General features: G+C 39.4%; 1 protein-coding gene across 1 annotated transcript; it reads right to left on the bottom strand.

Moving 5' to 3' along the window:
- Window positions 1–10,967: 10,967 nt before the first annotated feature.
- Window positions 10,968–50,679, bottom strand: LOC140244859 (deoxyribodipyrimidine photo-lyase-like). The gene is made up of 11 exons (XM_072324470.1): window positions 50,539–50,679; window positions 42,158–42,250; window positions 40,301–40,496; window positions 39,009–39,154; window positions 37,934–38,116; window positions 36,915–37,073; window positions 35,580–35,778; window positions 31,589–31,741; window positions 28,992–29,113; window positions 11,586–11,745; window positions 10,968–11,192 (listed from the first exon to the last, which is right to left on the bottom strand). The coding sequence occupies exons 1-11, from the start codon at window positions 50,677–50,679 to the stop codon at window positions 11,044–11,046; spliced, it is 1,701 nt and encodes a 566-aa protein (XP_072180571.1). The 3' UTR covers window positions 10,968–11,043.
- Window positions 50,680–64,625: the final 13,946 nt, after the last annotated feature.

The raw sequence follows: 64,625 nt of genomic DNA, 5'->3' as shown, positions 1-64,625 counted from the left end.
CTAATTGTCTCTCCTGAGCTTCTCTGTCTTCTTTCTACATCGTTTTCATTTTGTTCTTCCGTCTGTCCACCATTCTTTCTATATCGTTTTCGTTTTGTCCTTCCATCTGTCAATCATCCACTTTCGTGGAGCCCTGCCAATATCATTATACCTATACTGGTTATGGACATCTAGGGTGAGACATTATATCGACTTATTACATGGTAACCGGACAAAACGCCTTCTCCTTCTCTTATGATACCCATAAATGTTAATGGTTGACACCGTTTGCTGACTATAAGTTGCTGGTCCCATAGGGCTTATACCACAAGGGTGTCAGCATCGTTCAATAATGCAATTGTTTACTGGGCCCCATCCTATAAAACTTTCGATCAAAATCAGTGTCGAATAAAACTTGTGATCGATTTTAACTTGCAATAAATCGCAAATATCCGTCATTATGATCAAACTAATATTGCGATCAATCTGTATGAATTGCATCATAACACTGACACGAAAAGTATGCCTAACTTTGGTATCTTCATATGATTAAAAATCTTATCACCCAGTGACCTTGATGCTACTTTCATCATAAAGAGTCATTATCTCGATCATATACCTTATTCATAAGTTTGATGTCAAGAATGATTGATGAATTTCATATCCCATGGCAACCTAAACTTTGCGGCTGATTTTTTTTTTCTTGCGACTGAATCGATCGCAACATTTGACAGATTTTGCGATCAATTCAGTCCGAAAAGTTGCGTTTGATTATATCCATCGTAACTTGTCTGTAAGATGGATTTGACATCAATCGCAGAGATTGATTGGGGATTAATGATGGATCCGAATCAATCGCCATTAACTCTTTCTATTAAGACGGGCCCAGGGCTTCTTCCAACCCACCACAGTGGTACCATCATTATTTGTTTGGATTTTCATACTCCTCATCCAAAAGTCTTTTATCAATGGCATGGGGTGCAGATTATGACGTTTCCACTATAAATGGAGATGATGATAATGCTGGCCTTTCTGCAATGGCTGACCTGTGGTGGCTAAAAAAATGAGCACGTGTTTCAATATGTCACCCCATCGCTCACAGTTGGAGTGGAGATGGGCGTAACTATTTTGCTCCAGGGAGAACAACGTTATCAGTGGGGTCGTTGATCGTCATGATGATTGTATTCCTGGATTCTTAGCGTTACTTGATAGCATATACATGTTGTATCATTTTTATGTCTATAGTTATTACAAAGTCTCGGAAAAGAAAACTTTGCACATCACGTTCATGACTTTTCTTTAATAAGCGCGATTCATCCCCAAGGTTAGACTCTATAAGCAACACATTGCAGGATAATTAAGCTTTCCCATCGCAACTAGTTTACTTCTTTCCTGATGCTTATTAGCGACGAATAAAGAAGGAAACACACTTGTTCATGTTGACAAAAGGAACTTCCGGATCGCTAAAACAGGTCAGGGTAAGGTTCCACCGTGAGAAACAGGTCTCAGGATAGTCAATGATGGTCACTGACAAGTGGTAAAGTCATGATGGAATGTGTTTGGGATATTGATCTGAGTGCAAGTGACCTTAAGTGATGTGGTCCTTGTCCCCTTCAGGCTTTTTCCGTATCAGCTGATACTATTTCGTAGTCTCATAGACATTTTGGCCCATTATTGTGAAGTGATAATAGAATCATGTGCTGATGTATGCTACGAAATAATCATGTAGGCCCTACCTATTGTTTTATGCAGTGGTAAAATTGATACAAGTCAGGTGTTTTGAGTTAAAGAGCTGCGTGTGATTTAGCCGTACCCCAACTCCTTGGTGGCCACAAGCCAACCATGGTACATGTTGATGACGATGTTTAAGCTTACAGATTTGGTTTTCACCGAATAGACGCGTATGTACTATCCGATGCCATTAAAACAAACAAACAAACAAATCTGATTTTTAGTAATTTGGAGAATATTATTTGATATTTTAGCAACGAAAATTCGAGGCGATGTGTAGTCCACTTTGTTATCTTGATTCAGGTACAAAAATTGACAATTGGCAATGATGGGATAATACCTTGTAATGTTCGAATGGCCCTATCAACTACCGGGTATGCATGGTGGAGCAGTGCTAACGATAAACAGGACGCTACCCTGATGGGTGAATGAGACCATAAATTGGCTACAGTTCGTTACTCCGAAGGTTCTTTAATCCGAAAATAAAATAAAGTTCTTTATTCCAAAGGTTCGCTATTCCGGAAGGTTTTCATCCGAAAATGAAATAAGGATCGATATTCCTATGCTTCATTAGTACGAATGTCCGTTATTTCGAAGGTTCGTTGATCCGAAAAAAAGTTCGTTATTCCAAAGGTTTTTTAATCTGAAACCAAATAAGGTTCATTTTAAGTTATTCCGATGGTTCATTAACACATCTTCTTTTCATTTCTGGATATTCAAACCTTCGAAATCAGAAACCTTAATTCACTTTCGGATTAACGAACATTCGAAATAGGGAATCTCCGGATTAACGAACCTTTAGAATAACGAACCTTGTTTCATTTCGGACCAATGAACCTACGAGAACAAAATGTTTGGATTGACAAATCATAGTTTCGGATTAACGAAAAACTATAGGCATAGGTATGTTTTTCGGGGGGGGGGGGGAACCGAGCCTTAATACTTCATTTTCGGATGAACGAACAACCCTTATCTCATTTTCTGATTAACGAACCTTCGGGATAATGAACATCACACCCATAAATGTTTTATCTCTGCGCCTATGGTTTTATTTTTGGTTCCTCATTATTATTCTTTATTACAAAGACGAACCAAATGTCTAGTCTGTAGAGTGCAGCAAATGAGCGTGATCTGTCGCGCATGTTATATTTAGATTGATTACTGTTTGTTCACGAATGTTTCATGTATAAATTTTGCGTGACGTTTGCTCTGTTCCTTACATCGTATAACTAAAGACTCCTTGACCTGTGCATAACCTTTTCGCGAGATAAAAATTACCATAAATCAGAGAAGCATTGCAGCTATATGGCGACCCAAGTTCAAGTGTAGGCCAGGGATCCCCTTTTCTTTCAAAACTTATGTCTGCGTGGTGGATAAAGCCCAGTAAAGGGGTATCGATTTGTTCTTTTAGAAGTTGCAAAAAAAAAAACTCCCCGTCTCGAGTCGTAAGTATTGCGCCAATAATAGCACCCAGTCGACTTCGGATCGAGTTGCAATGACGGGGTGAAATTAGAATTCTTTCGCGACAACAGGAAGCGACTCAGAAATGTGAGATCTTAGCGCTTCTGAAGTATATCATCATAAATGCTTATTCACGCAAAACAGTTACATTTTCTTTTTAAACAACATGGGAAAACAAACCGAGGACTGTTAATCTTTTTTTAAAGACGATGTAAATATCGTCACCAGGTCACAATTACATGGTTGACTCTGTCGTTTAATATCAACTCCGCTTAAAATAAGATGTCGGAGGCGTTGAGAAGGCTGGAAATACTTGAGAAAATATTTGTGTCTCGAAAATACGGTGAAGGACACCTAAGATTGGAGAGCTATTAACTCATCACCACCAATTTGATTTAAAAGGGAACTCAGCTCCATATTCAAGATGCGATGAATAAAGTTGCAGCTCAATGTAAAAGACATGGTCTGTCAATCACAAGGTCAGTGGTTCGAATCCCTGCATGGCTGTAGCGGTAGTGCCCTATTAATTATAGACAATGAACTTTATTCTCATCGCATAGAGTCGTTTGGAAAGAACTTTAAGCCGTCGGTGGTTGTGGTTGTTTGCTTTATAACAAACATTCATCATACTTCCTTAGCGATAATGCAATAAAACAAAATCAATTCAATTCAAAAACAATTTACAAAAATTGAAAGTAAAAGTTAACTGCAAAGGTTAAAAGTGCAAGCTTTCCTTAAGTTTAAATGTGCCAAAATGACACCAACTGCGTAAACACATACAAACAGAATGGAATGACTGTTATCAAACACGGAATTAAGTTATGCCACTTTCATTTTCACATGTTTCACGAATTAGAGTACTACAGGAAAGACTTACAAGGTCGTGACGTCATCACATCTAATTTGCACAGTGTGTGAATATGACTGTTTTTCAATACTATTCTGTGTGAACATGTGAACCTGAATTTCAATAACTTTGTTTGTGATCTCTTTGGGGGTGCACATTGTATGGGACGGTCTTCTCTCGCACCACTTAAACAATCTAAAAGTATGAAGATACTTCAGTGTCGCCAGTCCATGATCTCCCGTAAACCGGCCGTCTTAAGCATTGATCCGCGGCATTATAGGGCTACAACACCCGGCGGAACGGCTATCGTATTCGTGTAGCATTATACGTGTAGAAAGTGAGTGGGTCGGGCAATGTAGGGTGGGGTTATTAATTGCGGGTAACAGATTTCTCTCAATTAAGCTCCCGTCGCTTTCACGACTTTGTCTGCTGCTTCTTTGGAAACCGTATTGAATCATGTATCATCTTCTGTTTGTTTATTTGTTGCATTTTTTTTTTAATTGGTGACTCCGGAAGCCATCAGAGCACGGGGCACTACAGAAACTGATTTTCAATGGGTAATGTGCCCGAGTCTGCACCATCATACTTCCTGCAATCTCAAGTTCCGCCTTACTCTGTCATTTCTGTTGTATGTATTTATATCTTTTTATATTTTATATGTATTTATTTCTGCACGGAAAGTTGCTTTATCCATCCCGTCTCGAACATTGTTGAAAGAAAAAAAAACAACAACACACATTCTTATTCACTTTCCAAAACAGCATGGACCCTTACACGTTAAAGAACTGCGTGGTTACTTTTAATTCATCTATAGCAGCCCCTCACCAAAATACATCGAATTACTTTTCAGAATAAAACAGATGACTTGATTTAAGGGGGAGAATAATCCCCCCGTTGCCTCTAGAAATACTTACTTTTATTGTAAGGGTTGAAATGTTGGAGCAAATTTTTACATTGGAAAGAGAGAAATATTGTTTTTCTCTCGCTCTTCCATCGCAAAATCTTAAAGGTTGACGCAAGAAAGCAGTAAAAATTATCAATTGAATATTCACAAATTTTGGATATCTAGACAAATGACGTAATATGATAGGTTGATGCAACTTTTTTTGTTTTCTAACCTTCGTGTTACGTCATAAGGGTCATTTCCTTGCGCTCGAACTCGAATTGGAAGCGACTCGATATACCCTCACGTAGAAAAGTTCTGCGCGAGTATCGCTCAGCTCTTTAACAGTCACTAAGAACCAGCATCACTTCTACGTAAGACTGGTCATCATTTCGTCATTGGCCCAGATAACCGCCAGGCAGGTCGAGCGCCACACTGGAATGTCTATCGTGTCTCTTCCGTCTCGCGCACTCTACTAACAAGATGCCAATAAACATGGAATACGAAATGTGATTGAACACAAGATGTATGCACACATTAATGGATACATCAGCAGCTATACACTCACTCCCCTTCTCTATCTTCATCTCTTGCTCACTTTATACACCTTCTTCTTTCTTTGACTGCATTCTCTCATGGCGCAGTTTCGATCCACTTTCTCCCCCGCGAGATTTCTTGCGGGAAGATCCGTTAATTGTCTACATCCCACTATCATTAGTCACCTGGTGGAGTCGAGAGGAGAAAGGATTCCAGTCACGTGTAGAGAATGCGTGTGTCCTTTGCTTTGCGGCTCGGTGACTCGCATATGGGGCGGCGGGGTGGTTCGGGAGGGCACAGGGCCGGGAAATGGGTTGCCGGTTCACGCTCCTTTTTCCCCTTTTATTAACTTGTCGTTATGTTCATAGCCTCACCACAGTGCAGGATTTTTGTCCTCTCTCCCTATGTCTGTCTGTCTGTCTGTCTGTCTGTCTGTCTGTCTGTCTGTCTGTCTGTCTGTCTCCCTCCCTCTCTCTATATATATACATGTATTATATATATATATATAGTGAAAACTTAGAGCAAAGAAAATGGGTTTTCATCGGAAAACCCATTTTCTTTGCTCAAAGTTTTCACTATTTATTATTTGTTTCTGGTCAGTTTTTCCTTTCTTTGTTTCAATGCAATGTATATATATAAATATATATAATCAAACATATATGATATGTTTGTTTCTATAATTAATACATTTTCAAACAACGCTCCCCATGGTTTCACAATTATGCATGTAACAGCATTATGCATTCATATTCTTTATAGTATAGGTCTGATAGTTTTTGCTGCTGAAAAAGTGCTGCTGTAAAAAGCTATCCCATCCACTGGTAGCACTATACTTGGGGTATTTGGATATTTTGGGAAAATAAGTTCATGCTGTAGCTGTTGCTATGGAGGGCAAATGGAGAGTGGGGTGGGGCTGATACCCACTGTCAGTGAACAACACAGACCATTCACATCAACTCTAGTGTCACACAAGATATTAGCAGAAATGAAACTTTTGCCAACTTCATAAGAGCAACCTCTGCTTCATATAAAAGAGGACAGTTTGCCTATCAAATGACATGGGAGTATAGGCAATGATCATTTTCAACCTTCTTCCCCATCCCCTTTTTTTTTTGGGGGGGGGGGGTTTCATATGATGCCTTCCACAAATCCTTATTTTTCATTTTCCCTATGCACACATCACTTTCAATAAATAGTATGCAAAGACTTGAAATGTTTCCAGTGTAAGACCTTTAGAATTTATTAGAAAAGTACATAATGTAATACTGTACACACAGAGGAGAGAATGGCACATCCCAGCAAGATATTGGGTGAGAACATATATTCAAATCCTACCATACTTCCCACTCAAAGTGAACTGTTTGTAAAAGAAACAGAAAAACAAAATATCAACACAACTGAAACACTATTGCTACCACTCTTGCTGCTAAACTAAAATTCAACCTACAGGCTAGCAATTGAAACGAAAATATCACATTGGAATGAGAACCTCACGAATCCCTTTTCAATTCCACGATATAACCGAAAATGGGTAAAAGAAAATGACGTTGATGAAAGTTCAGACAGTACGTTGACTCCTGTGACATTTCACCTTTGACCCTCTGCTGGCCAGTCCAAATTTTGATGTGATTTTTTTTTCTGTACACATTGTGTGGTTCAAATCCATACACTACCCTCAGAGCTGTACAAGGATACCAGATATAACGATAGTGCATCCTGCACTCTTTTCCATTTGATAATACTGATCTTTGACCTTTTGAACCAATGTTCCTCATTTTGTCAAACCTTTCAAAAATACTATTTTGAGGCATAACCTTCTTCATGAGATTTTTCTGTTGCTGTTTCTCAGAAAGTGCACTTTCATTAGAGTCATCTTTAAATGAAGGGAAGACATATTAAGTCTTACACAATGTTGGCAAAAAAAAAAAAAGGTTGTCTGAGCAAACCAGTGCCTTTTGGTTTCCAGTTGAACTCTGAAGGGTCCCAAAGCCCATGTTTCACAACAAGGGCTCATATATCTGTACTTCTTTTTTTCAAACCACTGGTGCTGGTATTTCTTGGCCCCTTTTTTAGGTAAGACCCTGTTTAGTGTTTGAGTAGCAAACACTAAACTTTCCTGTAAAAAAAAAAAAAGTATTTACATAATCAAAATCTCAATGACATGATCATACATTTCAATAACTGTACAACATATCAACAAACATGTGCCTCTTTACTTTACTGAACTGTCATTCTGACATTAGGCCACTCATGACCGACCCTGCACATTCCGAAAAAAAAGAATACAACTATACACACTTAACCCTAACCAGGCCGGGCTTTTTTGGGTGTTCTGTGGCCGGGGAGGGGTTGATTCAACCCCCCCCGAGATCTCGGCCATCGATCGCGCAATCGCCATGAAATTTGGCACGTGCATTGCCTGTGGCGTATTCTACCACGCTATACAAAAAGAAATGGAAATTTTCGTCATAATAATTAATTATGCTAATATATGCATGAAATCATACATTTTCCTCTAAATCAGAAGTTAAAGCTCCTAGAATTTTCATTTTTGGTGAAAACATTCTTTGTAGCATTCCTAACAATGTACTTGAAAAAAAAATTGGTATCATAATAAATTTCTTATGTATTTTATTGTTTTATGAATTTCTTATGTATTTCATTGTTTTTTCGACCTTTTCTTTTATCATTTTTTTTCCGCAAAATTTATGACAGAACCTATTTCGAGCATAATTATGCTACAATTAATTAGTTTCAGCCTATAAAAGTGAAAATAATCATATCTTTATGAATAAGAAGAGAAAACTCCATTTGCATAGACTTTATACACGAAATCACGTTTTCAAGCCATTTTTGGCCTGACAGGCATGTATAAAACGTCATGCAGCGTCGTAATGGTATGCGCGATTTTCGTGAAAATGGTGTCAAAAGATGCGCAAGACTTGAAAGTAAAAAGTCAGCGAACGGCGCGGTCAAAAAATTTCGCGCGGCGGAGTAGTCGCGAAAAATGTCGAGGGGGGGGTTGATTCAACCCCCCCCCGGCCTTTTTAGGGTTAAACAGATATCTCTTCACACACAAGCACTGATGACACACAAACATTTTAGCATTTATGTACAGGTGACCAATACTGCAAAGTGGAAATTTTTATGGTGTTGAAATTTTCGCGTATTTCGCGTGACCACAAACTAGCATGAAAATAAAAGCACACAAATATTTTTGCTTGCTATAACAACTTTGTATTGTGTTGATTCCACGGAATTAAAAACGCGCAAAACTCATCTTACTCAGCTGAGCACGAAAAATTACTCGCACGAAAATATCCACTTTAACAGTGATTGGATTTCCACACAAAAAGCTTGTTACACACTTCATACATGTGCCTCCTGTACATTAATATGAACACAAATAGTCGGAAGACATAACCAATTCTCCACACTCATATTTAAATGGATGCAGAAAACCAGCATTGTTTCATTCTTTCTTTCGTTTCTAGCCTTTACCACTATTGGATATCATCATGAAAAGCTTGTTCGACTTCACACGTGTGCCTCCAGTACAAATAAGAACGCAAATAGTCAGAAGACATAACCAATGCTCCAAATTCATATTTAAACGGTGCAGAAAGCAAACATTGTTTCAATCTTTTTCTTTGTTTGCTCTCTTCTAACAATTCGTCAAAAGCAAACAGACATACAAGATTAGCCAATGATATAAGATGGAAACATCATGCACAATAGAATAAGACATTGACTGATACAATTTTTACAGGGCATTTAGAGCACTCCAGGTCCCCATTTCATAAAAGATGTTAGGATGGCAACTCTTGCCAGAACGGCAACTTCTAAAAGCAACAGCCAATCAGGAAGCTGGATTCTTGTCGTTGTCATGACAATTGACATTCCAGCAAGAGTTGCTTCCATATCAACTTTTTTCTGAAACGGGACCCAGGAGTTCTCCTGAGCCCCTCTGAACTCTGTATGAACAGACGGTCGGGCCCTGGAGCACTCTAAAGTTATGCCTCTCTCTCGAGGGTAGGCTCAGGAGCATGGCTCCTGAAGTGCTCTAAACTATTATATAAACAGTCACCAATGTTAAGAGTGCTCTGGAAGTGGAATGCAGTGTGCACTGTGCATACAGTTTGTATGCCAGGAGTTCCGGCACACTCACACGGTCACCATGCCCTTCTCAGCCACTTTACGTGTGGTCTCAGCAAGCCATGATTCTCTGTATGAACAGACACAGAGGGGCATGAAAGTTAAAGTGCTTCAGGAGCGCCCCTGGACCCAACTTTGTGAACAAATGGGGTATCAATAGAACAAGGAAACATAGGATTCAGCCTGGAGCTTGCAGCCACTTAAAACTCTTGAGACATTGCCCACATGAGATGGATGAGTCGGTCAAAAATCATACACAAGACCTTTAGCACAACAGCTTTAACCCATTGAGGAAGAGCTGATTAGCTACAACTATAATTTCCCATAGACACCTGTCTGAGCATACTCCGGACTAGTCTCCAATGGGTTAATCTGAGTCCAGGAGTCTCTGTAGAGATGGGTGGGTAATTGCCATGGAGAGGATTAACTCTACAATCGCCAACAATTAGGGTACATATTTTTTTCATCAGCCACTGGCTATCAGCCGCAAATGAGGTGTGGACTTTGGGACAAGCTGAGCTCAGGGGAGAGGCCAGTCACCTCTGGAGTTTGCCCTGAACACTGATGAAAAGAACCACAACTCCAGGTTAATGTCGATTTAAACATGCCATACCGTCACACTCTGAGTGCGCATCCCCACTGTCGAGAAAATAAATATATTTACAACAGATATCTCGACCTCATGATCAATGTCGCGCCCTGTGGCAAGCATGATTCATATCTGATCACAATTGTGCCGTTGGGGCAAATTGCTTCACACAATGGCATCCATGAAAAGCAAACATATAAAATGAACAAAGGTTGAACTTCAATACAGTAGCTCATAAAATATGATTTTACATGTAAGAAGACTTTTAAAATTGAGTATTGTCTCATCAAGCATCTTCTGGGGTCTCTCTTGGTATTCTTGTTTTCCTTTCAACCTCCTAGCCAATCATCTCAACACTGAGTCTTTTGAAAAATGCTGATATTCAATTATTTGCCATGCAAGACCAAGGCTGATTTCACTCACACTGACAAATTATTTAGATTAGCAGTTGTATTTAGGTACAGAAGCTCTTTGATAGCATCAACCTTTCATAAGTCAACTTGTAAGGAATAATGTGATGTTTACCGGTAATCTAATTGCGATATGATGCCCACTCCCTCTTTAACATTGTTTGAAAGACATGTTGGTCCGTACCATGTTTCAAGCATGAGGTATTCTAAAATAGCTCTCAGCAACACATACCCTTCTTACCACAGATGTTGATACGTAGTTGCTAAAAGTTTTCTTTCCTTCTACAAGTCACTCACTCATACTTTGCATTAAAAAAGTGTTCGCATCATCACTGTTGAGGAATACAATTAGATCCATACCAGACATCTGGATGTATGTAACCGCGTGTTCCACACAATGGTAACACAATCCATGTGTAGCAGTACACAGAACCTGCCACCACGCGGAGTTCTACAGCGAGATCTTCTTGTAGCGCCGCACAAATGTGTCGACGTCAAACTTGCGCTTACAGCCGTTGTAGTTCATGTAGCGAATCTTGCCGAATACGGGACGCTCCTTCCAGCCCTGATCGTGGATGCCACAGATGGACCACATGCACCCTACAAGAAAGAAGAAACATCACAGAAATGGAGATCAAAGTGGAGCTGAAAGATACAAAAGATCAATTACTTAATCATGAATTAATATTAATCAATACAGAAAAATGGTAAAAGAGCAACCAGTGTGGTTTGTACTGAGAGTACAGTGACTATATACCATAATCATGTTCATCATTCTCTCATATTTCATACCTCCTGAACTATGATAACTATCATCATAGTAAACGTCAATCTACTTCACTATCAACATCTTAGAGAGAAAATTGTCTGGCCTATGAAAGTTACTGAAGAATGCAAGGGTTAAATATGAAACTGAAAAAAGAAACTGTTCGCGAATAGATACACGCACCTTTGTGCAAATCTACGCAACATAATAAGAGAGGACTGACTGACCTACGTAGCCGTTGGGGTCCCGTCCGTCCAGGGAGTATCTGTCGTTGAGGTAGATGGCGATGTCCAGGGCTTCCTCTGGGGATGACGTCCACTCCAGGATCTTCTTGGCCCAGTACATCCGCAAGAAGCCGTGCATCTTGCCTTCCGTTACCATCTGGACCTGCAGAAGGAAGGGACAGGTATTGGTAAACTGAAACGACAGAGCTTCACTACAATTACAAATGTGACTTTCAAATTGATGAAAATCTTTCATCCAGTTTTTTTCTGTTTTTTGCTTTGTTTTTGTTTTGTTTTTGTTTTTTTGTCGTGGCTACTACTCGAACACTGATCAAGTCTGTGCTTATTTCAGTCAATGCAGGGCAATTTGTCAAATCAGTATCAACAAACTATGACTTTACAGTGAAATGCAGCATTTCTTTGAATATTTGCAATAACTGATATTCATGAAATCAATGATTCGCAAAACAAAATATCACCTCCCACATCACAAATGCGCTGCCTATCATCTCCAAGGGTGGAAATTGAGAGAACTCATTTCACATTTGGTCAGAGTGGTTCTCGATGTTGTAATATTTCATTGCCTATCTGTATATACACACACTCTCATTGACCTTGTATGAAACATCACTACAACATGCTCATAACAGCATGAATGAGTGGACAGGTCTTCACAGGTCTTAAATGAATAAATGAACAAATGAACAAATGAATAGATAGATAGATAGATAGATAGATAGATATAATAGGATACAATTGTGTAGATATATAAATTATAGATGAATAAATGAATAAATCATATAAACAAAGAAATAAATGAATCAATAAATAGTCTATGCAGTGTCTCATCCAGCAGGTGAAAACTCAGCTGATACTGAAACAATATCATGAGGAGAGTAGAATGCTGGAAAAGAAGGGGGAAAAGGGTACCCCGCGAAGTTGCCATGGCAACGGATGCAAAGCTGATGATGAAATGAATGTTTAAACTAAGCGCAAGGTGAAGAGGAAATAACATCTTTGTGCCAGGGACCTCAGGACACCTTGGAGGGGGATTGAACTATGTATCGTGTGGAAGAATACAGCACCGCCATCAGCAAATATTGGTATAAACATATCAATCCGTCAATCACATTCTGCTGATGGGCGTAGAGAGATGGCCACCACAACATAACTTGATGGGGGAAATTAAAAATGGGTATGTTGTAGTTTGGGATGTGACAGTCTCGATTGGTTTGCATTGCTAAAAGAATCTCCTGTTGCAGAAACTAATACATTGAGGAGCACAAAATCAAAGCATGTCTTATGTTTTAAAACCTAAGGGTAATGTGTATCAAGTACCATGGGGGTAATGTCAATTTAAGGACAAGTCCACCTTTATATACATGTGGATAGAGTGAATGCAGCAATATTTGTAGAACACATAAGTGAAAGTTTGGGGAAAATCAGACAATCCGTTCAAAAGTTATGAATTTTTAAAGCTTCTTCACAGTCATTGCTGGATGAGAAGACTACTAGAGTGTATGATGTCACATGCATACAATGTTATAAGGAAAATATAAAGAGAATTTCACAAAATGTTACTTTTTGAAAAAAAGTGCACATTTCCTCCACTCGTCACTGACGCATGTCAAGGATAATATTATTCCCCTTGCATTCTGAAAGAAAGAAGTGAAGTGTTCTTTTATTATTTGAGAAAAGTGAAAATATCTTGAATTTTCCTTTTACTTTCCTTATATAGTTGTACTCATGTGACACCACAAGCTGTAGTAGTCTTCTCATCCAGCAGTGACTAAGCAGAATCTTCAAAAATTCATAACTTTTACACAGATTGTCCAATTTTTCTCAAACTCTTGCTGATGTGTTCAATTAATATTGCTGCATTCACTCAATCCACATGTCTATGAAGGTGAACTTGTCCTTTAAGTACAACTATGAAGAGAGTTTCAAAATCACTAAAAAACTGCCAAATGGACCTCTACATGCTGCCTTCAGGATCTGGCCCACGTGAAGTCCTTCGGCATAGCCGGCCGGCCGGCAAATTTCAGAAAGGAGGAAAGGAAAGGGCGAGGGATGGGCAGGGGGTAAGGGGTGGGGGAAGAGAGGGAGAGGGAGAGGGAGAGGGGGATTTGATAAAAATCACACTGCCAACTTTTGTCACATTTCCAAGCCAGTATGACGATGACTCCATGCTCCTCTGTCTCTGAGTCATAGACCGGAGAGATCTCTAAACTTGGAAAGGGTCTCTGCCGTGGCCGGGACCCGCTCTTTCCTTCCTCCGCCCGTTCCCCGCAAGAGAATATTTCGGGGGCTAGGTCTCCCGAGGGAGAGGAGTGGAATAGAACGGAACACCGGGTTTCTCCGATGTGGCTGGCGCAGCCAGAAAATGATGAGGCTGAAACATGAAACTCCCAGGCCAGTGGGAAAAAGGGGCTTGACAAATCCAATTTTCACGCACATGACTTTCCATATTTGGTTCCTCGGTTCAGTTTCTGCTTGCTCTGAAGTATTAAAGTGATTCAATAATTTGCAATCTTCTTCTGCCGGGTTTCACGTGAAGTGATCATGGTTCATGAGTGATCCAAAAACTGAACAAAATTCAGCCAAGAGATGTCACTGTATTTTTGTCATACTTCCTATACAGGCAACATGAAACAAGTGCTAAATTACTTTTGGTGGTGCTAGGCTCAATACTCAATTAGAGAATCATAAAAAAAAAAAAAAAAAAAAAAATCAATAGATTGCAGCACCCAAAATTGGCTCAGTTAAAAGTAGAAGCATCACTGTATGACACCATGATATATTGAATTATCTAATATCTACTAATTCGCTGTAAATGATTAGTGGGGCTTTTTTTTTTCCAAAACCAAAGATATTTTTAGATGGTAATTACTATCAAAAGCACTGTGGCTTTATCTTCATTGTTCTCCATGTTTCATGAAACTAGATCATCACCCCATTCAGTATACAGTTATTTCATGGCATTTAGGCTAAACCAACATCAGCGGCTTGTACCATTAACATGAGCAATCTGTTTGGCTGTCTCTGCTACACACTTTCATCAACAGATGGCGCTCTCTCAATTCCAGAAGCCTTAAACCATAAAATTTAACGATGTCACCAAATTGCTCCAAATGGATAGTGAAGTTATATGTGCCTGTAAAAAAACACCCTTCACTGGGTTAGGTAGTTCAGTGACATTCAAAGAATCATAAATCTGTCATAATTGATTGCTTTCACTCGTAGCTTAACCGCTTTTTATCTGCACCAAACTGTTTATAGCATTTCATAGTACTCGTCCTAATACTGAAATAAACATTCTTTCATTCACTTTCACACATGGTGTGCAGCATCCTGTTTAAAGCATAAATACAGCTCGATGGTTGAGCTTGTTCACTAATTATCAGAACATAAACATTTGCCAGTCACGTGGGATAGACATAAATCTTTTGATACTGACAATGTTTGTTTGTTTTTTCTGAATTCCATATGAATTCCAGATGGAATATTTGGAGATTTATGCTCTGAAATGGTATTTATCCACTGGAGACTGTACACCTGGGGCCCGTTTCATAAAACTTGTTATCAGTGACAAGTTGTCATAGTTGTTACAAGCCACAGAAATCCTTGCATCTGATTGGCTAAGAGCAAACTTGTCACAGAAATGTGGCAGTTGTCACTGATAACAAGTTTTATGAAACGGGACCCTGATGTCCACCAACAGCATCCATGCAAAAGCATATAAGTAGCTACAGGACCAAATTGGGCATACAATTGTCACAGAAGACATGAGGGCAGATTGAAGTTGTTCTCTTGAAATGTATAAAGCATTTAGTAAAGCAGTCAGTTATTTGTAGAGCCTACATTCAATTTCTTGTTCATCTGCTGCATAAGACGAAGCCTCTTTTGTAGAAATTTAATACATTTTATATGATCTTGAGTTAAAAAAAAATATACATGATTCATTCACATTCAATTCTATATAGAACTTTTCATTAACTATCTTTTTATGATGTAAATGAATACCCTACATGGGAAAAAATATATAAAATTATGAAGTGGATGGATTGTTCTGATAGGTAGAGGGCATAATTTCATTATGCTCATGATTTTGGAGGCAAGCAAGAGTTGTTTTTTAAGGTCATTTAAGGGGACTCAACATATTGGTTCCTTGTTGCTTTCATAGAATGGCTGTATTCACTCACACAGAGTACACACTAACGCTTTCTCCTGAACATTTGTTACAAAGCTTCTTTTTACTCTGTGCAATACATGTTAATACCAGTGCCAATTTTAGCTCCAGGTGATTACGGTTGCGCCTCACAATCACACGCACACACACACACAAAAATATTGACATGAAACTAATACAAAGAATGATCGCAAAAATCGGACGAGTGAAGCAGAATCTCTCGACTTCCTCGCATGAGCCGTGACAAAATGACTAACGTCACCCTTCACGGGGCAGACAGGAAACTTTTCGGCAGACTGGGCTGTGATTAATGGAGAGAGGAGCAGACAATTAGCACGGCATCGCCCTGACTCAACGATAACCTCGTCCCAGGTCTTACAGAGTTCACGCCGCTTCCTGTTGACCCGCGTCAAGTTCGTTAGCGCCCGACGCTGGCTGCCAGCGAGGAAGTGCCCCCTTATGCACGCTGCGGTACTCACTGCAGCCTGCACGCTGGCACAACTTGGCCGGCATCTGACATTCGCACCAGGACAACCTTCATTCAACAAGATCACGCCACCTTTCCCTCACAGCAGATATACAAATATACCACGTTTGCTGATTTCTTCTTTCGTTACATTCATAATCTTGGAAAAAACATGTCGGAGGTAAATCCACCACCCCCAGCTTAGAAATATACTTCACTGTCGGTGAACCTGCTTTTATTTTGTTTGATTAGGTCACAATACTCGCGCTAAGAGGACTGCTAGTAAACTCTATGTCGTGCCCATTTCAAATCAGTTTGTGTAGCTTAGACGTGGCAAAGGCAGATTCAGCCTTTGTCACTACAAGACAAACTTGACGAAGCAGAAAATGGATGTATTCCCGGGCAGATGTAGAAGGGAACGCATGCTGCTTTGACAGGAAAAAAAAAAATCTACTACACACTTCATACCACCACGAAAGTCAATCAAAACCTACATCGATGATGTCACAGAATGTTCAAAGAAAGTTTGGTGGCAAATTTTCAAACAGTAGTATCAATGACAGTTTTCCATGCAAGCAAGCTTGTCAAATGAACAAACATCAATACCGGCATAACTTCATTTCAACTGTGTCATTCTGATAGGAAGTGACAAATCTGTTGCTTGAAGGAATTGAAGAATGCCTCAATGCCTTCAACAAACCAAGGAAAACCACTCATATTTCTCTTCCCCCTGTAGATCAAATCTAGAGTGAAGTATGACATAAATATGACACATTTCATTGTGTGACACACATCGCACTCTAACACAAACACACAAACAAGCTGGATAAAAATTCTATGTCCCAGTAAAATTCTGTGCTGACAGAATTTTAGTGACAAAAATAAAGCCACAAAAGGTCACCTGACTTAATTTTAAAGGACAAGCTCATCTTAACATATGTGTAGATTGCGTGAATGCAGCAATATCAGCAGAACACGTCAGTGAAAGTTTGAGGAAAATCAACAATCCATTAAACAGTTATGAATTTTTAAAGTTTCATTGCTGCCATTGCTGGACGAAAGAAATGAAATATATGAAGAAAATATGAAGAAAATTCAACACATTTTCATTTTTCTTACATAATAAAAGAGCACTTGACTTGCCTCTATCAGAAGGCAGGGGAATAATATTACCCCTATCATACATTAGTTGAGGGAATATGTACTTGAAAAAAAAAATGAAATTTTGTGGAATCCTCTTTATGTTTTCCTTATATTGTTCTATGCATGTGACATCACAAACTTTAGTAGTCTTCTCATACAGCGGTGACTGGGCAGAAACTTTACATAAGTCATAAGTCATAACTTCAAAAACAAAGTGGTCCTAATAAAAGGTGAGTCTAACCTTTTATTAGGACCACTTTGTTTGACTTTGTTTTCTGACATCTCAGCCATTGCAAAACCTATTTTCATCAAATAAACTTTAAATTCCTCCTTAGAATGGTATGCTCTTTAAAATTTCATCGATGTGGTTTCTAAATTACCTCGCCAAAAATGAAAACCTGAATCCCCACCGCAACCTAAACTAATACCATCCCTTTAAAGGTAGGGAATCCCATTTGCATGCCTTAAATGAAGAGTTGTATAAATACAGTGGTATGTTGAAGAGAGTATCATTTTAGAAACTCCCATAAAGTATTGAAAGTGGAAGGTAACATTTAGTACATTTTTATTGACCGTTAGATTTTGAATTGAATTTTTTTCGGGGCTCACCGTAAATTCCAGTACATTACTAGGCTACCTTTGCAGACCCATGCACTGCATGTGTGTCCATCATGTATATTTTGTGAAGAAAGTTCATCAAAACTTACAAACATTTCTATATACATTCTTGTCACACACGCTATATGTTATTACATCAGCTCTTATACTTTTAGATTTGTGTTTATAGATAAAAAATACAGAAGACTGCAACAAACACGCTTAAGTGTGGCGGACACACAGAACTACTGAGTAGTTGAGTTTTGTGCATTATTCAAATTGTAGATAACTGTTGACTTCCAAATTTCTCAGCAGTGGCCTAAACAAGTCCCCTGAGGTTCATATTTAATGTTTTGCTGCATTTTGGGAGGTCTGTAAAAGGTATCCCCTACCTTTAGTGAGTGTCAAAGAGAGATAGAAGAGAGTAAGTGTGACAGGGTGAGAGAGAGAATAAAAAAAAAAGATGATGATGAGCCTAGCCATTTTTCCTACCCCTGATCCTTGGTATCACTTTACAACTTCATACTTTTGACTGTCGGCGAGAAAACAGAGGCAGCTTCTATCTGACTGCTCTCTGAGAGGTCTTAATAGTCCAGGCATCTGGGTAAGGAACCCAGGAAGTTGCTTGACAGCCGACAGACAAACAGACAGACACACACACACACGTATATGATACAAATAGCAAGTCATTTCTTGATTAAGCTCGATTGTTCTGCAAACACAAACATCCCCATGGTTGGCACATTACAGATACACTGTGGTCTTTAATAAGGCATTTGCCAATTTCCTTCCCATTGAGGCAAAAGAAACCAAAAAAAAATGTGATAACTTTCTTTTTTCCTTCGCCAAATGAGATGCTCTTCCTGTTTAGTTCTGTTTCTGGCATGTTGGTTATTTCAGGAGACCTAAACATAGTTGAGCTTGCTTGTCATTTTCAGCATACACTGAATCTGGAATGGGATGACATATTCATCAAAAATGTCAATTCTCAAACTTTAACAGACAAGTTGATGACAATGCTATGAGTTAAATCTAATCATAATGAGGTGAAAATTTTACAGGCAAATCTCAGTTCTCATATGCCTGCAGAAACTGTTGATCAGAGCCATATTGTATATATATGCATAAGAAATGTGTGAAATAACGCTCTGTTAACACGATTTCCATTTCGTAACAACGAAAATGCAAAAATGAAACCCAAACTAAACCCTTGAGTCAAGGAGTATTACTGTGGAAGTGGAGGGTTTAGTTTGGGTCTCATTTGTGCACAGCACACAGGAAAGATTGAAGTGTTCTTCAAAGCAGACACAAATGTCACAAATTACTGTCATGTCCCAAACCACCACCACCAACACACACACACACACACACAATATATATATATATATATATATATATATATATTTTTTTTTTTTTTTTTTTGGGGGGGGGGAGGGGTCTTGTTTATTCTTGGCTCAATGCAAGTATTAGCATTTGCTTTCATATCTGAGCTGCATGACACATTTTTACTCAGCACACAGAGTAGATTGAAAACACAGATTACGACGTTCAGCCAATACATGTCAGAAGTGTGCCGTGTTCGCAAAAAATTAAATGTGGCAGGCACGATCAGAGATATAACTAACAGCACAAGAAGCTGAGCAAGTTATTGCAAGCTACAATACATCTACATTAAAAAAGCGTAAGGCAGGGAGCTGACATCTAGAACACAAAAGCCTATGGCAGGGTTGGCCTCCCTTCTTGGCAATGGATTTACAGTGTGAAAAGTTCAAGAGGATTTAGAACCACCAAGGCAATATGGCACAAACTGAATGAGTTGCTGCCGCATCAAAGGGTGGGGATGTGATGGGCACAAAACCTCAGAGCTGGATGCATAGGGGGGCCGTAACTACCCCCCTCGCCTCACCCCTTTCCCCCTTTTTCCCACTTTATTATCGAGAGAAGCCCAGATATAGGGTCTAGCAACTGTTGCCAGACAACTGTCTTTCAATCATAATCCAGTCTACAAATCAGCGCGTAAGGCACAGTACTTTTCAAAGCCCCACGTGACTGGAGAAGATTGTGGCTTGACACATGATGAAAGGGGATGAGTAGTCAAGATGAAGGAGGGGGGGGGGAGGGGGAGGGGGAGGGGGGAGGGGGAGGGGGAGGGGAAAGGGGGATGTGGTTGCCGGGGGTGGGGCTCTTGATCAAAAGACCCCCCTCCTGATCAATGCGCCAAGGGATCATCTACAAAGTTCAAATGATGTAAACGCATAGGAAATGAGAGCGGAATGTTTGAACATCTCATCTGATCACAGTTGTGATGAGTTGCATATGAAAACCTCAACACAATGACACAAATTTTCCACAAATTAATTGATTTAACTCATTGCGTCCCAGCATGTAAAGCCACCTGTCTGCCACATTACTCTGAAATCACAACACAAGAGCACTTCTCAAGCTATTCTGTTTTTTTTAACCATGTAACTCTTGAAAAAAAGTGTGTAGGCTAAAACTGCAGTAAAGCAAAATTGTGTTTAAAAATTGCGCGCTTCTGTGATGTAAATTCTGTGACAGAGCAGTGGCCATGACACTTTCAACGTGCTGTGGTATATTACAATTCATCAGTCAGTTTGGTGGTGTGCCCCATTGTGCATTTTGAGCAAAATTTGCGAAGTTAGAACCAATCAATCACCCTAATCAGGGAAGCTGGCATGGCACACATTTCAGGAGTTAAATGTATTGCAACAACATATCATAGTAAATAGGTTAAGTATTCTTATGTAAACATATCATGGTAAATAGGTAGAGTATTCTTACGTAAAATGTATTGCTGTATATTTCCTCGTTAAGCATTCTGACCATGTACAAGAATATACAGAAATATCACATGGACAGATCATGCAAAATACTAAATGTAACGAAAAGTCACAATTCCTTCCTATCAATCTTCATCATGTTCTCGCCCAAAGATGCACATTGATTCCACACATGTCTTGGAGTTGAATGAATTGCCAACCATTTGCAAAGAAAAATGTTTACACTAATTTTCAGGAGAGTTCAATGTAATATCTTGCAGCCAAAGGTTTCTGCATTCACAATAGGAGAGCCGAGACCGAGTGTGAAGAAGAAAAAAATATGGATGTTTTTGATAAGAAGAGGTCAGTCTCAAAGGGCAATTTCAGAGGTCATCCTTCAACGCTGCAGATTTTCACACTGTCCTTTACTACACATCACTGCACAAACAGAGCTTATTGATGTCAAACTTTTGTTGAGGGGGGAAAAAAAAGTCTTTACAGGGGTGCTTAGCAATAGAGCTACGGACTCAGCTTACATCTTCACAGACTGACAACCACAATTCGGCACAGGAAATTCTTCAAATGTCTGACTCCGTCGTGCCGGGGGCTCTAGGAAACAAAGGGGAACGAGAGCTGAAGAGCCAACCACTTGGACTTGCCGACGAAAAACAGGAACTGGCAAATTATCGTCGATTTTCATGTCACTTTGGGGTACCTGAATAAACATATTAATGCTCCCCAACGCGGCAGCGAGGAACTTTACAGAGGGAAGTGGTTCAAGCTGTTTGACGGTCAGCGGTAGCTCTCAGATTTAATGCAGATACTAATGACGGTTGGACTTATCAAGATAAAACAAGGCACTTTGGCAAACAATCCACAGCCACCAAAATGAATGATGTGAAACTTTTCAACGACACACAAGCTGTAGTAAAGGATCTACACAGCTCAGTAAAGGAGGACTGGCATCAAAATGAACTTAAGAGATTAGTTCTAAATTGATACAACTTCCCTGGGGTGCCCTTTAAGCATATGCCATTAACTAAATTGTAACCCTAATTGATAACTTTTACAAGTGAAGGTAGCTTACATGTACAGATGACAGCACATACAATTTCCCTGTACCATGTGACAGAATAAAAAAAGTATGATTTAAAGGCCACTAGTCAAATGTTGTGTGTAAGCAACTGGTATAATGAGCAGCGTTTTTATCTTTGCAAATTTCATGAGTCAACTGTAATGAACTGTGAATTCAATAATTCACAATTACATTGCCCCCAAATGTAGTTATGCACTGTGTGTCTTCAAGATGGGAAATCACAGCATTTTCTTCTGAATTTCTTTCTTCATTTCACATTTTGTCACTGTGGTTGCTGATTGCAAATTCAACCTCTCTCAAAAGAGTTTTACAAAAAGCACATGGCATATACAGTACATCAACAATGTGTGCTGTTTGAGTTGAGATGCACACCGTAGTGTTAAGTGTACTTATTTTCATCACTCTTTTTAATAATCATGATTAACCTTATTACAATTCTGATCATCATTACTCTAATTAAGGTGTGATGATTATTATCATCATCATTCTACTATCATTATCCTTATCATAATCATTATCATCACTCATATCTGTATCATTACAATCATTCTATTAAAGTACAGAAATGAGGCTCTGAATGAAATCTAAATATATATGGACCACTAATTAACCCTAAAAAGGCCGGGGGGGGGGGTTGAATCAACCCCCCCCTCGACATTTTTCACCACTACTCCGCCGCGCGAAATTTTTTGACCGCGCCGTTCGCTGACTTTTTACTTTCAAGTCTCGCACATCTTTTGACACCATTTTCGCGAAAATCGTGCATACCATTACGACGCTGCATAACGTTTTATACATGCCTGTCAGACCGAAAATGGCTCAAAAACGTGATTTTGTGTATAAAGTCTATGCAAATGGAGTTTTCTCTTCTTATTCATAAAGATATGATTATTTTCACTTTTATAGGCTGAAACTATTTAATTTTAGCATAATTATGCTTGATATAGGTTCTGTCATAAATTTTGCGAAAAAAAAATGATAAAACAAAAGGTCGAAAAAACAATGAAATACATAAGAAATTCATAAAACAATAAAATACATAAGAAATTGATTTTGATACCAAATTTTTTTTTCATGTACATTGTTAGGAATGCTACAAAGAATTTTTTCATCAAAAATTAGGATTCTAGGAGCTTTAATTTCTGATTTAGAGCAAAATGTATGATTTTATGCATATATTAGCATAATTAATCATTATGACGAAAATTTCCATTTCTTTTTGTATAGCTTGGTAGATTACGGCACAGGTAATGCACGTGCCAAATTTCATGGCGATTGCACGATCGACAGCCGAGATCTCAGGGGGGGGTTGAATCAACCCCTCCCCGGCCACAGAACACCCAAAAAAGCCCGGCCTGGTTAGGGTTAAAGATACACATCAGTGGGTGCCTCAATGCCAAATGCAAAAACAAACAACAACAACAGAGTGACTTCATACATTTTGCTCAGAAGAATGGTGGTTTTTTTTTTTTTTAAGGGATAGAAAGAAAAGATGAAAGTCCACTCATCAACGTTCATAATGACAATGAAAAATGCTTCCTGGTACCAAAGGAAACTGAACTAATAACATTGCAGAAGTGAAAGAATAAACTTTCAACATCTTATCTACGACACTTTCCAAAATTGCAAAGTCAAGTAAGATCCTTTACTGGCAAGGAAAATAAAAGAATGCAATGCTTATATTTCAAACCGTACAGAACAAAAAGACACCATACATGTATTTACATTGTACATTTTCAAACAATAATTAAGCTGCCTTCATTCAAATGACTTTCCTTTGAGTCTCACAGCCATATCTTTTTTTCCTTTAGACCATATCATGTATTCACAATTTAAAAACATCTCAACTAGATGAAGTTAACATGAATTGGACGAAAACGGAGTTTCCACGGTTCAGTCTTAGCATGCATTTTACAAGATGATCCCTAAATGTCCCCTCACCAACCCGTACTTGCGAGTCACTGCTCCAACACTCACCCCTGCACACTAATTTTAGTCTCTTCAGAACCACTGACCCCTCCCCCAACCCCACCCCACCCCCACCCCTTCTTACAATTTGTCAAACATTCATTAACACTTTATGTAATTACCGTTATTAGTCTGTCCTCCTAATTAGTAGGTGCTACATCACTCTTGCGCCACCTCTCTAGTGCCCCATTCTACATCTATCTTTACAAGAATTACATGGTAAATGACCTGATACGACAACACATCCATGACCTTGAATCCTGCCTTGACATTGCATAAGTATGTCTTCACAAACTTGTAGAAAGGCCTGCACATCTGCTCACAAGTGGTAACCCCTCCCACCCCACTCCATTACCCCCTCCGTATCCCATCCCCCTCCACTGCCCCCCCCCCCCCCCACACTCACACACACTCCTACAGCCGTGACATGTGACCACCCTCCGGGGTTCCGGAACGTCCTGATTGGCTAGAAGCTGGCGCAGCAAGTGGAATTATGGGATAGTCGTGGTCATGTGCAGCTGGCTAGCAAGACGGCGTGGGCTGACCACGTGCCGATGGTAATTGCCGGGTCCCTGGGTTTCCCATCGTTTGTTCACGGGGGCATGCAACTTTGACTCGGCGTGAAGCGGCAGTTCTCGGGGAAGTCGAGTGGAAACCTCGATTCCTGTGCATGACTTGTGCACGCACAACCTCTTCATAGAACCCTGTGTGTGTGAGCAACTAGCCCATGCTTTCCCATGTGTCTTCTGTCGGGTTTTACGATATACAGTACAACATGTATGTATGCTATCACATGTCAAAAATATACATGCTTTCACCGAAACCTCTAAACGAGTGATTTCTAGTTGAAATGACACTATTTGCCAATTGTTGGCAAAACAAAAATCCAGCAAATGAACATGAATCTCACTGCACTTTCATGCAAAAGTGCTTTGATATCATTGCTACAAAATGGTTACTTATATAAACTTTTCCTCGTAATAGCACTTCACCATCATAAGAAAATCAATTTTCTGCTTACAACCATCAAAGTTAGGAGAATGTTACACTGGAAAAAAAAAATAATAATTTTTCCAGGACAAAGGGCCATCATGTGCTTGCTTTCTTCATTTTTTTTCATTTTTTTTATTCCCCTACAGGTTAAATGTTAGGGCTTCTACCAAGCTATCACACTATATGCACATCTACATCATTGTAGGTACACAAATACCAATGCAAGGGACTACTGTCGTGCGAACACACACACACACAAACATACACACACACAAATGATACATGTAAATGATACATGCTCACTGTACAACTCACAATATCGGTTCAACTCTAGTGAGGTGCTGTAGAACATGGACACTCGACTGCGGGTCCAGGAAGTTGTGGGTTCAAATCTTGATCGAGTCCATCACTTCACTCGTATCAGTGAGAATACTACCACATATTACCCACAAAGCAAGAAGTATGACATGGCAGAGTATGCTTTGTACGTGCTGCACACATCAGTATTTAAAACAATGCCTGGTTTCTATTGACTGGAATCGTAAATCTGTTTTGTGAAGTAACACCTATGTGGTCATGCCATATTGAAAACTAAATAAGCTTTGAATTACTGTAAACATCAATATTTTCGGACAATTAATTTTTTCGTGCTGAGCGGCTCAAAAACATATCCACTGGTTTTTACATTTGTGTTGCATGATTGTCAACCTATTCAAAATGTGAGAACATCGGGAAGATATTTTCATGGGGTTTTAGAATTCGCGCTAGTCAAAAGTAGCGTGAAATGCGCGAAAATTAATGCACTACGAAAATTTGTGCATGTACAGTAAGCAGAATGTGAAGTTTCCCTCCAAATAACTTCTTTCTCCAAATAAACCATAGACTTACAGATGCCCCCTTCACTCTCTGTCCCCCATCCAAAATCCCCCATTACATCATTACTATCAACACACGTCTTCTGTGTTGCTATAGTAACCAAGAGCTTGCCATTATTGCAATGTCTCTCTGAAGAGGAGGGTACCCCAGTCCCTGAGGCTTCAAAATCCTCACACATGCTGATCCTGATGAACAAACTGCCATCGACTCACTGAAGATTTCTTGGGGGGGTTCCAGTCTGCTTCATAATTACATGTACCTATCTCGCTCTGTCTCTACTTCTTTCACACCCCCTTTTCATCACCATTCCCCCTAAACCTTCCCTTTAAAGTGTTCCCCCAACATTTCCTTCCAACTCTGCCCCAAACCTGTCCCATACCCATTTCCCTGCCTCTCGCTAAACCCCTCTACCTTTCACCTATCCTTTCCCCTCACCCTTCCCCCATTTCACTTCTCACCCCTTGTCCCATTCTTTCCCTGATCTTTCTCTAACCCTATCTCACTGTTTCAAACTTCTTTCTCACCTCTTCCCCATTCTTTTTCCATCCCTTAACCCTAATCCTCCCCCTCATCCCTATTCACATTATTTCCCCTACCCCTTCACCTATGAACTCCCTCATCCCTTGTTGCTCTTTTCCAAAACCTCACACCTTCCCTTATTCTTCCCCTTCCCTCAATTACCTCAATCTGTAGCCATCCAACTCTTAGTCTTCTCCTTTATCCTTCATCCATCAATTTCCCCATTCCTCATCACTATCTGTCCTTGTTCACTCCCCATTTCTTCCACTTCTCACCCCTTTGCTAAGTCCTTCCATCTTTGTTCCACTTGCCCCCTTCACCCATCAAAAATACTTTTACCTACCACATCTCATCCTTTCTAAAACTCTTCTCCTCAATCCTTCCTACACTCATTTCTTCACCCTTCCACCCTTTTCTATTATAAATCACTCCAACCCTTCATTCCCTTCTCCTTCACTGGGCTGATTCCTAACTCTTCCTCTGTGCTTTTTCTAAATACCCCGCCCCCATTTGTCTCTTTTTCCTTCTGATCTCTTTACATCACCTCCCTTTGATCATTTCCTCATCCTTCTACCTTTTCCCTTTCTCTCTTCTACAATGTATATCTGTTTTATCACCATTCTTAGTCCATCCTCCCACTAACCCTAGATTTCAAACCATTTCATTGCCCTTATTGGCCAACCTTATACTTTACCTTTTCCTCATCTGTATCCTAGAGCTTTCCATCAACCTTTCTCTCACCCTGTCCTCTCATTCTGTCCCTCAGTCTTCACCCCCCCCCCCCAGTCTTCCCTTTGAAGCTCTTCTTGAACTTTTCTGGCATTTTATTCCCATAACTCATACCCCCATCCCCCCTTCCCTTCTAATACTTCGCCCCTCTTTCATGCAATGCACTCTGCATGAACTCTGAAAGACCTTCTCTGTTGAACCTGTCACCAGCTACACAGTTAACTGTAGTTTATCTGATGCAACTCAAGGCTTCACTTTCCTCCTCCACCTCCTCTCGCTGCCAGTGCCACCCCAAGTTTCTCCTGCTGAATTTCCTCCACTACATTACTTTCCTCACAGTCCCTTCTCCTTCTAAGGCTCTCCTTTGTATCATTGTTTTTTTCTTCTGTGTTAGTTCAAAGAACAAGAGCATTTGGCAAACTCTACTATCTCCTCTTCATATCACAATCAAAGAAAGTCTAATGATCTATTTTGTCTGCCTCCAAGTCTTCACTTTGTCTTTAGCTAAGTGTTGGAAATAGTTTTAATAAGTGAACAGAGCATCAAAGACAAATTTTTCTTCCTGCTAAACTTACTGCCCACATTCCACAGAGATTTTTTATCATCGGTCACTCATTGCAAGCAAAGTTTGCTGCTTCTGGCCACCAACCGAAGTGTATCGGATCGCAATCTGATGAATCCGTCCTGGTTGGTTGAATATCAGGTGATTGTCAGACAATGTCACGGGTGATCCTCATCGGATGATCTCGCCTCATCGGATCACCACCAGACATGTCTGACACTGACCTGATAATCGACCAACATGAGTCAGATTCATCAGACATGGATCCGATACACTTCGATGGGTGGCCGCCGGCAATAAACTTGACTACCGACAAGTGACCAATGACAGAAAATCTCTGTGGAATGGGGGCAGTAGAAAAAAAAATTCAATGAAGGTAAGAAATGAAGAGTATGCATTAACTACACTATGATATGATACATGCAACATGAAAGATGAACTCTGCAAGCCAAAAAGTGAGCAAGGGGGTTAGAAGAGAGAAAAATGCCAGAAACGTCAGAGTTATCCCCTATTTGGCCAAAAATGGTGACGTGACTCATGGGTGAGGTCAAATTGAACAATGCAGGCAGCCGTAGACAGATGCACCGGGCTATGAATAGTAACAGGCCGTGCCAAAAATACATGTGTCACGAAGAGCAAGACGTTCCCTGGATTTCTCTTCCTTCTCCTCCCTCTGGTTCTCTTTCTCTCTCTCTCTGCAGAGCACAACCAAAGACACTCTTGCTGGGGTCATCATTACTCGCAGTAGCATGATGTCACTGGCTGTGGCCAGATGCCAACTTTTACTGCAGAGCTGCCCTAAAATAGTTGCACGCCGCTTTAGACGGCAGAATTTAAAAGTCTCTTCAGTTGGATGGAAATTGGACGAAATTGGACGTTGGACGAAATTGATGTACAATTCTCTTTACACAAATCTAGCAGGAGAGGGAGTAGTGATTTTTTTATCACTTTCAGGAGTGCCTGATTTGTTCAAAGAGTGCATCTTGATATAAGGGGATAATAAGCAAAAATTGTCATTTGAAAACCAGAATAGTGTTATTGCCTAATGACAATCCATGTCCAAGGCGATTCAACAGATAGAGTTCATCAAATCAAGAGAGCAGTAGAAGTTACATCAAAATCACATGTAAAACCAGAAAATTATGGAATCTTCTAGAAGTTTAATATGTTTTCACTGTATCAGGGCAATTACCCTCTGAGGGCAATTACTCCCAGGCTAAATACTGGTTAGTGATAAGGTTAGAGTGAAGATTAGGTTTAGGTTAGGTTTAGGGTTAGAGTTTGCGCTAAGGTCAGGGTTAGAGTTTGCGCTAAGGTCAGGTTTATGTTCATGATTTAGGATTAGGGTTAGGGTGAGGGGAAGGGTCTGGGGTAATTGCCCAGGGGGTAGGGGTAATTACCCTAGACCCATTTTCAAAGAACACTGATATTAGTGGCAGTCACATATGAATATCATCAAATGGCTACTAGGGGCCATTTATGGCTAGTTACCTGAGCGGCATTCCATAGATCATCATGAGTCTTGGCCCTCTCCAGCTTTTCCCTCGAGTAGACGTACTCCCGCTTGTCACCGGCGTGATCCTTCAAGGTCTTCTTGGCCCAGTCATTTGTGCCTTTGGTGAATTTATGCAAACACGGAATAAGGCAAAAACAGTTGTATTCATGATGTCAATGATATGCTCTCATGATGATGATTATAGGGTCTTATTTATCCAGTGTAGTCTCTTGAGTGTTGCCACAAGGCCAACAGATGGCCCTGCCACGTTATTAACACCCCTGCATTGTCAGTTACCCATTCATATGTATCTGGACAAAGAGGGACACTGTGGGCAACATACATGTACCACATCCACAGATGAATGACTGCATTGGCCAGGTCCTGAATCTATGACCTTTGTTCAGAATCAAGCATCTTATTTCAAACACACACTCTCTCTTACTGCTTCCAGCTGGTGTACCCTCATCATTGTGCCTTGAGGAATTGCAGCTTCTTATCAAGGAGAAAATATATTTCTAAGAAAAGTGTCATGATTTTAATGTATACCTTCTTGGCTGACTTTACTTCCTCTTTCGTTTATTGTTGTTGTTTGTGTGCAAGTGTGTGGAAACAGTAATCACAACATTTGTCATCCTTTAAGTCAGCATTCATGACAATGATGAGCAGCATTTCTATAGCACCATTTATCCACTAAAAAAAACCCACACATTTAAAGGTGCCTGGCACCAACAAAATAGCATAAGAATATTTGAGACATCAGCAATTACTATTCATGTTATACCTGACTATTGTTCTCTAATCAGTCTGTGTAATCCTCTGAGCTAGAGAGAACAAAAAAAAAAAAAAATTCCCCTCCTGAGGAATAACCTGAGAACGTGCAGTCCATCATAAAAACTGAGATTTCAATATCACTACCTTTCATCACCGAACCATAAAGCCCTTAATTTGAGGCTCTTGCCTTGTAATTGCCTTCGCCTTCATATTAGCCAGGTGGAAACCAAATAAAACGCATCAAATTCAAATTTGGCTAAGAAACAATCTGGCCTCAATAAAATGAAGAAAACTGTTGGAGGCTGCTACAGAATTGAAGTCAAGAATTACTGGATTTTCTGTTGAATGCAGAATCCCTGAATGACAGGTTCACTACCTTCATTAGTTTAAGATCAACACTAGCGAGATAACGAAAGTGACTGTGATCAAGTGATGTGACACGTATGAAATAAGGGGCCTTTCTCCTAAAGAGTTACGATTGATCTGACGCTTGATTCATTGAACGTAACTCGGTGAATTGAACGTATGAGCAATAATGTTCGTAAGTGTGTTTCATACAGATACTTACAATTGATTTAACACACAGGTTTAATAGCAGATCGAGCATGCAAGTTTTTTTAATCTCATCAATTGCAAGATTGATCTTACAATCAATCTTCACGAAACAGGCCCAAGGTATTTAGAGACCGAAAATTACGATCAGCATATAGCACTGCTGACAACTGATACAGAGGTAATTCTGCTCATCTTTTGTGGCCTCCTAGGGAATATACACATAACAAAACTTCCAAGATTATTTGTTTTGTTGTGGATTGATATAGATTTAGTTTCTTCATTAATTTATGACCGCCAATAATGAAAAAATTGAAGTGACAGCAATCCAGGTCCAAATCATATCTGATGTAATTTCCTTGAGGCTACCCTTCCCATACAGAGAAAGAAGACCTCTGAGCTATAATAATTGCACAAGATATTGGGCATGAAATAGCCAACATGCAGATATTGCATGATGGAAAGAGATATTTGGCAAGGCATTGTGTACTCGATCTCAGATGCGTCCATGAAGAAGAAGTAGTAGCTTCTCCATTATATTTCTGCCAAGGCGGCAAGACCAAATTTGCACTAATATGCAACCATTGAGACTAACAGACAAAATCTACTCTCTTCTACTTGCATTGTAACACACAAATATGATTATATGATAATGTTTCCTGTGATTTGAAGGTCTACTACAGACCTTCTATTGTGCATGACATCGCACTCTTCATGTGACATGGAGTAAACCCCCCTGCGTGCCATGTTTTTCTGAGACGGCAGCACAGGCACACTTTGGGAAAACACTCTGTTTTTTATCTCCTTGTAGCTCTTTATAGATTTTTGTTGCGCTGGACATGTAGCAAGCAAAATGGTAGAAAAAATGCCATACTTTGCAATGATGATGTAAATTCTATGACAAATCTAGGATTATTTTTCTTTCAAGTATCCAGTAGCAACAACATTGTTCAGACACGACATCTGGGCTCAAAACAGCACCATAAACACAGAATTTACCCACAAATTCAACTGGAAATGCCACTTGATATTCCATCACCATAAATGCAAGCTATATGTGACAGAAATGGAATCGCGAGTGAAGCTTTCATTGCACCTCGGCATTTGGGTGGCGATTTATTGATTGGTTTGGGCAGGTTGGTGCGTTTGAGCAAAATGTGCGAACTTGGCACGCCGTCGACTGAGTCGGGCATGCAAACGTAGCACATAAAGAGTTAAGCCATCCATTTGATTAGTCACAAGTAGGTGTAAGGACATGATTGAATACCTTCCACAGAGTCATATTTCTCATTGTAGTAGCAGAAGTTGTCCGAGAGCTCGCGCCTTATGATCGACTCCTCCAGGTAACTTTCGACGGACTCCCTGAATTTCCCTCTGTAGAGCCGCACCAGGAGGGCAGCTCGCTGGCTTGACAACTGGCCTGAAGAGATACAAACATCAAGAAATTAGACACGATGTGGCCAACTATGAATGATGTTGTTTCTTCTTTTTTAAATTCTTTGGATGATGACAGTAAGTTGTGGCAGGTGACATACAGAGTGATCAGTCTAGGGTCTGAAATGCTATCTTGGGACTTATAACTGTCCCAAAACAAAATTTCAAACCCCCAAAAGGTTAGAATGTTCTGCTTAATCCTAACTACACACTGTATTGAGAATATTGACTTCCAAATAGTATCGCAAGTGGTTAAATTTGCGATTGTGGAGTACAGTACTGAATGGAGAAATGTATGCGTGCATGTCACATTCATGTCTTCTTCTTCTTCTGTTCATTCTGCATCCTTCAGTCCTGAAGATTACTGCAGATGACTTTTGTGTGTGTGTGCATAAATTGCAATGGGCATTCCTACGTTGAAGTGCCTGGATGAAGGGTGCGTAGTTTACATGGTGCAAGTAAAAAAACCTATTCCCACACTCTATAGTTTACATCCTCCACTAGGTGGCAACGGAATGCTTCCACCGTGGGGAGAAGTACAGCCTCTTGGGATAGGCTGTTCCATTGCCGAACAGTGCGGGGGAAGAATGACTGCTGATGACGGTTGTTCCGTCCTGGAACGAGGAACTTGGTAGCAGTAGGGGTGGCCTGTGTGTGTCTGTCTTTTGATGGGTTGTATGTAGTGGTGCAGGTTAAAGTCCATAGTGAGTTTCGCATTTTGTACAGCAGAGTCACCCTCATGTCTTCTCTCCTCTGCTGGAGCAATGACCAACCAAGTTGCTGGAGCATTTCAGATACACTTGACGATGTCAAGATCAGAGTCAATATTTTCATTTGTCCTTAAATTCATGAATAGCACCTGACTCATGAAATCCGTGAAGATAAAAACCTAGCAAAATATTTGGCGTTTACAGTAATACATCGTGTGCTATGAGTTCGTCAAAATATTTTGAAAGTAGTGTATGCACTGAAGTTGGCAGCCATTTTCACGGCATCACCAACGAGCCCACAACTGGCTATCTACAAAAACTTCACTGTCTTTGTACCTTGTTGCACTTGTTCATACCCAAATAGCATGCCCTGATTTCATTATCCACTGCATTCTTCATTTGCCATTTGTTAACATGAACTAAGTCTTCCTCCGGAAAAATCTTCAGAAAGGTTTGGCACACTGGACAACATTTCAAATTGGTCCACTTTCACATGGTCATGTTGATCCCATCGCTCACTGGTATTTCACTGGCTCATATGACATATCAAACAAATATTGACCACCGCCAGGGTCATAGGGCAATCCCTTGAATCCAAGTTGATACTAACAGAAATGCTGTGACCTGGGAGGTAGCCTTTAAACAAGGCGACTCGCTCTGCGTGCCCCCGTATAGCGCGTTTACCCCACAAACCTGTTGGCCGGCGAGTGGAGCGAGCCGCCTTTATCCACTCGTTCAGGGATGTGTACTTTTGTCGTTGTTGTTGCTTTATATTCTTTGACAAATTTGCGTACAAATTTGACGCAGAAAATACACACGGCACCAAGGCAAGCCGCGCGCACTTGCTAACAAATTTGTACGCAAATTTGTCAAAGAATATAAATTTGTTAGCAAGCGCGCGCGGCTTGCCTTGGTGCCGTGTGTATTTTCTGCGTACACATCCCTGAACGAGTGGATAAAGGCGGCTCGCTCCACTTGCCGGCCAACAGGTTTGTGGGGTAAACGCGCTATACGGGGGCACGCAGAGCAAGTCGCCTTGTTTAAAGGCTACCTGGGAGGAAGCAGAGGGTCATATAAATCACTTATAAATACTGCTCAACAGTGATTTGCACTATGTCCCAACTGATAGCAGATAATATTTCTTTTCCATAACAGGTGTTCCACATAGAACATTTTAAAAACACATATTCTTGCCGCTTGATTTTCATTGGACAATAAAAGAGCATATTGAATGAGAAGCAGAGGCCAATGCATTAATTCCATATGGGCTAGGGTTGTTAATGGCTGTGCAGTAATTTTGTTGGATGGCAATGAATGGGATACCAGGGAATATTGGTCCTAACAAGTGCAATATTGTGTGGTATTCCATGAATTAAAGCCATCCAATATAAATATCATTATCTATAATCATTACTAGTATCTAGAGAAGGCATTAACTGTAAAAAAAAAATAAAATAAAAAAAAATACTAGACTTTGAAGTTAACTCTGCACTGAAAAAGAAGTGACTCACACTTATTTTGTTGCAAGATATTTGAGATATTTCAATCAACTGCAGTAAAAGCAATTTGTCGCAAGATTTCATTAATTTGAATAAATACACATTACCCGCTACTACAAGGAATAAGAAAAGAACCAGCGTTGGCTGTTGGGCGAAAGCTTGGTATTGTGATCAGGAGATTGTTGGTTTGCATTCAACCAAAGTATTTATGGCCATGGTTCTTATCATAGCCATGACTAATGGCCCAGTCACAATGTTGGCGATCTGTCGGGGATTAGTTTTGGCCGGGGGTCGTCGTAGAAAATAAAGAATCCTTGAACAATCCTAGCAATAATCCTAATAAAAGTGGAGCAGTCACATTGTCTGAGATTTTTTCAAGGATTTTGACCCGGTTTTGTCGAAAAATTGTGGGATTAGCCTCCGATTGCATCGGAGGCGATTGGAGACGATATCTGCAATCGTCTTTTCTTTTAATTTTTCCCCCTGGGTATATGTGGGGGAAAAGGAGGGGCCCTTATATACACGGCGATTTACTACGATTCCACCGTACGAATCGTCGGAGACGATCACAGAAAGCGTACGAATCGTCGCAGGGCACCGGAGACTACTCGCAGACATTGAATCTCAACCTGAATTTCCAATCCCACACAGAATCTTGCGACTAGTCTCAGATTATTCGGAAGACGCCTCCGATTATTCGGAGGGCATCGTAGGTCATCGGATATTGTGTCTGGGATGCCAAAAATGGGTGAAAAATCTTGCGAGCAATCTTGCAATTTTAAGTTCAAAGTTAGGGACCGCGATTGGTGTGGCGATGCCTAAAAAATTTGCGACAAGCCGCAGGGGTCCGGAGAGCGCCTCCGACGGGTGCAAAATCGTGAGATCTGTCTCAAGATTTTGTTAAAATTTCCCGGGTTTTACCCATCGCCGACGCATCGCAACTGATTTGTGACTGGCCCATAACATAATCAATATAATCTGCCCAAAACCACTTTTTCTGTCAGGTTGATGTGCTAGCACGCACCATTTTGAAGGATTACTTGAATAATCATTACACCCTTGCTGTTTATCTCAGTGAATTTAGAAACCAACATGCTGTGTTGGTATGATTGACTTTTTTCTGTTCATGCACAAAGTGAAACACCCAACTGGCTTAGCATTTTCTGACTCCCACCTCTCCCCCAGGCCATGTTTGAGTGCTCAAACGCGAACAAAAGCAAACAAAAGCGAGCTTATCCAATGTGTGCCACACCATACTGTTCAAGCTTTGGAGCATTTGAGTGCTCTTTGGAGAAAGCGTACCTCATGAGTTATTTTTATAGGGGGTCACACATTTTGTAGCATCAGGGTCATTCACCTGGCATACTTGGGTGTCCTGAACACAGGAATGAACTCTTTGCATTATGACATGTGTGTATTATGCACATTCTTCTCATGCCAACTTCTGGTACAGTTACGGTACGTTTTTGGAGCTCAAAGGGAAATGGTCCACTTTTGGCTCCTTAGAGTACGGTACAGTACACTTTAGGAGTGTTTGAGTGCTCCTCTGGAGCGGGTATGTTACGGTACACTTTAGGAGAGTACTCAAATGCACCATTAGATTCCCCCTCCTTACCAAAATGGATCCAAGGAGACAGATTGCTAAGGGAGTCCTTGGTGGGGTCATTCCTGCTGGAGTTGAAGAACCTCAGTCTCTCCTTGCAGAACTTATCCAGCTGCTTCATCCCTTCCTTGGAGCCGGGTGTGGCCCAGCTCACCGGCTTCACCGTCTGGTCCACCTCCAGACTGGAGTAGGCTGCTTCCCAATCTATGGGCTAAAAATGATAACAATTTGGAAGCATTTCTTTTTTTCAATGGTTTGCAGAAATATGTACAATGATTCCTTTGTATCATTTATACACACTCAAACACACATACACATACATACATTTCAGTAAAAAATTCCAGCTCAATCTTCCATGTCCTTACAAGTTGAGTCCACGCTATGACTCTCAAAGCAAGCTCCTTGGGTCATAGCATGGAGTTGAGATCCCCAGGGCAGGGCAATAATATCAATAATGCCCCCAAAAGCAGTCTATACTTGTATACTATCACATCACTCTCTCCCTCTCCCTCTGAATGTCAGTGAAGTCGACAGGACTCGTCAACGTCAGAGAGTTATGAATCTAAATGCTGGGGGGTGCGTTGGTGGCTGCACAGACCTATTCTTGAGTTACAGCATCTGCCACACACATTGCAGTCAGTCATTGCTTGCAGGTGCTGATTACATCACTTCATATACAGCCATCATCAACCAGGGAAAAAAAGGTGATACCATTCAAATGCAGCTACATAAACATGTGTCATGGATACATGTGGTAGGCTACACTGCTCAGAGTTGTTCTTCATCTACCTTCATCTCCATAGACTCTGCTTTACTGACCATAATTACCTAAGTCAAGGGAGGAGGTTAGGTTTTCTTCAGCATTTTGATTGTTGGTTCTTCTCTGTGCAAAATTCTCAAAAAGTCGAGAACAGATTTGGAAGAAACTTACAGGAAAAGTTGAGAATGACACAAGGAACAGATGATTGAATTTTGGTAGTGATCTGGGAATTTCTATGGAATTTGTAAAAGAACTTTCAAGATTTTGGCAGGAAGGCTAAATGTACTTGGGAGTTCAAGATGCATATTTTTTGAGGCTTGCATACATGCATTAAAGTGCGTGCTCTAGTTTCTGCTAGGTCAAGGCACACCGCCCAGCTCGAAGTTGATGATGTAACAAAAGGCTTCTAAATTGGGAAATCAAACAATTTTCAGCATGCATACGTATGGGTGGAAATCACTAATCTCTATGGAAGAACAAGATGAGTGGTGGAAATGAGCTGCTTGGCAGAGGTCTGCACTCTCAGAGTGCTTCTCCAGGTTTTTTTTTTCCTATATTTACATCACTATTGTCCATCTTAAACTGACCTCTGGTTTGGCCTTGGACTTGTGGGGATGGCAGATGACCGGCGGGAACTCGGTGAGGTACGTCTGTAACTGCTTGGTGATCTTGGGTCTGATTGTCCGCGCCCCATACTCAAGTTTGTCAGAGGCCTCCCAGCATGGGACAACGTTGTGAGCATCCACCTACAAAAACATCAAGATGGCAAGGATAAAATTCGATCAGTTTTGCTCAGCAAAACTGGTGACCTTTGTAACCATAGCACAAAATGTATTCAAACACAATTTGATTGAATGAAACAACACGTACTGGACTGTTTCATGGTGTGGAGAATTTTGCAAGTTTAAAAAGTGGAAACTTGTCATTATCTTGCTGTTTTCATTTGATCCACATAAATTTTTACACACTTGTGATGTGTTCAGAGTGAGTACTACTTGAAACATGAGTTATTCACCATTATTAATCAAGAATACAAAACTAACAGAATGCAAAATGTCTGCCATAATAGAATAACACGTGAGTACAAATCCCTTTCCTTAAAAGAAACATTTCAGCTGGTTGAACTTTCAATAATAATAATAACAATATGATTTATATTGCACTAAATCCACACTGTAGAGTGCTTAAAGTGAATACATACTATTATTACCCCGGTCTCTGGATACATTATTTCCAACTAGCAATGACAGAGCTTCACTATTCACTCCCTGGGGAGCATTCCAACCAGTCGCCATTTTACAGCCGCGCACATACTGATCAACCAACATTCTCATCCTACCGGGTACCCATTTATACTCCTGGGTGGACAGCAGCAATGTGGAATAAGTGCCATGCTGAAGGGCAAACATGTCGGGCTTTAGCAATCATTCATGGGGGCAGGTTAGGAAAACTCAATTTTTATTGAGACATACACTTGCACGAGCATGGCATTAAAAAGCAGATAATCTGCTCTTCCACAGTTTGACCTTTACTCAAGAATCATATGTGGCGACATTCTGCCCATTTTGGGAGGCACAGGTCACATGACCATGCGAGAACCAATCACCTGGCAGAATGGCACACTTGATGGAAGCGCTTCGGCCACATCGTCCACCCACTGTCGCGGGATGCGGAGGGGGCTGAAGTCGGTCACCAGACCACCAATCTTGTTGCTCTCCACGAACTTGGGGAGAACGTCCTTGGCGTGACCGGTCAGGAGATGGAAGGAGATGTCCAGAGTGGATAGCTCCTGAGGAAAAAGAATAAAAGACAAAACAAAACCCAATAATGACAACTCACGATCACTGTATCTCATTGTATACAAGTACATATCTACCGCGTATCATACAATACCTAAAAAGAATGTAGCTATCCGATTGGATGATTGCCCATCACGTGACACTCAGTTAAAAGTTCAATCACACGCTGTGGCTGTCAGCCGTGGAATTTTGTTTGAGCAAAAATTGGCAGCACATGGCTGATGTCACCAATTTCCATTGACTCCCGTATTTAAACTCACAATTGACTTGAAGTTTTCGTTCCATAGCATGGCTCTGATGTCACACTAAAGAAACATTTGCTAGCGCACTCAACAATTACAAGCACGCTTACAAGCACATACTTTTGTCACTCATTTTTGTAAATGACTTCATCTTATCGGTTTCGCGCAAGTAAATACACAGTGACTGTGACTGTGCGGCTACTCATTTGTCTTTCACAGAAAATGGTTGCCATTTCTGTGCTAAATTCAAGAATTTGTTTGGACCACATCTGTTGACGTTCGAGGTGTTGTATAAAACAAATAGTGTATGGTCTTTACTCGTGCAATGGAACAAGATTTCCCACTTGGTGAAAGATAAGGTGCACTATTCAACTCAGCTTCGCCTCGTTGAATAGAGCACCTCTATCTTTCAACTCGTGCGAAATCTTTTACCATCGCACTCGTGACCATTTACTATTTGTATACTGTAACAATCTAGTGCATGCGGAGGTTGTCGAACCATCTCAAAGAATGTAACGCACTAAATTAGCCGTGGCATTGAACCAAATGAGGACGCATTGATTACGAAAAGCGAATTTAGTTGGATGCAAGCACTCTTTGATTGTCTTCCCTCCCAACCTCAAGAGTCGGGTGTCCTTACCTGCGAGACCTCCTTGAGTCCCTCCAGGAGAAAGTCGAAGTGTCTGATGGTGGCATCGAGGAACTTTGGCACCAGACAAAAACAGACATGCAGCGGAACCTCTTGCTTCATGGCCAGCCGCTGTGCAAAGAGGAGCGCCCAGTTATCTGTTGAAAAAAAAGAGCCCATAATGACAACAAAATAAAATCACAACTGTTGGTCGATTTGGTGCACTTTCTTATCTTTAAAAGGGACCATCACAAAACTTCAAACAGTGTCACCTTGTGGGAGTGGTACGAAGTACCACTCGAGAATGGAAACTTCTATGAAAATATTAAACAAATTATATCAAATCTGACCACATAAACAGGTTCAAATAAGAGAGTTTTTTTCTTTTTTGTCAACTTAAATTAAATTGACATACATTGTAGGGAGGGACAAATTGAAGAACCAAATACTTTCAATTTTCTTAATTTGAAATAACATTTCAAATTTCAGCCATTTTTGTTAATATCACCTCTTCTCTAATTGTCATTGGAATTTGGATTTGACAGAAGATTCCTAATTTTCTCCATTACTTATTTATCATTTTTTTTTTCCTTCCTAGAGGTTCTATATCTTTGGGGCTACAAAGACATTACAGAGCTCAGTTGATGATTTTTGCAAATCAATTTGTGTTTCTTATTGGGTTAAAATTGTCTTCTGTTCTTATTGTTATATGGAAGAGCACACGCACATGCATGAGAACTTGTCCATTTTTGCAATTTTTACTTTTGTGCCTTGGCAGAGAAAAATGCATGTGTTCACTCATGTGTAAAGTTTCCCTTTTTAATGACCTACCAGGTTGATAGCCAATTGAATTACCTTTAATATGGTATATGAAAACATCAATATTTAGCCAAATATTCTATGAGAAATATGAGCTTGAAAAAGTGTTAACTTTCTTTTTCTGCTGTGTATAATCTATGCAGATGAGAAATGAAATAACTACATTCTGCCCTTCAAATTGCACATACGGTTCAAAGGTCTAGTTTTAAAGTTTTATGTTTTAGCTCTGCTCTTCCTTCAGAATGTGACAATGCTTTCTGCAAATGTGCCAGAAAATGGATATCTTCCTCTTGACGTTGACGCCTGGGGAATCCTGTAACAGCTTTCCTCTAATCACGCAGACTAGTCTTGTCAATATTGAACTTTGACCCCTTGTAAGGCAACATTTTGATTGCATATGATTTTCCCAGTTTCCATCAATAGAAAATTTATCTCTCGCTTATCTTTTGCTCCTGGAGAGAAATCTTTTCCAGCGGCGTGCTCACCTTGCACTCTCTGGTCTCGACTCATCCAGTAGACGATGCCGTGGTTATCATCCGGGACGTTCATCTCCGCCGACAGCACTTTCACCCGCTTCTTGTTGAACTTGAATTCAAGGATGGACCTTGCCGCCGCCTTCCTCAGATTTTCAACTTTGGCCTTGAGGTCCTGAGGCTCTGTACTCCCACTGTCCTTCTTGGCCTATTAGAATAAAGACATAGGAAAAAAATGGGAAGATTTATGTGGAGGTTTCATAGTAGATTATTGTGCACTGGGTTTCCAAAATATGCAGTACAGAAAATCCTGAAAATCCAAAAGCATACCATAAATCTCATTGGTCGAGAGCTGCGTGTTGATTTTTAATGGCCACAGCTAGCGCACTACTGCAAGCATTCATGTACTCAGTACAAGACACCTACTGGCTAGTTCACCACACATCCAGTAAATAATATACAGTGCATGCAGTAATCACTGGATGCATGGTTTGCATCTATGCCAAGCCCAAAGGGAATGCATTGAGTAAATCTGCCATGAAGTTACAAGATTCAAAAGTTGATTTCTTGGAGAAAAAAAAAAAAAAAAAATGTCCCCCATTCTATAAAACAGATGATGCACATGTCTTTTTGTGTGCATGCAATAACTAAAAATATTCTAAACCCACTCAGCTTGGCCTCGTGGGCTGTACAGTCCACAGTTATCTTATGCATACAATTTCAATTGATGCACTCAGACCTGTGCATCATCTGTACAATGTGGCACACAAGGTCCTTTAGTGAAACATCTCCTTGGTCTGCCTATATGTAGGTGTAGCAAGAGGTATCCATTCAGGAATTTGAATGAACACTGAAGTTGAATTGAACATGTGTGCCCTACTAAAAAGAGACCTTTACTTGAAATGTTCTGACAAGGAGTCAACCAAGATCTTGAGAGGCGTGAGTTTGATTCGGCTCCAATCCTGATATCTTCTTGTGAGAGCACTGAGAAATCACATCATAGCACACAATGGTGAAACTTCTTTAAGCTTATATTCTTGAAGTTTAAGTTCCTGAAATTTTGCCAGTGTGACCGCCAATGTCCCAAAAATGTCTTGTGAAACTTCCCAGTGAAACTACAGACATTTCCAGAACTGCAGGCAGGTAAAACTTTGGTCAGTTTGAAAATGCATTTGTAAAGTGACAATATTTTAGTCATGACGAAAAGGGACAAATTAGATGCGACTATTAAGTACAGCATGCTCTGCCATGCCTGATGCACAATAGTCTGCATTACCTAGTGAACAAAGAAAGTGTGACCCCACTTGACCTCTGCTTACTGCACGTGGGTGCATAAGATCACCTCATTCACTTGCATGTAGCATAGAGCAAGTGTATGGACCAGACTGCTAGCAACGAAATGATCACATTTGTATGCAATAGGGAGAATTGCAACTGAAAAGCCCCAGTCACATATATTGTAGACATGCCGGATCACCCGAATCTGATCCAGGGTGATCCTAGGAGAGATCCTTGTTGACGCCTTGAGCATCCTGGGACATCCGGGAGGCCAACACAGCAAGTTTTGGAGGTCAAAAACATCCAGCGCCATCCGGGCACTGAGGTGTTGGCAGAGCAATCCACGATGGTCCATGTGGCCGCCGCGTAGCTGCCTTGTTGATCCATATAAGCGCTGTGTAGATGCCATGTAGATGCCGCGCTATTCCGGCCTTATCTGTGTAGTTGTCATGTTGATACCGTGTGTACACTCACCAACGCTCGTCGACGCTCCATCCAGGACCGAAACTATCTGAAATCATTGTGTAGATCCTTGAGGATCCGTGTTTATATATGTGACTGGGGCTTTAGGTTCACCTCTTCATACAATACCTTTTTGTCTGGAGTCTCCGTTGAGGATCCATCGCCGTGGGGTCTTTTGGCTGCTCCTTCTTCCTTTCCCATGGCTGATGAAAAGCCTGTAAACTGCCACCTACATTAAAAAAAGAAGATCATCAAACAAATATTCCTCACATATGTAGATCAAGAAGCCAATATGTCAGGGCTATGAACATTCACAAATAAAAAATTATGAAGTTCGGAGTGAAAACTACTTTTGATGGCAAAAATCCTATTCTGTTTTTCTAAGAAATAGGGAGACTGCACATTCTAAGCATATTAACAAAATTTCATGAAAACATATTTTGCTAAAATAGTTGAAAAAAAAATCACACATTTCATGCAAAAAACATATACTATATCTTGTAAAAATTAATTTGTTGTACACTGTATAACCATTAACCTTGCAATATTTAATATATTCTGAGCAGGAAATCTACCTGTAGACTTTGGAACTTGGCAAACATTTTGTATCCTACACTACAGATGAAGCAAACAGTCATCGCTGTTCAAGGCATACATATAGCTCAACTGTGACTAAAAGCACAAGTATTATTGCATACAACTAACACAATATTTGCAGTGAGTTTACAGATTCTCAGCACTCTCACACAAAAGCAGTGATGAACTTAAAATGTACAATATTTAACTAATTTTGATGAAATTCACATATACCGTATTGTAAGTCTGTATTTTGTATTCTTAGAAATCATTCATTTCAAAGTATAAAGGTAATTGAAGTAGTATGCCTGTTTTTGCAATGTTTGAAACAAAATATTTTATCATCTGTCTTTTAAAAAGTAGCTGACTTGTTTTTCTTACTTGATGATACAGGAGACAGATCTCAAGAACTTGTTTCTGGTCAAGACTTGCCCTCTGTTACAACTGGCCAGCATTTAGTAGTAATCCATCCACACCTGTTAGGGAGAAGCATTTTACACAAAGATTGTACATTACAGATCAGTACACATGGTTATGCTTTGCCAAATTATATTTGACTCATGAATATTTATAATTAGTGTACATGTATACAAATTTTCATAAATGAATTATATACAAGTGTGGTGCTTCATGTTTTATCAATGAAAAGTGAGAAGAAAATAAACTCAATGCTTAGAAAATGTTGCTGAAAAGAGGCCAAATAGACATTGTAGGATCTACATGTACAAACATTGGCACTTGGTGGCGTTCCTCCAAAAAGATCCCAGGCTGAGTTTAAACTTGAGGTGGTGGCACAGGATGGACTCAGTTAAGGGAAAAGTAATCTTAAACAGCGGTCTTGATTTTGCCTGAATCAGTTTGGTATATAGCCTTTTCACACTTTGAGGAGGGCTATTCTACAGAATGTGTGAACGGTACATCGAGAGTTCACATGATTGGAGCTGCACCAAAGTGCAGCTGCGATCTTGTGAACGCCCAATTATTCAAAATGGCTGTCCATAGTGTCAGTGAAAGACGATGTACCATTCGCACACGCATATAATCTTCATTTTCGGTAAGTTGTAAATTGTGTATATTAATAATATCGATAACATACACATGAAGTTTAATTAATGAAGATTGCCTTCGAGTTTGAGGTTACAAAAATGATGTGAAGTATCAAAACTCAACGTGATCGCCATGATAATGTTTACTTTGTTGTTGTGCACCATCCTGGTACAGCCCTGTCGCGTTTTTACAGCGACTGAGCTGGGTATAGCTAGTTACAACACACCTACAAATTGCCGCAGTTACCAGCGCAGCTAACTATACACAGCCCAGTCGCTGTACATGTACGTCGCATAGCGTAACAGCCAGTAGCGTCTGGTCGGGCTACAGCGCAGCCTGCATGTACAGTTGTAAACAATCTAAAGCGCATTGCCCATTTTTGGACCGCTCGCGCTCATAGTCGTACTATAAGAGCCGACCCCTTGATTTAGCGCAATAAATTTGTTACTATTACAGCAATAAGAAATGCCCAGATGCAGATAAAGTAAACTTTATGTGCATATTCTAGTAAATACAACACAGAAAGATCCGTCTGTCCTCCGGAGTCTATCATATTTTTGACGTAATATCGCTCTCCTCAAGAGACATTGTAGGAGGGGATCCGTGAAGCCAGACGCTGTCTCCGTGGAACATATCCCCAACGACCAGACACAGACCAATCTTACGGTCAAATATTGGCATTCTACTTACCATGACCATGGCATCGATTATCCCACGAGGTGTGACATACACCAAGTCCAAGGGGCGGGACCACACTAATAGATTTTATACACTTCAAACACTCGGCCTTTACCTCTCCTCGGCAAGCCGAAAAAAAAAAAAAAAAAAAAAAAATCAGAGTTGAGTGCTTCTGTACAGCGACAGGGTTAGCTGTCTACGTTAGGCCTAACGTTAGATACAGTGTCAGTAGTTATCTGCAGTTTTAATAATTTCTAAGCGCCGAGTTATGGGGGGGGGGGGGGGGAGTAATACACACAACCTAATCATGCTAATGCCTGAGCTTGTTGTGGATGGAGGGAGGTTTCGATTCACTTTCAGTCACGACTTCTGCAGCAAGCTAAGGCAAAGCCTAACAGTTAGGGAAGACGCGTTTTGGTAAGTAGAGGTCACCGACAACTTTATGCAATTTTAGCAGAATCTCGTCAGGGCCAGGGTCAGCCCTAGTCAGATGGTCTGACTGGAAAATGAAAACCTTATACCTTGAGCGGGTTTCTTGAAGTTCTCGCTGAGGTTTCTCCCTTCTTCCAGGTTCTCTGTAGCTGTCTTGAGGTAAAGTAAACACTCAGTTCCACAGTTTTGTGTATACACATAACAACACGTGCGCACGAAGCGATCAGCACGAGAAGTTGTTGTGTAACGTGCGAACGCCAAACTTACGAAATGTAGTCTCAGTACAAGTAAGCCGTTACTTTGTAATAAAAAATAATTCAACTATTACCCGACTGCCATGACTGAGAAATATTTCTTTTGCCAAAAATTTTATCTTAAAAATAAAATGAAGGATAAAGCCCAGATAAGTGACCCAGCGATTTGACCGCACATCATGTAGATCAATGGCTACTTTTTAATTGTTGCGACAACTTGATCAAAGGCTACATATACGGAATCGGTCACTTTTTTTTTTCAGTGTTCTTTTTATTAATTCCATTTCCTTTGAAAATATAACAGTTTGAAAAAAAAAACACACAAATCATATACATAACATTTGTCATAATTGTTCATGCATGAACGAAACATATTCCATGAAAGCAAGAATAATCATTCAATCAAGTAGGAAATCAAGTAGAAAAAAAAATAGGATGAATTATCCGGTCAATTTCTTTTTAACTAAAAAAAAAAAAAAAGTAGGCTACATGTGCAATTATAGGTATATTAGCCAAGCACTAAAAAGGAAAATAGAAAATTGGATCTCTATTATATTAAAAGAACCGGAACTGGTCACGACCCGGTGGGCAACTTTTTTTATTTTTTTTTATCATTTTTTTTTATTAGGCTGATAAGCGTGATCATTCAATTAGAATAAAGTAGGCCTACAATATGTAATAGGCCTATATTTGTGATTTTTAATCAAAGAAGCCAGAAAACATTTTGATAATTCAGGTTTTCAAGAGTTTTATATGACGAGGAATCCACTTATAACAACAATTAAATTTTCATATTCTCAAAGATGCAATGTCCTAAACTTGCAAATTAGCACAATGAGCTAATTTGCAGATTATCAACGGTCTATTAGCTGCTACACGTATCATGGCGTGGAATAACTGTTTAATATTTTAAAACAAAGAGCTTGTTAGGTTTTGTATTAAATCATAATTGACATACAGTAATCATGTAGAGATGGTACCATATACAGTGTCCATGACGTGGGAAAGTTGTGTAGTAGATGTATTTGTTGGTGTGTGGTTTTGTTTTGTTTGTTTTTTCGTTGTTGAATCGTGTTTTACATGGGTGTTCTATAGTTCTATATCCTGATGCCAAATTCATGTGAGAAGTGTTAGGTGTTCGGTGTTGGTGGATGGATAGATGTGTGCGCATTGATTCTTTTGTTTGTTTTAAAGAAAGAAGAGAGAGAAAAAAAATGGGGTCCTATACAACAAATAATATTTGTTTACAGACTTTTGTTTACAGACTTTCCGCATAAGCCGTAATTGTTGCAATTTCAATACTGCAGATACTGATAATAATACCAGGGCAAAGAAATGATATTATCATGTTGAAATTTCTTCTTTCCCTGTTCAGACCTCTGAAGGTCCTGTTTTCCATTTTTGGTTCTATAGGACTCGTCCTTTGAAAATATTTTGCATAGCATAATCCTGAAAATTTGGAGGTTCTATTTAATCCTGATATTGTTACCTATTTTCAAGGCCTTGGAATTCAAAAAAAAAAAAAGGTTGTAATCCATCAGATAAGAAGGTCATAAAACTCTGTGAATTATATGAAATATGATAACTGCAATAACAACTATACATACTCTACCACTTGTTGACCAGTCAATCTACCATTTTTTATTTTTGTATATTCTATTTTTGTATTTTTTTATATCTATATTTATTTCTTTCATTTTTCGTTTCCAACAGAAACATTCTTTTCATATAGATTTCATCATAATACAAAATAAAGGATAAGTTGACAACAAAATTGTAAGTATACGAAAATGTTGGAAATGGGGAGGAATGTTAAATAGCTGGGCTTGGAGGGTGCACCCCCCCCCCCACACACACACACACGTAATATCTATTATTATTTTATTTTATCTTTATTTTATTTATTTACTTTTTTTTGGGGGGGGGTAACCCATTACTATTATAATTGCAAAAGTTGGAATTCCGCTGTAGTGTAAGTCGTTGTTACCCCCTGAAGACCATATTAAAAGTCTCATGAAATCCAGCGGGGCAAAATAGGAAAATTGCATCATATGCAAATTAGCACTTCATTAGAAAAAAAAAAATCTCGGCTTCCATTAAGTCGATTTGAACAATTTAATGGTCAAATTTACATTTGATAGCTCACTGAACACGATGAATGCCTTTTCAAATTGGTTATGAAAACATCATTTGCATCAAATGCAAATTGGCTGTTACTGTTTTTTTTTTGTAATTAGGAAGTGAAAAATATATGCAAATTTGTCATGGGTGCAAATGACTATACGCGAGAGGTTAAACTACTGCAGGGGTTCGAGATATCATGAGGTCCTATTTTTTATGATGATGGAAATAAATAAATTATGGAATCGAATCGAATCGAAACTATTATGACATCGTTTATCTGAATTATCTGGACGAATCAGATTATCTATGAGAGTCAAATAAAAAAAAAAAGTTATGAAGCCTAGAACAGAAATAAAACAAAATGAAAATGACAATACCATTTCATCTAAATACAAAATCTTATCATTTTGCCTGTTTTGCATGCTTTCTTTTGTCTAAGACTTTAGTCTGTTATAAAGCCGTTTCAGGGAAGACTATGTTCATAATTATGTCTATAGGTAGGACCTATGCAGGTGTTTACCCATCAATTGTGTGACTTCTAATTTATGGATCGAAGGTTGATCAAAGTTGTTGGGTTTTTTTTACTATGCCATTTTTTCTGTTCAGTAATCTTTCTATTTCTATTTTGATGATTTTGTAAGTGCTCTGCGAGCCTCAAGAGATTTAAAGCGTATGAATCAAACGTTCGTTTTATTATATGATTGTATTGTGTTGGCAGAATGATGATGCTGTTTTGAAAGTTAGTACAACTCATATAAATAGAACAGGATGGAAGAGTTGAAGCTTAGATATTCGGCTTCATCACCCCTGAATCAAGTTCAGATCAAATCTCTTTTCTTTTAATTTTCACCATTCATATGTAAATACATACCAATGTCAGTTTTAGGCTGCTATTATGAATATCTCGAAACCCTAAGGGGATGTAATATAGGGTAAAGCTATTTTTTCAGTTGTTCTTCATTCATAAGGATATAGGGCCTATACACAGGGAGTTTCCTGCTATGTCGGAGAACATTTTGGTGGCCATCTTGGATATCCATCCTGATTCAGCACCCCGAAATACAGTAAAAATATTGGTTGCTCATCTTTTATACGAATCATATGAAAATTGGAGTTTTGCGGCCATTTTGGCGGCCATCGTGAATATCTAAATCACCCTCAAGCATGTGAAAATTAAATCATTCAGATTCAGATACACCACCCTCGAATCGAACAGTCTAAGGTAAAACCACTTTAGCGAGAGAGAGAGAGAGAGAGAGAGATGTTTACAATCTTTTCACCATTTACAAGGGAGTTTATTTTATTGGAATTTCAGTTTAGGCAGACATATTTATTAGCAACATTTTTTAGTTTCCCAAACCCGTCAAGGATACAAAAGGTGAATCATCCAGATTCTGATTCAGCACTCCTAAATAGGATTAACCATAATCAGAAAACTTGGCAAAACACTGATGTTGACACTTGCTTGGTTTAATTTCGTACTTTGCTAGTAAGTATACAGATCAAAACTGCTATCTACGCCTATTTTGATAACAAACGGTAATTGGCGTATATTTCACAATGTTCATTCTGGTAAAGCGGAACTGAAATAATGAATTTGAGAACTATGCTTATATCGGGTACTTTGATGCAATTAAGAATGAATTAACTTACACCTTTTAGCAACATAAGATAACTTTCCCATATTATGCAGGTGAGAATCAGATTATCTACATGGAAATGAATGTTATTTTCAGTAGTATTTCCCCGTTCTTCGAAATAAAATATGTATAATTTATGTAGGTAGGTTTCCTGGGCTATCATGTGTTCCTGTACTTATATAGTGGCAGTCCTATACTTCCGCATAATACCATTTCTCAGGTAAAAATTTGGTCATTTTGTAATACGGTGTATATTTTGTTAATGGAATTAATTACACATTTATTTTCCTTCTACGAATCTTTTTTTTTTTTTTGTATATTGATATTTTGTATGTGGTATTGCAGAAGAGAATCTTGATTTTTTGTATGAAATTATGTTGGAAGAAAAACAAACCAAACAAGCAAAGGGGTACAGTTCGTTATTCCGAAGGTTGGAAGAAAGAGGGCGGCTCAGTGGAGCCAGGGTAAAATGGCTAATTTAGACAGGAGAGTCGGTAGGAAAGAATAGGTATTTAGTTAGGGGTAGATAGTTGGGATAGATAGGAGTAACGCAAAAAGGGGGAATTAGTTGGAAAGAAAAGGGACATGACATTGTAATGTAATAAAAAGGGGAAAGATAGTTGGAACCAGTTTAAGCACAGTAGAGGGTGGAGTTACATTAGGGGCAACAAGGAAAGTAAATTTGGAGGGAAAAATCAGTTGGATCTAACATCTGTCAGAGTAGGACATGCTCTTCTAACTCACTGGTGATAGGAGTAGAGAGGTAGCTGATCGGCCTACAACGCAGCGCTACAGTCAGGCAGGAGAGTCATGGCACAGCAGCCCCACGCATTAGGGCAGGGCACGCGCAAGACATGCTGCAGGCACTGACAACAGCTGAAGTCTCCTCCTCACCATTACTTCAGGGTCTGAACACCAAATCAGACGTAAGTAGTTCTGTAGCTGTATTAAGTTTATTTTTGTAATGTTCTGAATTTGTTATTATTGTTATACTTTTTTGTATATAGAGATTTATGTTATGTTCGCTGGTTCACTATAGTATATGGATTAATTATGTTAAGAGTATAGGTTATGCTGTATGTCAGTTTGATTATGTTGTATAAGAGTAAAATAGGATTTTGTGTTAGTTTGGCAGGAAGGCAAGCCAAGTCAGCAGGTGAATGTCATAGGTGGAATGTTTAAATTTACAGCGATATTTGTGGATACAGTGTATTTTTTTAATGGTTTTATCAGGAAAATACAATGCAGGTCCTGTTGTTCATAGTTAAAGTGAATGAAGTTAGAATGATAAGTAGAAGGGAGATAAGGTTGTTGAAAGATTTAAATGTTACAGTTATAATGAGAAATGGATTATGGTAAGAGAATACAGTTTCAGTTGGTTTGTGGTTGTGAGATAGTTTATATGAGATGATCTGTCATGTTTATATGTATGTTAAGTGAGTTATGATTATATACATGGAGATGGGTTATTTCTGTAGAATGTTTATATAGGTTTGTGGTGATGGTGTTATACAGGAGTATTATTGGTTAAGTATAAGGAAGTATTGAACTGTGGTTCATGATTGATAATGTGAATAAATAATGTTATGTGAGGTGGTTATAAATCCCCATAATAGATCGACACCGACGAGCTGGGCTCGACGGCATAGCTAATACGCTCGACGGAATCATCGTTATCTCGACGGAATCATTACTACATCGACGGCATCACCGTCAGGTAACTCGACGGCATCATGATTATTAACGGCATCACCATTACCTCCACGGCATCTCGGTTAGCGTGAGCGCAATTTCCGCTACCCGGACAGAATTCCCGTACCTTGGCAGTCCTCCGGTGCACGCGGTGGCATCTCGGTCGACACGAAGACAATTCCCGCCAGCCGGACGACATCCTCGACATCGCGATTATCTTGACAACGTCTGCATTACCTTACGGACTATTTCACCACCCGCTTCACCCCCATCCCCGTTCACGTGCGCACAGTAAAGTATTGAACCACAGGTTACACCCGGGTTTATAAGATTAGTCTAGGATGTGTTTACATGACTTTAGGATGTGTTTATATGATTCTAGAATTTATTAGTATAATTGGCAGTCCTCCGGTGCACGCGGTGGCATCTCGGTCGACACGACGACAATTCCCGCCAGCCGGACGACATCCTCGACATCGCGATTATCTTGACAACGTCTGCATTACCTTACGGACTATTTCACCACCCGCTTCACCCCCATCCCCGTTCACGTGCGCACAGTAAAGTATTGAACCACAGGTTACACCCGGGTTTATAAGATTAGTCTAGGATGTGTTTACATGACTTTAGGATGTGTTTATATGAGTCTAGAATTTATTAGTATAATTATTTCGTTGATCTGCTGCTGAACGTTATCATCTCATTGGATTGCTCCTGAACGTTTCAATATTTTTTTGTGTGTGTAAATACGAACGAAATTGTACTAGTCTTTTTTTTTTTGGGGGGGGGGAAATATTGTAAATATATTTTTTTTTTGTATTGGATTTTTGTTGGAAAAATAAATAGCATAAAAAGCTGCATTTTTTGTTCAGTAAACTCACGGAGTGTTGAAGCGTATTATTTACAGTGCATCTCATAGCAGAACCAGACTTATCGTCAGTTGTAGATAAATACAGATCTTAGAGCTGACATTCGTTATTGCGAAGGTTCTTTAGTCCGAAGGTTCGTTATTCCGAAGGTTCGTTATTCCGAAGATTCGTTATTCCGAAGGTTCGCTAATCCGAAAATGACACAAAGCTCATTATTGCGAAGGTTCGTTACTGACCCTATTTCATTTCGGATCAACGAACCTTCGGAATAATGAACCCTATTTCATTTTCGGATAATCGAGCCTTCGGAATAGCGAACCCTATTTCATTTTCGGATTAACGAACCTTCGGAATAACGAACCCTATTTCATTTTCGGATAAGCGAGCCTTCGGAATAGCGAACCCTATTTCATTTTCGGATTAACGAATCTTCGGAATAACGAACCTTCGGAATAACGCCCAAATGTTCGGATTAACGAACCCTTTTTCATTTTCGGATTAACAAACCTCTAGGTATAGGGAATTTGTGTGTTTCGGATTAACGAACCTTCGGAATAACGAACCTTCGGAATAACGAACAGCACCCCAATCGAACAAATGTTTGCATTGCAGTTGCTGCGTTGCAAACGTATAGGTTTCAATACTTAGGGGGCGCCCGGTGCGCCAGCCCACCCCCTCCCCTATGTATACCCCCACCCCTCCCTGGATCGGTCACTGATTGGTGAGTGAAACTTTACTTGGACTAGACTATTTTTTTTTCTGTTTTTATTAAACACTGTATAACATTTGGCATGAAACAAAGTACATATCATACCTGTGCAAATATAGTGCTAAACAGAGCATAAATGAACACACAACCAGGATAATATAATACAATACAATACAATACAACACAACACAACACAACACAACGAAAATGTCTCCCTGCCTACCTATGCAGTGGAGTCCCACCATAACAAGAGCCATGGAAATAAATTACGCTCTATAAAGTAATAATTACATGTGTTGAAATCACACAATAACAGGGAAAAGCATTTAGAGTACTTTGAGAAAACGTCGGGTGCCACTTTAAAAGAAAAGAGGAACAAGTACAGATTTGTCCACTAAAATAAGCTCCCCACCAATCTCTCTAACTTAATAACAAGGGCAAATTACCCATCACTCACTCTAAAAACACTAAAACAACTCTGCCTAGGTGGGGCTCCACTGCATATTACCCATGTCTGCATAAAATTAGAATAAGATATCATTCCTTTACTGACTCATCATTGTGGTACGTGTACGAAGGGTGAAAAGGAATCAAACTATGATATAAATGAAAGTGTCCATTTTTTAAAGTGAGAGCCCAATTTACCCCTTTTCTCAGCTATTTTATATTCATTTTTTTGTTTCATTCGAACAAATGATATAAAAGATTGAAAATTTAAACCTACCCGCTGAAACTTGCAGCGAATTATATATTTCATACATATGAACAAAAAAGTAATACCTTTATCGTGACTATTTCCAGTATCAACATCAAATAAGTAATTAAAATCAAGGTATACTGTAGTGACTCTATTGTTAATCATGTTGTCAATACAATCAGAAAGCTTAGTCCAAATCTGAGCAACTACTGTACAATCGCAAAATATATGTTTCAAAGTTTCGGGGAACTTCTTACAAAAATAACACAATGGAGACTCACTTCGACCAATTTTATACAAAAATGAATTGAGGGCTATTGCTTTATGAAATTTTGAAATAAAAGGACCTTAACTTGGTATCTAATGTACAATTAAAATTGTTTTTATGTATTGCAGACCAATCAGTATCATTTCCATCTAAACCAAGACATTCTTCCCACTTATTTTTAACCTTGTTCTGAGACAAATAGTCTGTATTTCGTAATAAGGAATATGCATGTTTAGGGACTTTGGGTTTTCTAACCAACTCAGAAACAATGTTATCAAAAATATTCTCATTGACGTCATGCTCATCTGTAAACCAATCCAAAAACAAACCATTCATCCTATCAAAGGCCTTTTCAAAATCTAATAAAACTATTGAACCGGACTCATCCACAAAATCAGAGTATTCAATAAGGTCAATAATGGTTCGAATATTTGCACTAATATTACGACCACTCAAGAATCCCTGTTGATCTGAATGAATTAGAGAATTAATAACCCTTTTAAAGGCATAATTTACCATTTGCAGATGAAACAAATACCCAGCATTAGTGCTTTAAAATAGTTCTAAAATGTGAGTTAGGGATAGAAACGACCACTGTCAAAATTTGAATCCGTATAATCGATGTTAAGTGTTGTTTAATACACAAAATGTGAACAATAGTTATAATAAAGATGTTTCCAGACTAAACCGAATACAGTTACGGTTTATGAAGAAAAACCCTGATATCTCCTTTTATTTTAGGTTTCATTGCAAATATTTCATATGGTAGGATGTTTTATGATACAGCAGACCTACACATATGCATCAAATGTGATATCTTGAACATTTTTGAAATCACTGCTCCCAAAGGTAAACTGGACCTTTAAGCGTTGACTCATTACCTTAGCAATCAACTTATAATCCACATTCAACAAAGAAATTGGCCTATAACTTTTGATTTCTAGAGGGTCTTTCCCTTCTTTCAACAACAATGTTATTATTCCATTTCTTTGTGTCTGGTTTAATAAACCATTAGTGAAAGAAAAATTGTATGAATCTATCAGCATATCAACAATATCATTAAAAAATGTAACATAAAATTCACTAGGGAGGCCATCCAATCCTGGAGTCTTGTTTGAAGACATTGTCTATAAGGTAGACCACAATTCAGATTTTGTAATTGGGCCATTTAAGATTTCTTTTTGAGTCTCCGACATTGTTGGAACATCTAAACCAGACAGGAATAAAGAAGGAGCTTCAACATCTTCTTGGGAACAATAGAGGAATAAAGGGACTCAAAGTAAATACCAATTTCTTCCAAGATTTTATCTGGGTCACTTAAAATATTTCCCTCACCTGACTTTAATTGGCGAACAATTTTTCTTTCATTATTACGCTTTTCTAAATTACACAAGTATTTAGAGCTCTTTTCACCCGGTTCTGCCCATTTTATACGTGATCTTATAATTAATCCTGCAGTTTCTCTATCCAAAATTTCATTCAATTCATTTTCTAATTTTTCTATCTTATGAAACAACTCCGCAATCATATCAATATTAGTACCACTTGTATCACTTTGTAAATTTCCCATTTCCTGTTTATAATGGGAAATTTGTTGTAACAATTCTTCTTTAATTTTATTTTTCTCTTTCTTTTTTCTACTTGAATATTGAAAAAAAAAAACCTGCGATATAACATTTAAAAGCATCCCAAATTATATTAGGATTTAATTCCTAATTCCTATGGTTTTCTTTATAATCAAAATTTTTTTCTTTGATAAATCTTATAAATTCCATATCCTGATTTAAATAATGACAATTACACTTCCAGTAGCCTTTTCCACGAAGAGGGAAGTTGGAGGTCAAATTCATATAAACTATGGAATGGTCAGAACTAATTCCAGGGTATATTTCAGATTTTTTAATTTGACTAATCAAATCACTCGAAACAAATATGTAGTCAAGCCTGGAAGAGACAATGGGGTTTTGTTGCTGTCTTGTAAAACCTGGAGTACCTTTATGCTCCCGTCTCCACACATCTATCAAATTAAAATCATCAACAAAACAATTAAAAATATCTTTGGCGAGAATATTTTTATGTTGACTACGGGTCCCTTTATAATCCAGTGGGCCAACGGCAATATTTAGATCTCCTGCAAGAATAATACTAGAATTTCCTATTTCGTCCAGTTTATCAAACACTTCCATAAAAAAGACTGGACTATCATCGTTTGGACCATAAATATTAACCAAAATATACTTAAATTCGTTTATTTCCACCTCCAACATAATAAATCTACCATCATCAAGTAAACTACTACAAATCTTCACTTTCAAAGGAGGTTTAAATAAGATTGCAACCCCCCTGCTTCTCGACTGAAAACTACAAAAATTATATAGCTTGGCCACCCCACTGTGTTTTTCAAAAGGACTCATCCCCTCTCAGTGAGTGAGTTTCCTGTAAATAAATTATATCATACTGCTTTTGATTTATAGAAACATAAACACTTTCTTTCTTTTAAAATCATCTGTTAAACCTCGACAATTAAAAGAAATCATATTCATACTCATCATCTATAAATTTCAAATATCAAAGGATTTAACAGTTCAGTATTCCCATAATCAGTAGTTAAAAAAAAAACATGTCATAAAAACAGAAAGAATCTGTAAAATGGGCAAGGGAGACAAGACAAAAAGACGAGGAGACACGCAAAAACAACAAGCAAACAAACATCACACATACACACAACACACAACACAAAGCTATGATGTAACAAATAACATACTGGGGTAACATAGCAACCTGAAGCCTCTGTTACATAAGATAAACATATATGAAAATCCAACAAGTCTAGATAGGGCACCAATGACCTACTAGTCCATCAAGTCAAACAAAGTAAGAAACACTGATCTTCTCTTCAAAAATTAAAAAGCTGGAACAGTACTATACATCTGGTGTAATCCTCTCTCTGACTATACAAGTTATAAGTGGGTGAAAGTGATTCATTTACATGTACATCATTACATGTAATGATGTATACAGCTGTACTTCAAACACTTGGCTTGTAAACCTTCAGTAGGTTGTCTTGGACATATTTGATGGTCGCGGGGTAGACGAAAAATGCTTTCTTTCCTTCTTGCTGTAGCTTCTTTAACTGTGGAAGGAGCGCTCTACGGCGTGCTTGAATGCGCTGGCTGAAGTCCTCCGCTACAAATATCTTTCTCTCCTTGTACTTGAATCCACCCTTGAATGCAGCGATGCAGGCCTTCCTTACTCTGGCTCGATCCTGGAACGATCCAAAGCACACAATATGTATTGGTCGATCCTTTGGGCGCTGGTTGCCATTCTGCTGCATACGGGATGGTGGTGGCCCTGGCGGGATGCGATGAGCTCTCTCGATCTTGGCATCACCAATGGCTTCATCGATGGACGATAGGAGTGATGAGATCAGCTCCCCACAACCTCCTGCAGCATCCGTTTCTTCTCCTTCTGGGAGATTGAAGAACACCAAATTATTCCTTCGCGACCTGTTCTCCAAATCATCGATCTTGTCGAGTGAGTGTGAAAGCTCTTTTTCCAAACTGGTGAATCTCTCCTCACAAGCGTTTTCATGAAAATCAAGGCGACGATGTAGCTCACTGAACCTCTCCTCCTCTCGGCGTTCGTATTGCTGAAACCATAGGGGAGCGGCGGCGGGAGCCCGAGCGTTCAGCGGCAGACATGTTAGTGTTACTGGTATTACGTGCTTTAACCTTCTCAGTCACTGGCGAATTGAAATTCAGACTTTTGGGCTTCTTACCTCCTCCTCCAGGGTATTTGGTGGGCGACAAAAACCTCTTCTCGGCCATGAACACAAACAGTTAGAATAAACTTAACGAGAACGGTCTGGCTGGCCTTAAAACAAAAATTGTTGGGGAAAAAACTAAAGCGAGGCTCGAAAACGTGCTCTTTAGAACGGCGCCACCTTGAATCTCCTCCTTGGACTAGACTATTAGGTGTGCATGGTGTGTGTCGGTCAGACAGTCACCATTATAAGTGCTCAGACCAAGGAGTGTACCTAAGATAATTTCTTTAATCCAGACCTTTTAGGCAGCCCGCGAAGACGTGCAAGCTCCTTGCAGAGACGGAGCCTGCCTGTTTTATATTGCAAATCACTTTAATCAACTTAATCAACGGCACCTTTATTAGTAACTGTTCATCATGCTGGAAGTGTCGCCTCGTGGTACAGCAATCCGCGGTCGTTTCTATTTCATTGTCGCTGTCGCCGTATTTCTCGGGGAAACTGGCCTTCTTCACGTCAGGTATAGTAACTGATTGAGGTTGTTGAGTTCGGAGCAGATTTTGTTCTATTCCAGTGCCCATGTGGAAATAATATTATGTTCATGAATATTGTCTTCTTTTAACCCTTAAAACGTCTTAAACGACACACGAAGTCACCAGTCACATTATGTGTATTTTTCTTGTAAGTGGAAGACTATAAAGTTGAAGTGATCTATCAAAAGGCCCTGTCACACCAGCTATGCGGGCTTATTGCGTATGGGGATTTTTCAGCACGCAGAATAATTTCTGCGGCCGGAAAAGGTTTAGGGCGAGTTTGGCGTGGGTATTACATGATAAACGCGTGATACCTAAATCCTTCTTGCGTGTATTCCGTTGAACTGCATGTTAGGCGCGTGGGTGTCACGTGATAGCTTCGTGATAGCTTCTTTTATGTCAGTTACGGGCGACATACGGGCACTGCGAAGTACCTGCGCCACAACTGCGTGTTATCTGCGTACTAGTCGCCTGCGAGGTGAGTGCTAGTCTGAACAATAGGCTGGTTCGAGTGGATGGGCAAACAATCATTTGTCAACTAGCTTTCAAGAAGTGAAGATGCCCCGTAGACGGAAAGTGCACAAGGGCAGAGAACGTCCAGTGGATGGACAGCCACAAAGCCCGGAAGATTCACAGCAAATGCATCAAATTGCTGCTGAAGTCCATTCGGCGGATGAAGTCCTGTCCGAAAGGGACCAGGTAGTCTTCGACGCCACAGAGGACGGAGGACAAAGAAGAGAATGAGCCCACAAATGGCACGCACTCCCTTCACATAGGCATAGATCAGCGGGCAACTTACCTACTTCAAGTGGGTCAAATGCCTGTGAATTGCGGCGGCTACGGCCCTCCTACGGGTGTTCTGCGTGGAACTCTTCGGGCAATCCTCGCGACTCATCCGGAAATAGTTTTGGTCATGCTCAAAACTTTGCTGCGGGAAAATTGGACTAGCGTGCGCACCTTCGGGCAACTAAGGACGAGATAAGTGCTAGATACTGTCAAGTTCGGACCAACTGCGGAGAGCTCCGGATAGCAAATTTGTTTCCCCGCAAGTCAAGCCGCAAAACTTCCCCAGATACGGTATAACAAGGTCTTGAGCATGCTCAAAACTTGTTCCGGAAGAGTCACGGGAGTTGCCCGTAGAGGTACGCGCAGAACACAAGTAGGAAACCCTTACCGGTAGCACCTCGCAGGCAACTCCAAAGCAGGTACTTCGCAATCTCCGTAAGTCGCTCGTAACAGAAAATGGATCGGTTTCAAAGCTCTCACGCGAGTCACACGGAACGCGCGCAAGTAGAAGCTAAGTAGCACGCGTTTAGTAAGTAAGAAACAAGTGCGAAAATTGCAAACATTCTTGTCCGCCCGCGGAAAATCTTCTACGTGCTTTAAACTACCTCCTCGCCACAAGCCCGCGTAGCTTGCCCGGACAGGTGTGACACCGCCTTTACACGCGTGCTGGTGTGACACGGCCTTATAGATTATGTGCAAAACGTTGTCGTTCTGTAGTGAGTCTCTGCTGTAAAAGAGAATCTCGGTCCGTTTAATTTCAGTTTCAGTAAGTTCTCTTTTTCTCTCTCTCTCTCCACTTGTATAAAAGAAAAAGATGACGATATCATCAAACATATTCACAGGTCACGAAAATATAAACAAGAGTTCTCATTACAAATATATAATCATTTAGGTCTTTTAGGTACCATATATACAGGTGAAGAAGACCGTTGTCATTAAGCAAACAGCTTGACTTGGACAACGGCCTCTAAACATTAAGGCTTGTAACAATTCTAATCTTTTTCTTTTCTTTTCTTTTTTTAACTGAAGGAACAGAACACATACACATAGAATAAATAAACGCAAAACTTTCAAATGATTATTTTAAATGTCATTTGGCCGAAAAGACGGTCAACACAAGGTGGAATAATAAAAAAAAAGACAAAACACGAAGATAAGGGACAAGAATAAGGAGGTACCCGAATAGCAAAAGAAGAGAGAAGAGAATTTACGAGTATAACGATAATAGCTGAACGCAGTCCTCTCTGGAGACATGCATGGGGAATGCGAGAGAGATTGTGGAAAGAGTCCTGAATATCCTGAATATCTCAAACTCCCTCAAAATTGTGAAAATTAAATCATTCAGATGGAGATACACCGTCCTCGTAACAACGCAAAACCATGATATATTCAGGGCTCCACACTAACTTCTATATTTGGTGGCCCAAAGGCAAACATCCGACCTTTTTTTTTAATATATATAGATATATATAGATATATATATTTTATGTGTATATATATATATATATATATATATATATATATATATATATATATTAAGTTCTGCGTCGGTGTATGATAAGTAGATATCAAGAGGAGAAACACCGCAGGAGCAAAAAAGAACAAAAAAAAATGGACTGACGTTTCGGTCAAAGACCTTTATCAAAGTAAGTCTGAAAATTAAAAAAAAAAAAAAAAAGAGATGCAAGAAACTAAGAAGAGGCATAAGTTGCCAAGATACATATAGTAATAACAAAAAGCTAGCTGGATGCATGATGTAAGCGCTAGGGAGTGACGCCACAAAAGAAAAAAAAAATCTTTTCATTTCTTTTGTGCACGCCCGTGCACCCCTGGATCGGCCACTGATTGGTGAGTGAAACTTTATTTGTACTGGACCATTAGGTATGTCAGTCAGTTGGTCACCATTGAATAAAAGTGTTCAGACCTAAGAAAATCTCTTTAGTTCAGACCTTCTAGGCGGCCGGCGAAGACATACCATAGACGTGTTTGACGGAGCCTGCACATTTCATATTACAAGTCGTTTTAATCAACTTTTTAAAGGGCACCTTTATCAATATTGTTCATCATGTTGGAAGTGTCGCCTCGTGGTTCAGGAATCCGTGGTCGTTTTTATTTCATTGTCGCTGTCGCCGTATTTCTAGGGAAAACGGCCGATTTCACGTCAGGTAAAGTCACCATTACTGAATGAGGTTGTTCGGCGCAGATTTTGTCATATATTCCCGTGCACCTTTTCCTGGCTGTTTAGGTGTGTGTGTGTGTGTGTGTGTGTGTGTGTGTGTGTTAATCTTTTGTTAAATTTTTAGTCCAGTCCCAATTTGTTGTCTTGTGCTTTCTTGCAATTGGTATATAAATATGATATTTACTTCTATATCATTCTTTCTTCTTTGTGTTACAATGTTCGTTTGTCTTTTCTTGTTTAGCAGTATACTGACATATCGATCTATGCTGTTTACTACTTAAGTTCTATATAGTTCTACATGGTAGCATAGAATCGAGACGTCAAAATGAAATCAAATGAGCCCAGACAGGGAAAACAGTAATCGCTGTTCATCAAGTCAGGTGGAGCGACTCGTGCAGGGAGGTATACTCTTCCACCTCCCTGCCTCGTCCTTGTCATGAACAAAACATTCCTGAAGTTTCCCGAAGTTCTAATAACTATGCTTTTGATTGTTGTTTTCTCTCTTGCTTTTACAGATTCGACCCTGGGTTTTGTGCGTTCGTTTCATTATTATTGTTACTACACTTTTATTTGCCTAAAAACGTCCTTCGATCTAGATTATATTCCCTGAGCATATGCACAATCATCAATTGTTGGTGGAATTTTTGTGAACGTATACCTAACAACACAATTACGGCTAAGCTAAATTCTTGTGTCTGAGCTAGGCCTTAATCCGTTTCCAAGGTTAATATATCGCTATTTGAATGGAAAACAAGGAAAAGTAGAAATTACGCAGTGCGTAATATATGTCCCTGCCGGAAGTAGCATTTTGTAGCCAAGGTAAAATACAGGTAAAAAATCAAGGTCAAAGGTCAAAGTAGGTCAAAAATCAAGGTCAAAGGTCAAAGAAGTCAAAGGTCAAAATTCTGTGTAGAAGTTTTGAAGCCCTCACCTAGTGCCATCACATAAAACAAACGGAATCGAAATCGGGTTAGAAATGGCGAAGGAGTAGCATTTTGTAGCAAAATGTACAATATAGGTCAAAGGTCAAGGTCAAAGGTCACAACTGAAATTCTGTGTAGAAGTTTCAAAGCTCCCATGTAGTGCTATCATATAAAGCAAACAGAATCAAAATTGGCTCATAAATGACAGAGAAGTAGCAAATTGAACATTTTGATCACACACGGACGCACACACAGACGGACGGACGGACGGACGGACACACGGACACACACACAGACGGAGCCCGTTTCATAGTCCCCTGCTCGAACTGGTTCGGCGGGGACAATTATTTACCGCTATAATGTGAAGGAGATATTTGAAACTGAACATACTACAATGTTTTATCTAAATTCGAGTATACCGTTCTGTTTGTGTGCTTTTGTTTTTTGTTTTGGTTTTTATGCAGTTCAAGTCAATACTGCTTTTATTCTATTCAGAAAAAATACATATTCTGATTGTAAACGCTCTAAGAGATGGTATAGTTGTCCCCGCCGAACGAGTTCGAGCAGGGGACTATGAAACGGGCTCCGTACGTGTGTGTGTCCGTGTGTCCGTCTGTCCGTCTGTCTGTGCGTCCGTGTGTGATCAAAATGTTCAAAATGCTACTCCTTCGCCATTTCTAACCCGATTTTGATTCTGTTTGCTTTATATGATAGCACTACATGGGAGCTTTGAAACTTCTATACAGAATTTCAGTTGTGACCTTTGACCTTGACTTGTACATTTTGCTTCAAAATGCTACTCCTTTGCCATTTCTAACCCGATTTCGATTCCGTTTGCTTTATGTGATGGCACTAGGTGAGGGCTTCAAAACTCCTACACAGAATTTTGACCTTTGACCTTGATTTTTGACCTATATTGTACATTTTGCTACAAAATGCTACTCCTTCGCCATTTCTAACCCGATTTCGATTCCGTTTGCTTTATGTGATGGCACTAGGTGAGGGCTTCAAAACTCCTACACAGAATTTTGACCTTTGACTTCTTTGACCTTTGACCTTGATTTTTGACCTATATTGTACATTGCCTACAAAATGCTACTCCTTCGCCATTTCTAACCCGATTTCGATTCCATTTGCTTTATGTGATGGCACTAGGTGAGGGCTTCAAAACTTCTACATAGAATTTTGACCTTTGACCTTGATCTTATTACCTACATTGTACATTTTGCTACTAAATGCTACTTCCGGAGGGGACATATATTACGCGCCGCGTAATTTCTACTTTTCCTTGTTTTTCTTAAGATGGAGATTTAGATTGAGATTTTTTGTAAGATAATTATTAGAACCCACCTATGAGACATAAAAGAGCATAAGATGCTGAGAGGAATTCAAAGTTTATTTGATGAAAATCTGTTTTGGAATAACTGAGGTGTCAAAAAACAAGGTAAATCAAATTGGTCGTAATTAAAGAGGGGTCCCATCTTTTATTATGAGCTCTTCTTTTTTTTTTCTAGATGTCTCGGCCATTTCAAAACTAAGTTTCATCGGATAAACTCTGAATTCATCTCAGAATTTTATGCTCTTTATATTCCTTAAGAGATTTCTCATTATCTCACAAAAAAAGTTCTAAACCTAAACCCCTATCTCAAAGCAAAACTAATTCATCATTTTTAAAACAATAGAATAAAAAATAAGATTAATTATGATACATAAATTTCGAAAGCTCAGGTAAAACATAATACTCTGGCGTTCTACAAGAGCTGATGATGTATTGCAAACTTCACTCAAAACTATGTGCTCTTGATCATTATTTACAAAGTGTCTAGAGATGTTGAATTTCTCATTTAAAATTGGGTTTCCCAATATGATTCGTTGCATGTGCGACTGTGAGATTAATGAAAGGTATTTTGCATCAGATGATGAAGATGTATAATGCATCAAATCATTTCACATTAAACAACTCCAGTATGAGAAAGATAAATACGTATAAGGATATACACGTATATCTATTTCATTAGTTGGCGCACAGGTCCTTATTTCGGATAGCGGCACCATCTTTATGGCCGCTCTATCGAACACCACCTGCGACGTAACCAACTTGGATTTTCACACCACACCTGTTGGAGGCACAGACATGTACGATCTTCTTGACTACTATGAAACCGAGGAGGATATTTATTTCGCTGTTCGGGGAAACCGAGAGATCCGACGAATAAACCGGAACGGTGCTGACGAAAAACCAATCGTCAACTCAGAACACGGTTAGTTATAACTAAAGACTAGTTCGAACTACAATGTAAGGTCTATACCGTATTAAAAGCTTTGAAGGGGAAATTCTGTCCAAATACAAGTTAGCCTGATAAAAAAACGTTCTTACGAGTTCAACAGTAAAAAAAAAAAATGACTGAAATCGGATGAAAAATAAGGAAGTTATGACATTTTGAAGTTTTGCTAATTTCTGCAAAACAGTTCTTGTACAGTGAATATGAATATGCAAATGAATGAGCTAACCGTGTTATAACCTCACAATTGTGTACAAAAAAAATGATGAAAATTCCGTTTTTCTGACATTGAAGTCTGAAACATGATGCTATCCTAATTAAATAACTTCAGAATAGTGATTATTTAGATATACCAGGGGGTGTTTCATAAAGCTGTTCGTAAAGTTACGAACAACTTACGAGCGACTGGTGATCAGTTCTTGTGCTGAATTATGGAAATTCTTATAAGTGTAGCACATCAGAACTGATCACCAGTCGCTCGTAAGTTGTTCGTAACTTTACGAACAGCTTTATGAAACAGGGCCCAGGATTTGAGCCTCGGGCATAATTGCGTTTGAATAAAAAAAAAACTGGAAATTTCACAATCTTATGTACAAACTATATGGCAAGATGTGAGGGAATGACATGCTCACTTTGCCATTTGCACATTCACATTGACCGTTCAAGAATTGTTTCCTGAAAAATTAAGTGAAACTTCAAAATGTCATAACTTCCTTATTTTTCACCCGATTTCGATCAAAATTTTGCCGTTAAAGGGCTCATATAGTTTTGGTTGAGACCTAACTTCAGGTTTTTGATATTTTGGGAGGAGATAATGAGAAACCTCTTATGAAATATGAAAGAGCATGTAATTCCGAGAGGAATTTAACATGTATTTGATGAAAATTGGTTATGAAATAGTTGAGACACCCAAAACAGAGCAATACTACTAAAATGTGGGACCCACATTTTATTACGATCGCTTTGTTTTACTTTGTTTTTGAATATCTCGGCCATTCCAAAACCGATTTTCATCAAATAAACTTTGAATTCCTCTTAGAATGGCATGCTCTGTATACCATTTCATAAGTGGTTTCTTGGTATCTCGCAAAAAGTTAAAAGCCAAATCCTCAGCTCTATCAATACTGTACTATCCCTTTAAACTCGTA

This window comes from Diadema setosum, chromosome 21, assembly GCF_964275005.1.
Source record: "Diadema setosum chromosome 21, eeDiaSeto1, whole genome shotgun sequence".
Taxonomy (NCBI): domain Eukaryota; kingdom Metazoa; phylum Echinodermata; class Echinoidea; order Diadematoida; family Diadematidae; genus Diadema; species Diadema setosum.
Note: the sequence above shows the minus strand (reverse complement) of the source record. Positions and strands in the feature narration are given on the sequence as shown.

Coding starts and splice junctions, on each gene's coding strand:
- LOC140244859 (XM_072324470.1), bottom strand. CDS start 50,679: ATGTCGAGGATGTCGTCCGGCTGGCGGGAATTGTCTTCGTGTCGACCG. Junction 31,742..35,579: donor GTCTCCTTGGATCCATTTTG/GTAAGGAGGGGG, acceptor GTATCTCTTCAG/GCCAGTTGTCAAGCCAGCGA. Junction 29,114..31,588: donor GAAATATGACTCTGTGGAAG/GTATTCAATCAT, acceptor AATTCACCAAAG/GCACAAATGACTGGGCCAAG.